The sequence below is a fragment of the Haliotis rufescens genome, unplaced genomic scaffold (genome assembly GCF_023055435.1).
Source record: "Haliotis rufescens isolate VD_foot unplaced genomic scaffold, xgHalRufe1.0.p SCAF_32, whole genome shotgun sequence".
Lineage (NCBI taxonomy): Eukaryota > Metazoa > Mollusca > Gastropoda > Lepetellida > Haliotidae > Haliotis > Haliotis rufescens.
Window position 1 is genome coordinate 1,994,747 of NW_025964024.1, and position 72,089 is coordinate 2,066,835.

A 72,089-nucleotide genomic window follows, 5' to 3' on the forward strand; every position below is an offset into this window, starting at 1 on the left:
GTTGTCTAAAGCTGTCGTCTGCACCGTCGGGAGTTATCGTCTGCTTGCACGTGTATTGCAGACGATATGGCGGGAGAGTTCATTGTCACCGCGGGGTGTTATTGATAAATCTTGGCACATGATGGTTAATCCGATTTGTAAACCGTTCTCCCTTTACTCATCTCCGTAAAACGCGCACTGCACCGAATCACATATTGTAGCGAACGTTCTGTAGCTTTAATTATCACTGTTCGAAAGTAAGTATATAAAGTTTAAATATATTCAGTTGACAGCAAAAACATGTGTGGTGTTTCAGCACTCCTCATCGAGATTCTCCAGTCAATTGGATTGTCTAGTCCAGACTTGATTATTTACAGATCTAGGTGTTTGGCATGCCTACAAGGTCTGTGGTGTGTAGGGGCGGTCGGGTAGCCTAGTGGTTAAAGCGTTCGCTCGTCACGCCGAAGGCCCGGTTCGATTCCCGACATGGGTACAATGTGTGAAGCCCATTTCTGGTGCCCCCCGCCGTGAAATTGCTGGAATATTGCTAAAAGCGGCGTAAAACCATACTCACTCACTCCCTCACTCACTCTGTGGTGTGTCCAGATATGTGACACGGTAACCAGATTGTTTGTGTTGCATCCAGAGATTTGGTATTATGACTTGTTTTTGCTGCCATATATCTGTCATTTTGTTTAAACAAACTGTGACGGTGGCATTGTATCACGTTTTTGACATTGTATCTCGGTATCTAAAACAGAGTCGTAAATTTGAGTTTGAGGCGTTAAACGGTATTTCAGTGTAAGTTTGGCGTATGAGGGAATCCGAAGTGATACAGGTCTTTTTAGACATGCGAAACATGATCAGGACGAAACTGGGATTCGAACCCACGACCATAGGTTGCTGGTTGGCCTAACGGACGCAACTCTGCCCGCTTGAATCATAACAAAACCTGTTTGGTAATGTATGTATTATTTGATATCATATCTCCGGTGTTTGGCATTACACATCGGTGTTTAGAACATTATTCATTCAGATAAACTGTGGCGATGTCGTACTAGCCAGTTTGACAGATAATCACACAGTGAGGAACACTGGAATTGTCTGGCTTATAACAAGTTCATTTTGGCATTATTAACAGGATCTGTATGTTCTTGCTGTAAACAAACATGTTGGCGTTATCAAGAAGATTGGAAGCAATATATCCGGATTTTAAATCCCCACATGACGTGCACACACATAAAGATAGACAAACACACATACACACAAACTGTGAGCCAACACACACACACGCGCGCGCACATGCATGCATACAGACAGACAGACAGACAGACACATATATACACACGTACTCACACAGTGGACCAACACACACATCGTGAACATGCACATGAGCACACACCTTGAACATGCGCACACACACACACACACACACACACACACACACACACACACACACACACACACACACACACACACACACACACACACACACACACACACACACACACACACACACACACACAACACACACAGACAGACACACATACATACATAGATACACCACTGACAAACAAGCATACAATCACACAGTCAAACACACATACACACACACCACAAACACGTATTTATACACACACGACAGACAAACACACATATTCAGACGCCACAGACAAACACACACACACATACACACACACTACAGGCAAAACACATACATACACACACCACAGACAAACAAACATACATACACACACCCCAGACAAACACACATACATACACACACACCACAGACAAACACACATACACACACACACCACAAACACACATACACAAACACCACAGACGAACACACACATACACACACACCACAGACAAGGACACACAAATACACACACACACACACACACACACACACACACACACACACCATAGACAAACACATACACACTACACAGACAATAATTCAAGTGTACATATGAAAGTAAATTAGGTCAACTCATAAATCGTCTGTAATCAACGAAAGCAGATAGCAAAAAATACATACAATGTCCTTCTGTGTAGGTGCTAGTGAACAGTAACGGTTATGGCATGTTTTGATTGATGTGTAGCCTGCAAATATGAACAAACTTTGAGACAACCAACACAAATTGTATCCAAGTGCTAAAATCAACACGACATAAAGTGTTGTGATCTCTTCCAAGCAAACAGTTCAACATTGCAGTGCCATCCCGGTCACAAAAGTTAAGAAAATAGTTTATATGTAGCACTGAAGAAAGTTTATCGCACATCTGATTTCCCTGTTGTATGAGTCCTCCACAGTCAATGATGACATGTTTTGTACAGTCCGGTACTATGGTGTGGCATAATTAAACTATGAACCAACACACATCGTGAACATGCACACACTATGGACATGCACACGAGCACACACCTTGAACATACACACAGACACAAACACCACAGTCAAACACACATAAATACACACACAGACACGCACACACACGCACACACACTTACCACAGACAACCACACATACACACACGCCGCAGACAAGCAAACACACAAACACACACACCACAGAAAAAACATACATCGATCCATCCATCCACACACACACACACACACACACACACACACACACACACACACACACACACACACACACACACACACACACACACACACACAAATATACAGACAGACAGACACACCACAGACAAACACACATACATACACACACCACAGACAAATATACACACACACCACAGGCAAACACACACTACACAAACATAAACACACCACTGACAAATATAAACACACCAAAGGCAAAAGATTTAAACATATTTTATTGCGGAAAACCAAATGGATTAGGCACAAGTGACACACTTACGAGGCCTTCTCCTATATACATTTCATTACATTGTGGTATGTGAATTCTGTGGTGCAGAATAAATGTACAGTGCATAGGAATTACAAGTAATGAGAAAATATATACATATATTCATATATATACAGTATTACACACAAACACATATAGCTACATACACTCACACATACATCTACATATATACATATGATGAATTTACATTTTTGGAAAACAATGGTACATGATATGTTTATAAAATAACACAGTATTTGATAAACTAAACTACATGTAATAGACATTTTAAATTTATGTGAAGGGCGGGAAATCTATAATGTAACTAAGCTTTGATAGTTACAGTGAATGCTATTGTTTTACATCAAAATCAGAGTGTTGAAACAACCATGTAATATATGTGCCAGTCACATCCAGATAATTTGAAAGTAGCTCGTGAAATATAATTCTCGTTATTATTCTTGTTGTATTAGGATCAATACACACTACACAAACATACACACCCACCACAGACAAATATACACACACACCACAGACAAATATACATACAGACAGACACACCACAGACAAACACACATACATACACACACCACAGACAAACACACACACCACAGACAAATATACACACACACCACAGGCAAACACACACTACACAAACATACACACACCACAGGCACATATATACAATACACACACCATTGGCAAAAACACACTACACAAACATACACACACCACAGACAAATATACACACACACCGCAGGCTACACGCATTACACAAACATACACACACCACTGACAAACACACATACATATACACACACCACACACACACACACTACACAAATACACACACACACAAACACCACAAAAATACACACACCACTGATAAACACACACACCACAGACACACGCACACACAGACACACACCACACAAACACCCTCACACCAGACACACGCAGACGCATTGAACATGAACACACACATATCTTGAACATGAACACACACACATGGTGGACATACACACAAGGACAGACTCACACACCATAGTCAAGCCAAATATTTTATCAGCTGCAGTATATTTCAAAAACTGTCACTCATCGTTGTTTACTTGACAGTTACTGGATGCACCAAATCGTAGCATTAAAATATAAGATCTATGTTTATGTTACAAATGTTCATTTTTTTCACAACTTGCATATAGAATATCAAATGTGGATCGAATTTCCTGTCTTGGGCAGGGGGTGTTATTTGTGTCATTTGTGCACAGCTGCTGATATTAGATTAAGGTAACCAAATGTTTCACCAGAAACTTCAACAGTAACGTAAAATAAAAAAATTATAAAAAATTCTGAATATAATATAATAATAATTGTGTAATAATTTCAGACTTGCTGTTGAACTGTGGTGTCACAACAACATCCCATATAATGAACGTGTCTGCACTTTCTGTTTTTCGAAGGGACATAACCATGTTGAAGATGAATTCCATGTTGTTATGATTTGTGACCAGTTTTCTAGAGCAAGGAGAAACTCTTTTCCCAAGCGTCTCGTTACCCCTCCCTCTATTGAGAATTTTATAAGACTTGTGTCAGCTGAAAACAAACAAATTATAAAAAAGGTAAATTTCTCTTCCAAGTCATGAACATTCGAACGGAATTAAAAGTGTTGAACGGTAAATCATTATTAAATCTACTCAACATGCAAATATATATACAGTATATTTTCACTGTATTATGGGCCGGTGGCCTGAAGTACCGAATAAATTTGTCTGTCTGTCTGTCTGTCATTTCATGTACATGAGTGCTCAGACTCATTTTATAACAACGGTAAAATTACAAAGTATCGCTGGTTGCATGATCATCAAAACTATTCTATGTACAAGGTGTTAAACCGACCAAAGTGCTGCCCCAAATGGCTTTCACTTGAAATTATCTGTGGCTCATAGAGCATAACTGGTGATATTAAAGAACTTTACGTCTCTCGGTGGAAGGCCATGTGTCGTGCTGTTTACTTGATGGTTGTTGATATTTTTTTTAAACATCCAAAAATTACACAGCATCTTATTGTCATGACTTAATGGGTGTGTATACACAATGTCCTCCATCAATGGTGAATTCATACGGCCGTAGTAGTGACACGTGTCCATTTGTTGGTCAAGGTAATGAAATGAGACCGTTAATAACTCATGGACGCCAAATAAACCCTACTGCGTGCCCGAACATTGTCCAACCCAACCATTGCCAGAAATCGAGGCAGTGCGCAGCGCAGACGGCAAAAGCTGCACGTCCAGCAAGAAACGTAACCGTTGGTCAGATGTAACCTGTACGCTCATTGGTCAGCAAGCACGCACTGGCTTCCCTCTCGCTGGAACTAGGACTTTGCCTGATTCGTTGGTTTTGATAGCACCTATCGCAAAGCCGCCCTATGTAATAAAGAATTGACTTTCACTTTGTGTGAGATCATTCGAGTATGAACCTTCATTGAGTGAGGGCCAAACTGTATGAAATGTCGGAGCTTGCGAAAATAAATTCTTATAATAATAAATCACTTCCTCGAAGGATGTAGATCAACATCTATGCATAATTTTACTTAGTACGTGTGACTTCATGTTTACACTGACAGCCATACAACAACCAGCTGTATCGCGGAATAAAATAGTTCCTCAAAGTGAGTGAGTGAATAGTTATAGTCACACTTCAGCCGTATCGAGACTAAATCAAGTTAAACAGTAATAATACATACATTTAGATTATAAAACCAGTCGTCAATGGAGAGTAAAACAAGTAGATTATCACAGATTTATAATTTAAAACTAGTATGGAACTATAGAAGGTTATCACTGTAAATAACAATACATTACAAAAACGGGCTAGAGATAGTTCCTCATAAGGAGATGTGACAAGAGGGTATGTATGCTTACATTGTTCTACAGTGACATATTTTGTAGTTTGTTCACAACAAATATATTCCAATAATATCATTAGATGAGAAAGGTATGTTACGAACTACCCGGAGTAAGTAAGTCCCAATGACAGCGCGTCGTAATACATTCACGTCAAGACGTCAAAATGGCCGAAGTTGTTAACGAACCTGTGTCAATTACAAGTGTCCGTCATCATTCATCTACTGGCCGATCATTGAAAGGTGATTACAAAGAGGTGTTAAATAAATGCTATGTTAAATTCATGGATTGCTGTAGACTGTCACAAGACACGGATCGGGTAGTACGACGATAGCTTGAATGTGCATTTCTTCGGGTTTGTTCACTAGGTTGGTCGGTTGGTTGGTTGGTTGGTTGGTTGGTTCTTCACTAGGATAGGCCGTTGCGAGGATATTCGTGATAAATCATGCAGTCAAACTCGCTGACATTTTTACTGTTTGCTAAAACACTGAGTTGAAAATTAAAGGGTTTAAATTATCAGAAACAACGCTTCTGTGTGTATTCGTTAGAGGGGTTTTCCTAGAGTTTTCCCCGGGAATGTAGAAGTAGTCCGTCAGTGTTTACGTCACTTCAAGCAAACAATCTCGTGAAAAACTTTTGAACGTCAAACTGTGTCGTTCATACCTTAATTTGTCTGGCCTCTCGTATATAAAAGCCGTATATCGTGTAAACTTCACATTTAAAAAATGTCCACAGGTGATGGTGGAATCGTATCAATCATCATACCTGTCGCATGCTAGTCGTAAAACTGGTTCTGATAATTAACGAGTGGGGGGGATACTCTATTGGCGGAAAATATGTGAAGCGAGCGGATCCTACACTTGATGCAAAGCGTGCAACCATTGCGATCGCCTGTCCGACAAATGAATAATGTTGACCATTCATGTTGAATTTATTCATATATTTATACAAATAAATATACATATCTGCGTTCGTGTTTACACGACATGTCTCATCCAACTAAAAGTCGCCATTCCGAACAACGAAACTTTGACTCAGTAACTGATAAGCATATGTACAAAGACTTCATGGATATTTATCCATTTCAGCCAGAGACAGAAACCTGTACAAACATTGATATAGATTTAACTAGCACTTTAATATCAGGACAGAAAAAGATAGTTCAGTGCATGGTTCTCTTGAGCTTGGCACGTGCATTCTGGAACCACACTTGGGCCACTCTTCTGGGAAGACCCGCCTCTTCTGCGATCATCCCGAGGTCACTTCCGGTTGGGTTGGTGTCAAGGTCGAAGTACTTCTGGAAAACAGCTACCTGGTCCTCGTTGAAGGCTGTTCGGAATCTCTTGGATTTGGGTCGGCAGGTGACACTCTCGTCGTCGGGGTTGAGGACGTGGACTCGGCAAAGTACGCGGCTGTCGTGGATGGCGAAGTCTTCTCCTGTGGAAAGCTGTCTTTGACACATGCTGCATGAGAAACATGCAAGGTGGTACATGTTCTCTCCAGCCGATCTGACCCAATCTCCGGACTCGATGTTACGTAGACAGGAACTACACTTGGTCTCTTGAACGCGGGCGAAGTCTCTCTGACAGAATATGTTACCGTCCCTAACGAAGCAAGAAGAATGTCCACCAAGCGTCACCTGACACACACAGCAACGCAGACAGTGCTCGTGCCACACGTGATTCCCAGCACGTAGATAGTACTGGTCAGTGATCACGTCACAACACGTGAAACACAAGGGGTCAGCGATGTTGAAACTGAGAGCGATGAAGTCTGCGGTCTCTTCCAAGTCTGAAGACAGGAGGTCATATGACATATCCGACATTGTAAAGGTATACAGGAGGAGCTAGAGGAAGACTTATGACGACGATAACGTGACGTGATGCTGAAATGTATGATGGAAAATGATAAGCAGCCATTATTATATGCTAAGTTGACAGTTCAGAGTGAACGCGTATGCTTTGGTGACGCGTGATGACCGCTTTGACACGCTGTGACGTCAGAGCGCGTGACACAGCAACACTTGCTGAGTGATAAGTAATCACATTGTTTTCCTCTGATGGTTAATTGATCACTTGACGATGAAGTGATTTTAAGCTTAGAACTTTCCAGGCTTGGAAGGTGCAGTCAGCCGTATCATAGCCAGCTAACAGTATGTTTACAGAAAGCCGTTTGTGAAAGAATTATCTCATGATTGAAGTATTGACCTGATCTATCCCCAATGGCATCGATAAAACTCAACTGAATGAAAAGTATAGTATCATACACCCTGTCCTTACTGCAGTGAAGTCCCATACATTATGTATATACTACTCAAAAGAAGTTAAAGAACAACCTATTTTTGTATATTACTGCAGTAAAATTGTCATGGCATCACAGATTAAATATTGTTCATGAAATATAAAAAAATACCTCTTCATCGTTATCTTTATTCAGCATGTATATAGGCCATCGGCAACTGAGGTTACATGCACTTACGGTCTTTGAATAGCACATTAACACTATTGTTTCTTAATTGCATTGCATGCTACAAGCATTGTCAGATGTCTAAATTTCAACATACATCAGCATAATATATTTCTGTAAATAGTATTTAGTGATTAGTATTTCTTGTGGAAATCTGCATAAACTTCACAAAGAAGCAAAATGTGGTACTAATTTTATCCATGGTTACAAACTTTACAAAACTTTGCAAAATCTTTCTTATCTTTTCTTATCTTGGTTTTGTTTTTATATTATATATAGTATTGATTGATTACAATGAGCATAATGATAGGTGGTTAATCTAATAGTTCCACATATAACTCAGATTGCCTGTATGTCTATTTACAATTTAGATATTGAAATTATATAATTTCCCCGACAGTACCACCTTACTGTCTGAAAAGCACTTAAGTGACATGAACAAATGATAAAATAATATACAAAACAACTTTCTGTTAAGTATTTTGTGTATCCAGCCCAAACTACATGTATATTTATGGTAAACATTGACATGTAAGTCTAATCATGTATATGATTACAGTGCAATTAGACCATTTATTCGTTCAATGTCACTATTTGCATAAGAAACATACCGTAAAGCAATACAGTATACCTAGACAAGGAGAAATAAACTACAATAATGGCATCGGCACAGAATCACGATTTTCTCAACAGATCCGTGATATGCCAAGACAAAAGACGCCAACTCAATAAAACAGCTTTATTACAAATAAATAGCGACAAATTGTTTTATTGTTTTCTCACACAGAAATCTTCTTAAAATATTGTAGAAATTCAGTGGTAATAAAATGTTTTAGTTGAACACTTGTTATCACATCAATCAGCGGGTAATCAAGTTGTTATACACATATGACTTCTTGCAACGGGGCCTCTGTCAAGGCCTTGATTGTCAATGATTGTTGATGTTTTCATGTTACAATGAAATGTGATCAGCTTGATTAGCCATCATCGGATTACGACACACGCTTATCACTGTGGTGTCAAAGCAAATGCCATCATGACGCTCTCGTTCACTCTGACGTGCCAACCTCACCATATTAACCGAGCAAGTGGACACGATGTTGTATTTTTCTTCTCTTGACTATTTCCACACAAGGCTTCCTCTAGTTCCTTCTACGCAGCTTTAGAATGTCGGACATGTCATATGACCTCCTCTCCTCGGACTTGGAAGAGTCCGCAGACTTCATCGCTCTTAGTTTCAACATCGCTGACCCCTTGTGTTTCACGTGTTGTGACGTCATCACTGACCAATACTATCTACGTGCTGGGGATCACGTGTGGCACGAGCACTGTCTGCGTTGCTGTGTGTGTCAGGTGACGCTTGGTGGACATTCTTCCTGCTTCGTCAAGGACGGAAACATATTCTGTCAGAGAGACTTCACCAACATTCACGAGACCAAGTGTAGCTCCTGTCTACGTCCCATCGAGTCCGGAGATTGGGTCAGATCGGCCGGAGAGAACATGTACCACCTTGCATGTTTCTCATGCAGCATGTGTCAAAGACAACTCTCCACAGGAGAAGACTTCGCCATCCTAGACGACCGCGTACTTTGCCGAGTCCACGTCCTCAACCCCGACGACGAGAGTGTCACCTGTCGACCAAAGTCCAAGAGATTCCGAACAGCCTTCAACGAGGACCAGGTAGCTGTTTTACAGAAGTACTTCGACATTGACATCAACCCAACCGGAAGTGACCTCGGAATGATCGCAGAAGAGGCGGGTCTTCCCAGAAGAGTAGCCCAAGTGTGGTTCCAGAATGCACGAGCTAAACTCAAGAGAACCATGCACTGAACTTTCAAGTCCCTGTTTCAACTAGTGCTCAATATGTGTCCTGACATGACTCCTGGTTATTTGTAATTATAGTAGAAGTCTGTCATATATATTTATTTTATCCATTGCATTCTACATACAAATAAATGATAATGAAATAGCCATTTTGTTTATTTTATGGTATGTCGGTCATTCTTGGTTGCAGACTGTTTCCTGTTTACAGAGCCTGGGCGGATTAGTCTGATGTATAATCAGCCACAACTATTTATCTATTGTACATACAAAGATATAAATGATACATGAAATGTTCACTTCCTTCATGATCTGTCGATCTGACCTCGGGATGATCGCAGAAGAGGCGGGTCTTCCCAGAGGAATGGCCCAAGTGTGGTTCCAGAATGCGCGTGCTAAAGCTCAAGAGAACCATGCACTGAACTTTCGAGTCACTATGTTAGCTACTGCTTCATGTGTATGTTGTGATGAATCCCGGTTATTTGTATTCAATGTAGAAGTCAGCCACATCTAATTATCTATTGATTTTACATACATACAAATCAATGAAACATGATGTATTCCCTTTTTTGTCCGTCTTACCTTGGTAGTTCCCGTGTGCACGTGATACTCACAAAATAACAAACCAGTTAACCTGTTAACCGCAATATATGATAATCAGGTTTTGTAGTTGCCTGTTGATGCATACAAATATATATGTTCTGCTCCAACATGTAGTCTTTGTAAATATTGAATGAAGCCGACAAACAACTATGTGTTGTCCCATTTAGTATCGACTCTGTGATCTGTCAGTAGATTTTTAATTCTCTTTAAACATTAATGTACTTTGTATTTCACACGTCTGTGTGTCTTGTTTTTATGTCATACATATATTTATTGTTTATAAAAAATGTAATCCTGCTAAATAGTCTTCGTCGTGTGGGAGTGAGACAGGTTTCACGCCGCTTTCAGCAATATTCCCGCAATATTACGACAGGGGTCACCAAAAATGGGCTCCGCGTGTCGTATTCGTGTGGGCAATCGACCCAGAGCCCTCGGTGAGTTTGACAATGTTTTTTGTTATTGTATAGGTCATTACCGTGTATCCTGTTTGTATGCCAATTTATATTGCCTTTTAAATATAATTATTTAAAGTTATGGCAACTTTTCTTCCTCTTCACACAAATGCTCAGCTACGTCACAACCAACAACAGTACAACAGCAACGTCAACGTTGCCACCCTCGTCATTCCAACGTTCTGTGTCATAAGAACGCGTTGTCTCCGTCACATTGGCGCCGAACAATGACATATTAAGATATGTCATATGTTATATTATTCATATTGATATACAATGAAATACAAGTGATTCTATGGCATTTGATTGGAAAAAGAAGCAACATTCTTAGTAAACATCCTTATTTGTTTATGTTTTCATGAACTGAAAAAGCATTAGTGCACGCCAACAAACGGACTATCGTTTCTTGATTGGTTATTAATAGAACAGGGGAGCTTGTGTTGCATTATTGTTTTAGAACGAAGTCGCTGATTTCGCATTGTTGAGTTTGTTTGTGTTAATTATTAAATAAGCACTCTTGAAGTTAATTTCGGTGACATATTTACTTTAATTTCTTTTTGTGTTGTTGATGGAGTTGGAGTGGATTGCAGTCTCCACCCAGCTTTGTACGTTTATACTTCACCACACGCAAAAATTGTGAAGTTCATTCTTGAATTAAGCAAAGATCGTGCCCCAACACTGTCATACACCAACATTGATAGGTGAAGCAAAACACTGTTACTGCACTTCAGAGGATTTAGTTCAAGGATTTATTCCAGTCATGGTGTACATCACACCCATTGTGGTGTGTGTGTGTGTGTGTGTGTGTGTGTGTGTGTGTGTGTGTGTGTGTGTGTGTGTGTGTGTGTGTGTGTGTGTGTGTGTGTGTGTGTGTGTGTGTGTGTGTGTGTGTGTGTGTGTGTGTGTGTGTGTGTGTGTGTGTGTGTGTGTGTGAGGGGAGAGGACGTGCGAGGACGCGGGATTAGTGTTGTGACAAGCTCATCACAATGATTAGCACTTACCTGGTTGCTGACATTGTTTTATCAAACGTTACAGCGCTTTCATCACAGTGAGCAATGACTATGTTTACGTTGAAGTTTTCGAATGGATGAACTTTATTCAGAAAAAGAGCGTCCACTTCACAAATATTATATGACATATTCACAGATGGATTGAATAATTAGCCTCCATTGATTTGATTATTTCTCTTTAAATGGGATTTATTAAATTCAGATTGAAATGGTGATAATTTCGTCGTTTCTCTCCCAATTACATGTAGTTTTTTACAGGATGCATAGTTCTTGTTTTTAAATAAACAATAGGATCTATTTGTCACATTCTGGAACATAAGGTGAATGGCTTTGATATTACAATTACCATAGACAGAAAATGAAATCACTTTGAGAACATGATTGTATTTCGTCTACAGCGTTCCGCGGGTTATCAACATATGTTCATCATTAACCTGTCAGAAAGCATTTAACAGTTATACTTACACAGTAGTCAGCTGAGGTTTAACTCGTGATCGCTGAAGTAACAGAAGATTAAACTCATCTTATCAAAATACCAAATGATCATTATATGTTACTTTCAAATAAGGACATGATATTGTCTGTTAATTGATTGCTCTTCATTGGACTTGTCTGTTCAGTGATCTGTGATCACATTGTCTTAGTGACCAATCAGCACTAACAAAACAACAACATGTTCATCACGTGATTGTTACGGCGACACCTGCTAAATACGTCGCCGTCATCATGAGTACCTAGACACGCGATTGCGCGTCATCATGACACTCTCGTTCACTCAAAGTTGCCAAGCCAACATATAAATCACAAGCTGTTTTGTGCCGTCGACATTCCATCTTTCATCAAGTCACAACATTACAAGTCTTCCGCTAGCTCCTCTTGACTATCTCTGCAATGTCGGACATGTCATATGACCTCCTCTCCTCGGAGTTGGAAGAGTCCGCAGACTTCATCGCTCTCAGTTTCAACATCGCTGACCCCTTGTGTTTCACGTGTTGTGACGTGATCACTGACCAGTACTATCTACGTGCTGGGGATCACGTGTGGCACGAACACTGTCTGCGTTGCTGTGTGTGTCAGGTGACGCTTGGTGGACATTCTTCTTGCTTCGTCAGGGACGGTAACATATTCTGTCAGAGAGACTTCGCCAACATTCACGAGACCAAGTGTTGTTCTTGTCTACGTAACATCGAGTCCGGAGATTGGGTCAGATCGGCCGGAGAGAACATGTACCACCTTGCATGTTTCTCATGCAGCATGTGTCAAAGACAGCTTTCCACAGGAGAAGACTTCGCCACCCTAGACGACCGCGTACTTTGCCGAGTCCACGTCCTCAACCCCGACGACGAGAGTGTCACCTGTCGACCAAAGTCCAAGAGATTCCGAACAGCCTTCAACGAGGACCAGGTAGCTGTTTTACAGAAGTACTTCGACACTGACACCAACCCAACCGGAAGTGACCTCGGAATGATCGCAGAAGAGGCGGGTCTTCCCAGAAGAGTAGCCCAAGTGTGGTTCCAGAATGCACGAGCTAAACTCAAGAGAGCCATGCACTGAACTTTCAAGTCCCTGTTTCAGCTAGTGCTCAATATGTATGCTGTGATGAATCCTGGTTATTTGTAATTATTGTAGAAGTCTGTCATATATATTTATATTATTTATTGCATTCTACATACAAATAAATGATAATGAAATAGCCATTTTGTTTATTTTATGGTATGTCGGTCATTCTTGGTTGCAGACTGTTCCCTGTTTACAGAGCCTGGGCGGATTAGTCTGATGGATAGTCAGCCACAACTATTTATCTATTGTACATACAAAGATATAAATGATACATGAAATGTTCACTTCCTTCATGATCTGTCGATCTGACCTCGGGATGATCGTAGAAGAGGCGGGTCTTCCCAGAGGAGTGGCCCAAGTGTGGTTCCAGAATGCGCGTGCTAAAGCTCAAGAGAACCATGCACTGAACTTTCGAGTCACTATTTTAGCTACTGCTTCATGTGTATGTTGTGATGAATCCCGGTTATTTGTATTCACTGTAGAAGTCAGCCACATCTATTTATCTATTGATTTTACATACATACAAATCAATGAAACATGATGTATTCCCTTTTTTGTCCGTCTTACCTTGGTAGTTCCCGTGTGCACGTGATACTCACAAAATAACAAACCAGTTAACCTGTTAACCGCAATATATGATAATCAGGTTTTGTAGTTGTCTGTTGATGCATACAAATATGTTCTGCTCCAACATGTAGTCTTTGTAAATATTGAATGAAGCCGACGAACAACTATGTGTTGTCCCATTTAGTATCGACTCTGTGATCTGTCAGTAGATTATTAATTCTCTTTAAACATTAATGTACTTTGTATTTCACATGTCTGTGTGTTTTGTTTTTATGTCATACATATATTTATTGTTTATAAAAAATATAATCCTGCTAAATAGTCTTCGTCATGTGTGAGTGAGACAGGTTTCACGCCGCTTTCAGCAACATTCCCGCAATATTACGACAGGGGTCACCAAAAATGGGCTCCGCGTGTCGTATTCGTGTGGGCAATCGACCCAGAGCCCTCGGTGAGTTTGACAATGTTTTTTGTTGTATATGTCATTACCATGTATCATGTTTGTATGCCAATTTATATTGCCTTTTAAATATAATTATATAAAGTTATGGCAACTTTTCTTCCTCTTCACACAAATGCTCAGCCACGTCACAACCAACAACAGTACAACAGCTACGGCAACGTTGCCACCCTCGTCATTCCAACGTTCTGTGTCATAAGAACGCGTTGTCTCCGCCACATTGGCGCCGAACAATGACATATTAAGATATGTCATATGTTATGATATTCATATTGATATACAATGAATTACAAATGATTCTATGGCATTTGATTGGAAAAAGAAGCAACATTCTTTAGTAAAAATTCTTATTTGTTTATGTTTTCATGACCTGAAAAAGCATTAGTGCACGCCAACTAACGGACTATCGTTTCTTGATTGGTTATTGATAGAACAGGGGAGCTTGTGTTGCATTATTGTTGCAGAACGAAGTCGCTGATTTCTTATTGTTGAGTTTGTTTGTGTTAATTATTAAATAAGCACTCTTGAAGTTGCTTTCGGTGACATATTTATTTGTAAGAATTTACTTTAATTTCTTTTTGTGTTGTTGATGGAGTTGGAGTGGATTGCAGTCTCCACCCAGCTTTGTACGTTTATACTTCACCACACGCAAAAATAGTGAAGTTCATTCTTGAATTAAGCAAAGATCGTGCCCCAACACTGTCATACACCAACATTGATAGGTGAAGCAAAACACTGTTACTGCACTTCAGAGGATTTAGTTCAAGGATTTATTCCAGTCATGGTGTACATCACACCCAATGTGGTGTGTGTGTGAGGGGAGAGGAAAGTGGAGGGAACGAGTGTATCACGAGGACGCGTGATTAGTGTTGTGACAAGCTCATCACAATGATAAGCAATTACCTGGTTGCTGACATTGTTTTATCAAACGTTACCGCGCTCTCATCACAGTGAGCAATGACTATGTTTACACGGGTGATTACAGGTCTCGCCCGACGTTTTAATCAAGGAAAAACGTTAGACATGCATAAGGAAAGAACGTTGAAGTTTTCGATTGGATGAACTTTATTCAGAAAAAGAGCGTCCACTTCACAAATATTATATGACATATTCACAGATGGATTGAATAGTTAGCCTCCATTGATTTGATTATTTCTCTTTAAATGGGATTTATTAAAGTCAGATTGAAATGGTGATAATTTCGTCGTTTCTCTCCCAATTACATGTAGTTTTTTTACAGGATGCATAGTTCTTGTTTTTAAATAAACAATAGGATTTATTTGTCTCATTCTGGAACATAAGGTGAATGCCTTTTCTATTACAATTATCATAGACAGAAGATGAAATGACTTTGAGAACATGATTGTATTTCGTCTACAGCGTTCCGCGGGTTATCAACATATGTTCATCATTAATCTGTCAGAAAGCATTTAATAGTTATACTTACACAGTAGTCAGCTGAGGTTTAACTAGTGATCGCTGAAGTAACAGAAGATTAAACTCATCTTATCAAAATACCAAATGATCATTGTATGTTTCTTTCAAATAAGGACATGATATTGTCTGTCAATTGATTGCTCTTCATTGGACTTGTCTGTTCAGTGAGCTGTGATCACATTGTCTTAGTGACCAATCAGCACTAACAAAACAACAACATGTTCATCACGTGATTGTTACGGCGACACCTGCTAAATACGTCGCCGTCATCATGAGTACCTAGACACGCGATTGCGCGTCATCATGACACTCTCGTTCACTCAAAGTTGCCAAGCCAACGTATAAATCACAAGCTGTTTTGTGCCGTCGACATTCCATCTTTCATCATCTTCATCAAGTCACAACATCAAAAGTCTTCCTCTAGCTCCCCCTGTCCACCTTCACAATGTCGGACATGTCATATGACCTCCTCTCCTCGGAGTTGGAAGAGTCCGCAGACTTCATCGCTCTTAGTTTCAACATAGCTGACCCCTTGTGTTTCGCGTGTTGTGAGGTCATCACTGACCAGTACTATCTACGTGCTGGGGATCACGTGTGGCACGAACACTGTCTGCGTTGCTGTGTGTGTCAGGTGACGCTTGGTGGACATTCTTCTTGCTTCGTCAAGGACGGTAACATATTCTGTCAGAGAGACTTCACCAACATTCACGAGACCAAGTGTTGTTCCTGTCTACGTAACATCGAGTCCGGAGATTGGGTCAGATCGGCTGGAGAGAACATGTACCACCTGGCATGTTTCTCATGCAGCATGTGTCAAAGACAGCTTTCCACAGGAGAAGACTTCGCCACCCTAGACGACCGCGTACTTTGCCGAGTCCACGTCCTCAACCCCGACGACGAGAGTGTCACCTGTCGACCAAAGTCCAAGAGATTCCGAACAGCCTTCAACGAGGACCAGGTAGCTGTTTTACAGAAGTACTTCGACACTGACACCAACCCAACCGGAAGTGACCTCGGAATGATCGCAGAAGAGGCGGGTCTTCCCAGAAGAGTAGCCCAAGTGTGGTTCCAGAATGCACGAGCTAAACTCAAGAGAGCCATGCACTGAACTTTCAAGTCCCTGTTTCAGCTAGTGCTCAATATGTATGCTGTGATGAATCCTGGTTATTTGTAATTACTGTCATATATATTTATATTATTTATTGCATTCTACATACAAATAAATGATAATGAAATAGCCATTTTGTTTATTTTATGGTATGTCGGTCATTCTTGGTTGCAGACTGTTCCCTGTTTACAGAGCCTGGGCGGATTAGTCTGATGGATAGTCAGACACATCTATTAATCTCTTTTATCATACAAAACTGGCTCCCACAGGACATATCGCTTAGGTGAAATCAAGCTATATCTACATTGTAGATGTCACTGCAATGAAATTGCATCACAATGCTTTGCAGACCATTGTGATGTCATTGGGTACCAATACTTTCTGGTACTACATGTTATTAAATATAAGCGGCAAACCAATTTTCATAATTCAAAAAAATCCCTGTTAGAATATTTTCTGGTACCACACCTAGTCTTTGTGAATAATGAATAAATATAAACGAGCCTATTGTACGATTGCGACTATGTAATGAGAATGTGTAAATGAATCACTATATGACGATACCAGGTGTTCACGAAAAGGTAAACATTTACTGCCCCATGCATGCAAAGGCAAGTCAACTAATCACCTGAAAAAGCAGGGGAACAAATAATATAAGTCAAAATAGAGAATTGCATCGGACACCATTTTTGTTGCTTATGAGCACAATTTGAAACAACATGTCCATCATAAAACCTTTTGAATGTTTTACTAAGGCCTTGAATGTTCTAACCTTGATCAGCCTTTGAGCAAAAGTCGTATAACGCTCCATGAAATCTTCGTAGAAAGAGTATGCTCGATTGTACGTCAAAGGTTCAAAACGCCAAAGGCTGGAGTAGCTGGAATACTGCTCGCCAAAGGAAAGTTGACTATTGAAAGGTTGAAGTCATGCCTCTTGTTATACTATCTCGTGGGTAGTTTCTTGTCCCTCCGAATCTGTATGCATTTATAATCGAGATATGAAACAGATGAGGCATGTTTACTGGTCCCTTTCATTTCTAGCTAAGGTGAGTAAATCAGTGGAAGGGAAATGGATATTTGACCATTATCGAACGATGTCAAATCATCGATATACCTAAGCTTAAGCTCTTGGCCAAATTCCATTGTTTTGTTTTTTTGGTTTTGCCGATCCAAGTTAATATTTATTCACAACCGCCATCATCAGTTGCCGGATTGGCGAGTTCCGGAATATGTTTGTTGTCGTGTTCTCAATGTTCTGTGTACATCATGATTTGCTGAATTGATCTTTTTAAATCAGCTGCGATATTTTCACTTAAATACATTGCTGTACGGCCCGAAGGTATAAATTATAAATAAAGTTGATATTTCTTGTGGGTGTGGGGGATGGTAGTGTAAGGAATATCCCGGAGAACGTGTTCTCGTGGATAGGCCATTCAATTAAGCCAATTATCACTTGTTCAGCTCTGCTTTATATATTTTGCGCAGTAAATGAAGTACAATATAATGATTTTGATGTTGTGTTTATACAGTTGGCCAAATATTCTTCAAAATAGATTCGCGGGCACAGGACCATAATATTTTATGTCATGATGTTCGTTTTGGAACTCTCTCGAGCATGACGATCAGGAAACAGCGCATGATAACAAATGTGTAAATATAAGTTCAGTGATTTTTCTATGCAACTGTGACTTCAGATGCAGACTTTGAAAGATAATGTGTTTTGGGACCATTGAAATAACATTTTTCAGTTTAGGGATTGCGTGTGTTGTGGAAACAGGATCACCTTCAACGGGAACTGAATCAGTTAGATTAAGAAATTTACACCTTAATGTTCTTTCACTTCTCTCAATTGATTTCAAACTCAAACGTAAATTGATTTATTTCAATGCATCTCCCGTCGACAAAATCTATCACTGGTCTTATTTGATATAGTCTTTCTCTGTTGTTTAACGCCGCATTCAGCAATGTTCCAATCGAAAACAATCGAGTCTGGACCAGCCAATCCAGTGATCAACATCATGAGCATCGATCTACGTAATTGGGATACGAAGACATGCATCAACCAAGTCAGCGTGTGTGACCATCCGATCCCGTGCAAGCAAGTATTATCATTAGTGATTTGATACCCGTGATCACTAATATGCTATTTTTCTACTTTAATTATTCGAGTAAATATCCAATATTTAGATTTCTAAACACACCGTGAGTAAATAACACCGTGAATTGTGATTTGGCTAGATTTACAATGTACCTAATTTTTTAGAAGTCACTTTCACTAATTTTGCTTTGCCTAAAATGACAGCAAATGATAAACAGAAGAGTGAATTCAACTGCGCAGTGTATTTGTTTGCGTGGTGTTTTTTATTTCGACTTCGAAGTGGGGGTTGAAGAGGAGGGACATATGTGTCGCTGTGGCATCCAGGGGGTTTACACTTTAAAAAATCATAACGTTGACATAACAGCAGATTATGTAACTGATAATACTAACAATCAAACTCGCAGACGAGGACGGAGGACTTGTTTGTTTTTTATTATTATCAATTATTACACGGTCCCGTGGTTCAACATAGACGTAGGTGAACATTCGACTGAAGCACGACCAACTTATCAATGACCTACAATCAGAAAAGTAGTCCATCATCATCTGACCTCAGGTCATCACCATGGAGTAGCCAATCACGGGTCTGGAATTCGATCTCACACATGTGTTCGATACCAGTTATCTCAAATGGGTTTCTCACCCACAGGTGTGTAAGAAAACCTATTCTAACCCGGATCTTCACGGGTGGTATTTGATAGTGATTCATAGACACATGAATATTATATAGTCGGAATCATACAATGATTATGGAAATGGTTTGTAAATGCACAATTTATCTTTTGCACATTAATATATGCACAATTGTAGTAATTGATTCCGCTTTGTTGATAAATTCATGTATGAATAATAATCGTTGTACGCAAACGCCACTGTGGGTGAGTAGTGTTACAACATAAAATAGAACTCCAGAATGTCACATGTAACAACTAAAGCCAACTAGATCGTATGTTGAAGAAATAAATTCTATAAAATCTATAAACTCATTTTTTATTATTCACGAAATGTCGTAGAAAGAGACGCCATGCAAGTACTGCATGAAATACATACAAAGGCAATTTGTGTTAACATAGAGCATATCACAGATTCGATACAATGACACATGACACCCGTGAAGATGCGGGTTAGAATAGGTTTTCAGTCATCCATGCTTGTCGTAAGAGGCGACTAACAGGATCGGGTGGTCAGGCTCGCTGGCTTGGTTGATGCACGTTATCGTATCCCAATTGCATGGTCCGATGCTCATGATATCAATCACTAAAATGGCTGGTTCAGACTTGATCTACAGGCCGCCATGATAAAGCTGGAATATTGCTGAGTGCGTTCAACAACAAACAAATAGTGACACATAACAAGTTTTGTTCTATAGATGACATGGGAAATATATAAGAACTGCAAGAGATATTTGGTTATATCATTAACGTACTTTCACACACAAAATAAAATAATTTATAAGTCAACATATTCTTATAAGAATAGCGTATGCACATTGTGTCTAGTATTCAGTCAACACAGTTATAACGAATTGTCGGACATTGCGAGAACACGCAGTACTCCAGGAAGTTGTCCACGTGATCATGCGAAAAAAGGAACTTCGTCGGTTATAGCGGAGTGGTTTTACGCCGCGTTTTAGCAACATTCCAGCAATATCACGGCGGGGGACACCAGAAATGGGCCTCGCACATAGTACCCATGTGGGGAATCGAACCTGGGTCTTAGGTGTGACGAGAGAATGCTTTAAACCACAAGGCTACCCCACCTCCCCTTCAGCTGTTATAGCGAACTGTGTATGTATAAGGTCCTTTGTAGTTCGTTATACACGTAATTGACTCGACAATGTATTAAGCTACATAGCACTTTTGACTGCTGTCCTAGAAGACATGGTTATTACTGCCAGGCGGATACATAGATGCAGATGACTTCTCCAATATATACAAATGACCGGGACTCATACAGCATATATAGAGCACCAGCTGAAACAGAGACTCGAACAGTTTAGGGCATGGCTCTCTTGAGTTTAGCACGTGCATTCTGGAACCACACTTGGGCCACTCTTCTAGGAAGACCCGCCTCTTCTGCGATCATTCCGAGGTCATTTCCGGTTGGGTTGGTGTCAATGTCGAAGTACTTCTGTAAAACAGCTACCTGGTCCTCGTTGAAGGCTGTTCGGAATCTCTTCGACTTCGGTCGACAGGTGACATTCTCGTCGTCGGGGTTGAGGACGTGGACTCGGCAAAGTACGCGGTCGTCTAGGATGGCGAAGTCTTCTCCTGTGGAAAGCTGTCTTTGGCACATGCTGCACGAGAAACATGCCAGGTGGTACATGTTCTCTCCGGCCGATCTGACCCAATCTCCGGACTCGATGTTACGTAGACAGGAACCACACTTGGTCTTATGAACACGGGCGAAGTCTCTCTGACAGAATATGTTACCGTCCCTAACGAAGCAAGAAGAATGGCCATCAAGCGTCACCTGACACACACAGCAACGCAGACAGTGCTCGTGCCACACGTGTTCTCCAGCACGTAGATAGTACTGGTCAGTGATCACGTCACAACATGTGAAACACATGGGGTTAGCTATGTTGAAACTGAGGGCGATGAAGTCCCCAGACTCTTCCAAGTCCGAGGAGAGGAGGTCATATGACATATCCGACATTGTGGATATATTCAGATAATGGAAGATGAAGTGTCTGTCGGCGACTTACTTACTGGGGGCAACCTGGTTCTGTTAGCTTTATACCCTGGATTTGCAAGCTTGTATGTCGTGGTGACGAGTGACAAGTGTTGTGTCATGCTGCGACCGGTGTGTGGTCAGTTCTGGTCAATTCAGTAATTAACCAGTGATGAGCAGTGCCGTGATGGACATTGTCACTCAATTATGTCACACCGGTCAGTCGGTGATGATGTTTTGACAACTAATTAAATGTTACTGGTCAGCCATCAAGCCGTTGGCCCCACGAATATTGCCTCCTCTGACCGGCAATAAGATTGATAACCTGTTGATTCACACTAAAGGCCTTCCCACACTAAACAAGTGCGTCGGCAACAAACAAATTGCTCTAGTTGTTTTAAGATAATAAACCTTAATTAACGCAGCGCAACGACAGCTCAACGGCAGAAACCTTTTATAATCGCTTTGGGAAAATCCCCTTTTTAAAAGAAAAAGAAAACACGTGGTTTGAAAAACACAGTCTATGTTGAAGTAAATCCGATGCCCAAATCACAAATAATTGAAGAATTACAGAAACACCCGTGTAAATCAAAGCATTACAAAGACGCCAAAATGGTAAATAAGTCCTCGAGAAATTGCGTTGAGAAATTGGTACTAATTGAGGGTTTTTTCGAGCTAGCTCTTGGAGTTTTGGGTTCAGTTTGTTTTACCACCTCATTCACAAGCCTTCAAATAAGCCCCGTTTGAGGCGCTCCTTAAAGATCCATGCTATATTCGTCGTGTTCTTGTTTTTTTCACAACAGTTTACTATAATTTTTGAGTTCCTAATAATGTAAAGACAAAGAGTCTTAGTCAGTATTTCTTGGGCTTAAAACCATTTGTTTCACAGTACTTTCATTTCATGTTATTTCTATTATATCTATCATTTCTTTTAATTTTATTATTTTACATGTTTCTGAAAACCAGCCTGATAATTGTTACTTCACAACTATAAATTTTGAGTTCCTAGTAATGTAAAGACAAATAGTCTTAGTCTGTATTTAATGGGCTTAAAACCGTTTGTTTCACAGTACTTTCATTTATTTATTATTTCTATGATGTTTATTTTTTCTTTTATTTTTATTATTTTACACACGATCTATTTTATATTGAACGTAGTTGGAGCATGAAGGAAGTCACATCAAATTTATACATCAGACTGGCATTCCTTGTAAACAGTAATAATTATATAATTATGCATTGGTTTTTGATGAGTATGTCCAATGGTAGGAGGTAGGAGGCGGTAAATATTTAATTTAATATCTGTAATGTGGATAAACCAAAATTGATATCACGCATTCAACCCTTGCACAACAGTATCGAGAGTTTTTATACATAGAACTTATGACATACATGTACATCCAAATGTGCTCTCTATCTTCAGGTCATATACGTGATAAGTGCTAACGATACAGTTGTAAATGTGACAAAAGTGAACAATGCCTACAACACTGATTGAGATTCGTGATAAATGTCGCCATATTTTTTGTCATGAATGGAAATTTTTCTCAAAACTTGGAGTCGGAAACAAAACAGTTTCAATTAATTTTGTCGTTGTTTTTTTTGTTTTTTGTTGTGTTTTTTTGTCTTTTGTGAAAACAGATGGTCGGGAGGTAAACAATCTTTTTATTTTGTAATAATTCTATGTCATCATGGCCAAGATCCAGAACAATTATTTAAACTTGCTGTCAGTCTTCGTCTCGTCAGATGAAATAAAAAGAATGCTATAATTACATTTCATGTGATAAACTGGGATAAACCTTTATATCCTAAATTAATGGGGTTTTCAGACTCGGTGCCAATAACAAAACACTCTTGATTAAGAATTATGTTTTTTCTACTTTCTTTATTCTGATAGTAGGTGAATCAGTAAACTAATTAATAAAAAAACACACCTTAAATCATTCTGTTTGAAAATAATGACAGACGACTACGGGACACTCAGTGTATACAGATAATAAATAATATTAAGTTTAAATAATTAATTAATCATTATAGGATAGGGATTAAATACTACTTGGTAGTGAGAACTGATCACTTTGTCAAAGCTTGTTTGAACATTCAGTGATATCAAGCACACAATGCCATCGACCTGATTGCCAATCAACTGATCGTTTGGTCGCCATGACGTGTCAAAACACTTATCATGCGTCATTATGACACGCTCGTTCACTCTAAGTTGTCAAACCAACATATAAATCTCGTGTTGTTCCCTGCTATCGTCATTCCATCCTTCCTCGTCTGTATCAAGTCATCAGCTCAAAAGTCTTCCTCTAGTTCATCCTGTCCACCTTCACAATGTCGGACATGTCATATGACCTCCTCTCCTCGGACTTGGAAGAGTCCGGGGACTTCATCGCTCTCAGTTTCAACATAGCTGACCCCTTGTGTTTCGCGTGTTGTGAGGTCATCACTGACCAGTACTATCTACGTGCTGGGGATCACGTGTGGCACGAGCACTGTCTGCGTTGCTGTGTGTGTCAGGTGACGCTTGGTGGACATTCTTCTTGCTTCGTCAGGGACGGTAACATATTCTGTCAGAGAGACTTCGCCAACATTCACGAGACCAAGTGTAGTTCCTGTCTACGTAACATCGAGTCCGGAGATTGGGTCAGATCGGCCGGAGAGAACATGTACCACCTGGCATGTTTCTCATGCAGCATGTGTCAAAGACAGCTTTCCACAGGAGAAGACTTCGCCATCCACGACGGCCGCGTACTTTGCCGAGTCCACGTCCTCAACCCCGACGACGAGAGTATCACCTGCCGACCCAAATCCAAGAGATTCCGAACAGCCTTCAACGAGGACCAGGTAGCTGTTTTCCAGAAGTACTTCGACTTTGACACCAACCCAACCGGAAATGACCTCGGGATGATCGCAGAAGAGGCGGGTCTTCCCAGAAGAGTAGCCCAAGTGTGGTTCCAGAATGCACGAGCTAAACTCAAGAGAGCCTTGCACTGAACTTGACATTATGTTGTTTGGTACTGACACATGTCGTAATTTCGGCAGACATTGATATTTGTGTAGCTGGTCTTTATTGCTGATGTAAGACAACCGGTGCAGCCCGAAGTGCTTTATCTCAACAAGGGTATCTGATTGGAAAAATTGTATATTTTGTACAACTTGTTATTATTTATGTCATCAGTGACAAAATTGTACATTGGCAATGTTGGACGTGTAATTTATTTCATGTATATATATTGACCGTTAATAAATGATTCAATGCACAGTTTATCTTCTTGTAGATATATAAAAGTGAGGGGCGGAAGGGAAGATGATATGGTGAGGGACCGTGAGGCAGACAACATGAAATTCAGTGAAAGGATAGTCCCTTACACCTTAACCATATTTAATAGTGATTTAGGCGACATTTTACACTATCTTGCGAAAAGTATGAATTAAAGCACTAAACTGACTTAACGACAATCAGTGAAAGGATAGTCCCTTACACCTTAACCATATTGAAAAGTGATTTAGGCGACATTTAACACTATCTTGCGATAAGTATTAATTAAAGCACTAAACTGACTTAACGACAATCAGTGAAAGGATAGTCCCTTACACCTTAACCATATTCAATAGTGATTTAGGCGACATTTTACACTATCTTGCGAAAAGTATGAATTAAAGCACTAAACTGACTTAACGACAATCAGTGAAAGGATAGTCCCTTACACCTTAACCATATTTAATAGTGATTTAGGCGACATTTTACACTATCTTGCGAAAAGTATGAATTAAAGCACTAAACTGACTTAACGACAATCAGTGAAAGGATAGTCCCTTACACCTTAACCATATTTAATAGTGATTTAGGCGACATTTTACACTATCTTGCGAAAAGTATGAATTAAAGCACTAAACTGACTTAACGACAATCAGTGAGAGGATAGTCCCTGACATCTTAACCATATTTAATAGTGATTTAGGCGACATTTTACACTATCTTGCGAAAAGTATTAATTAAAGCACTAAACTGACTTAACGATAATCAGTGATAGGATAGTCCCTGACATCTTAACCATATTTAATAGTGATTTAGGCGACATTTTACACTATCTTGCGAAAAGTATTAATTAAAGCACTAAACTGACTTAACGACAATCAGTGAAAGGATAGTCCCTGACATCTTAACCATATTTAATAGTGATTTAGGCGACATTTTACACTATCTTGCGAAAAGTATGAATTAATGCACTAAACTGACTTAACGACAATCAGTGAAAGGATAGTCCCTTACACCTTAACCATATTTAATAGTGATTTAGGCGACATTTTACACTATCTTGCGAAAAGTATTAATTAAAGCACTAAACTGACTTAACGACAATCAGTGAAAGGATAGTCCCTGACATCTTAACCAATTTAATATTGATTTAGGCGACATTTTACACTATCTTGCGAAAAGTATTAATTAATGCACTAAACTGACTTAACGACAATCAGTGAAAGGATAGTCCCTTACACCTTAACCATATTTAATAGTGATTTAGGCGACATTTTACACTATCTTGCGAAAAGTATGAATTAAAGCACTAAACTGACTTAACGACAATCAGTGAAAGGATAGTCCCTTACACCTTAACCATATTTAATAGTGATTTAGGCGACATTTTACACTATCTTGCGAAAAGTATTAATTAAAGCACTAAACTGACTTAACGACAATCAGTGAAAGGATAGTCCCTTACACCTTAACCATATTCAATATTGATTTAGGCGACATTTTACACTATCTTGCGAAAAGTATTAATTAATGCACTAAACTGACTTAACGACAATCAGTGAAAGGATAGTCCCTTACACCTTAACCATATTTAATAGTGATTTAGGCGACATTTTACACTATCTTGCGAAAAGTATGAATTAAAGCACTAAACTGACTTAACGACAATCAGTGAAAGGATAGTCCCTTACACCTTAACCATATTTAATAGTGATTTAGGCGACATTTTACACTATCTTGCGAAAAGTATGAATTAAAGCACTAAACTGACTTAACGACAATCAGTGAAAGGATAGTCCCTTACACCTTAACCATATTTAATAGTGATTTAGGCGACATTTTACACATCTTGCGAAAAGTATGAATTAAAGCACTAAACTGACTTAACGACAATCAGTGAGAGGATAGTCCCTGACATCTTAACCATATTTAATAGTGATTTAGGCGACATTTTACACTATCTTGCGAAAAGTATTAATTAAAGCACTAAACTGACTTAACGACAATCAGTGAAAGGATAGTCCCTGACATCTTAACCATATTTAATAGTGGTTTAGGCGACATTTTACACTATCTTGCGAAAAGTATTAATTAAAGCACTAAACTGACTTAACGACAATCAGTGAAAGGATAGTCCCTGACATCTTAACCATATTTAATAGTGATTTAGGCGACATTTTACACTATCTTGCGAAAAGTATGAATTAATGCACTAAACTGACTTAACGACAATCAGTGAAAGGATAGTCCCTTACACCTTAACCAGATTTAATAGTGATTTAGGCGACATTTTACACTATCTTGCGAAAAGTATTAATCAAAGCACTAAACTGACTTAACGACAATCAGTGAAAGGATAGTCCCTGACATCTTAACCAATTTAATATTGATTTAGGCGACATTTTACACTATCTTACGAAAAGTATTAATTAATGCACTAAACTGACTTAACGACAATCAGTGAAAGGATAGTCCCTTACACCTTAACCATATTTAATAGTGATTTAGGCGACATTTTACACTATCTTGCGAAAAGTATGAATTAAAGCACTAAACTGACTTAACGACAATCAGTGAAAGGATAGTCCCTTACACCTTAACCATATTTAATAGTGATTTAGGCGACATTTTACACTATCTTGCGAAAAGTATGAATTAAAGCACTAAACTGACTTAACGACAATCAGTGAAAGGATAGTCCCTTACACCTTAACCATATTAAATAGTGATTTAGGCGACATTTTACACTATCTTGCGAAAAGTATTAATTAATGCACTAAACTGACTTAACGACAATCAGTGAAAGGATAGTCCCTTACACCTTAACCATATTTAATAGTGATTTAGGCGACATTTTACACTATCTTGCGAAAAGTATGAATTAAAGCACTAAACTGACTTAGCGACAATCAGTGAAAGGATAGTCCCTTACACCTTAACCATATTTAATAGTGATTTAGGCGACATTTTACACTATCTTGCGAAAAGTATGAATTAAAGCACTAAACTGACTTAACGACAATCAGTGAAAGGATAGTCCCTTACACCTTAACCATATTTAATAGTGATTTAGGCGACATTTTACACATCTTGCGAAAAGTATGAATTAAAGCACTAAACTGACTTAACGACAATCAGTGAGAGGATAGTCCCTGACATCTTAACCATATTTAATAGTGATTTAGGCGACATTTTACACTATCTTGCGAAAAGTATTAATTAAAGCACTAAACTGACTTAACGACAATCAGTGAAAGGATAGTCCCTGACATCTTAACCATATTTAATAGTGATTTAGGCGACATTTTACACTATCTTGCGAAAAGTATTAATTAAAGCACTAAACTGACTTAACGACAATCAGTGATAGGATAGTCCCTGACATCTTAACCATATTTAATAGTGATTTAGGCGACATTTTACACTATCTTGCGAAAAGTATTAATTAAAGCACTAAACTGACTTAACGACAATCAGTGAAAGGATAGTCCCTGACATCTTAACCATATTTAATAGTGATTTAGGCGACATTTTACACCATCTTGCGATAAGTATTTATTAAAGCACTAAACTGACTTAAGACAAAAGTTCTCGCCCTGTTGGTATGCTTCGTACATTCCTTCTCTATGCAGGGGCGTCCCCGTTAAACTCAGAGAGTGAGCATGCGCAGTCTTTGCGGTGGCACCGGAGACAGCAAGAATATGAAGGTTTCAGTTTCTTGAACTTACAGTTCAAACGTCTGTACATTCTGCACCATCTTCGTGTTGGTATGCCAAGTACGCTCGTTATATGCAGACTAAATACCCAACTCCTCTTGTAACGAAGTCGACATACGGAGCTGTAAATCCCAGAAGTTCTGTTTCGAATTTCGAATTCTGGAATTAAAACGGAATATATAGATCTTAGAATTTTGCTTTATCCCGAATTGACTGATCTACATTTGTCCTATTACAGAGCAACACAAATCTTTTGTTTATGTTAATTTGGGGGATGAAATAAACGCTGAAATAACTGTTCACTGAATATCCGGACAGAATTGTGTTTAGGGCCAAAATATATTGTTTTAACAATTATTTTCTGATATCAGAAATATACAGTTTGACGTTGACACGTTTTCTGGAGATTCTATTCTTGAAATGACGTAAACAACGACGGACTACTTACACATTCCCGAGGAAAGCCCTTGGAATTCCCTATTACGAATAAATATTACGTTGTTCCTGATCATTTAGACTCTTTAAACTTGAATTTGACGTTTTAGCATACATTGTGATACGTCAGAGAGTTTGACTGAATGCCCTTTCACGAATATCCTCGTTTCGGCCCACTTTGTGAAAAGAATTAAGAAATGCACATTCAAACTATCGGCGGGCGGTCGGGTAGCCCAGTGGTTAAAGCGTTCGCTCGTCACGCCGAAGACCGGTTTCGATTCCTGACATGGGTACAATGTGTGAAGCCCATTCCTGGTGTCCCCCGCCGTGATATTGCTGGAACATTGCTAAAAGCGGCGTATAACCATACTCACTCACTCGCTCAAACTATCGGCTCTATCAGTGTCTAGACTGACAAGTGACAGTCTACAGAAATTAAATTTTTTTTTACCTCAGTATCCCTTTAACACATCTTTATAATCATTTTTCAATGATGACTATCACTTGCAATCGCCCACATTTATGACCAACTTCGAAAAATCTCTCCCGTCACGTTTATCGTGTCGGCCATTTTGACTTCCTGTATTTGACATAACTGTATTACGACCTGCTGATTTGTTATTACACTTGTACATACAACAAAATAAACTGTGCATTGAATCTTTTATTAACGTTTAATGTATATATACACATGAAATAAATTACACGTCCAACATTGGCTATGTACAATATAGTCACTGATGAAATAAATAATAACAATTCGTCCAAAATATACAAATTATCCATTCAGATTCCCTCCTTGAGACGAAGCACTTCAGGCTGCACCGGTTGTCTTCAAGAAGGAGTGAGTGAGTATGGTTTTACGCCGCTTTTAACAATCTTCCAGTAATATCACGGCGGGGGACACCAGAAATGGGCCTCACACATTGTGCCCATGTGGGAATCGAACCCGGGTCTTCAGCGTGACGAGCGAATGCTTTAACCGCTGGCTACCACACTGGCCCTCAACAACAAGGACAATTTATACAAATAGTATTATCTGCAATATCATAACTTATACACACGTATCAATACAAAGCACTGTAGAGTCAAGATCACTGCATGGCTCGCTTGAGTTTAGCACGTGCATTCTGGAACCACACTTGGGCCACTCTTCTGGGAAGACCCGCCTCTTCTGCGATCATCCCGAGGTCATTTCCGGTGGGGTTGGTGTCAAAGTCGAAGTACTTCTGTAAAACAGCTACCTGGTCTTCGTTGAAGGCTGTTCGGAATCTCTTGGATTTGGGTCGGCAGGTGACATTCTCGTCGTCGGGGTTGAGGACGTGGACTCGGCAAAGTACGCGGCCGTCGTGGATGGCGAAGTCTTCTCCTGTGGAAAGCTGTCTTTGACACATGCTGCACGAGAAACATGCCAGGTGGTACATGTTCTCTCCGGCCGATCTGACCCAATCTCCGGACTCGATGTTACGTAGACAGGAACTACACTTGGTCTCTTGAACGCGGGCGAAGTCTCTCTGGCAGAATATGTTTCCGCCCCTAACGAAGCAAGAAGAATGTCCACCAAGCGTCACCTGACACACACAGCAACGCAGACAGTGCTCGTGCCACACGTGATCCCCAGCACGTAGATAGAACTGGTCAGTGATGACCTCACAACACGCGAAACACAAGGGGTCAGCTATGTTGAAACTGAGAGCGATGAAGTCCCCAGACTCTTCCAACTCCGAGGAGAGGAGGTCATATGACATGTCCGACATTGTGAAGGTGGACAGGAGAAGCTAGAGGAATTTTTTGTGGAGATCTGATTAAGGAAAGAATGATGATTTCAGCAGACAACGGTCTATTTATACGCTAGGCCTGGCATCTTAGAGTGAACAAGAGTGTCATGATGACGCGAGATCAGTGTTTATACACGCTATGACGTCAGGGTGATCCTCCGGGCCTTCATCACTTAATAATCATTTAATCATTGATACTTAGCGTTGCATTGTTTCCATGTCCTTGATGAGCTCGCTCACCATGGTAGTTAACGATGCTTGAAGTATCACACAGACAACAAATATATGATTTCATCAAAATAATTCTCAAAATACACACTGACAGCGGCCATATTACATACAATAGATAACATGTATTTGCCAGATGTAAACTAAAATATTACTCTGACAAGGTATTATGATGAACATATTTCAAGAGAACTTGTTTCAAATTAATTGACACTGTTCCAAATATGTTTATTAGACAGTCATTGTATTACTGTACATACTGCACGCTACACATTTACGTCATACACCTCTGCCAAACAGTCAAACAAATCAAGTTGTTTGATGAAGGGATAAACCGATATAAACTAACGTGTTGCGTTTATTCCCTACATTATTCGCTACATTAAATGATTGGGCTCAGTTTGGCTCGGTCCATGGTGAATTTTCAGTTCAGTTTTCAGAGTATCTCATATAAATTTTCATTATTTTAGACTCCTTCTATTATCATATTTGAAAAGCCATGTGGTGCTTTGAGGTCAAACAACTTATGAATCGCTCCCAAATCTATTAATAAAATATAAAAGTATTCGGTTCGAAGCAGATTGGCATATTTAACGCTCATTTAATCACGTGCATTTTCAGTGTAAGCTGTTTTGTCTTTTTAAAACAATAACATCATCTCAGATACAGTCTGAATTGAACACGAGTTTTGTTTATTTTCCCACTTTTTTTCCTGAGATAGAACATAGAGAAACAACTAAAAAAATGCACTCAGTTGTCCTTCAGGTGAGATAGTTCAACAGTTATACCTTCCTCATTGGTTCATAAGGGGCCGGTCGTTTGATATTCTGTAGGGGCATGTGTTTGAAAAAGAAAAACAATAGCCTTATGTTTTCCACACATATAAACCATGCTGGATGTCCTTACAAGTGTTTGGCTCCTTGTGTCAGAGATATGTCTTGTATGGCCTGAAGTGCGGATTAATAAATATTCTGTCTCAAACAAGTACACGAAGCCACCTGGACTACTTAAGGTCGGACCGTTAGGCACATATGAGAATGTATTTGCTCATCTCATGTTGTGTTTTAATTGTAAACATGTAAAAGGGGCGGTCGGGGAGCCCAGTGGTTAAAGCGTTCGCTCGTCACGCCGAAGACCGGTTTCGATTCCCGACATGGGTACAATGTGTGAAGCCCATTCCTGGTGTCCCCCGACGTGATATTACTGGAAACTTGCTAAAAGCGGCATAAAATCAAACTCAATCACTCACTAAAGATGTAAAAGATGAAGCACATGCTTTGCTGCCATGCCCATTATATAGATGAATTATGGCCACCCATGTAAATGTATGCTTTAAAGCATGAGCAAGTTTTTATTCGTTAACTGATAGTTAAATGTGTCCTTGATATTATTACCCTGGCTTGACCTCTTATGGTCCCAGAATCTTCTTAAGTATTTTAGAACACGGGCGCGATGTGTCATTTAAATAGACATGTATCATATTGTATCATATATAGTCTTGCATACACCGCCAAGTGACTGGTCTTAAATGTATGTATACTTTTAGTATGTACACTCTAAAAAAACAAATTTGATTTTTTTTTTGGTAACATTTGACACAAGAGCCATCAAATTATGTTGTTCCGTGTATTTATGCATGATATAAACAAACACAGTAATGTCATTTTGTTACACAGTCATCATTCGTTGTCATGGGAGTAAATATTTTTTGTAACAATCGTTTTCTGGCCCTTCACGTTAATGTTGAGTGTGAGTTACATTGTGTGTTAGAATACATGTTTTAAACATATTCATTTTCACAAAAATGTGAACATGGATTGGTAAACAAGCGTAACGCTTATGTTAATACCGCTCCATTACACAGAAGGTTAGATGTAACAAATCAATTGTACATGCCAAGCTAGATGTGTGTATATATAATAAATATATTTGCAGTTTATATTAAACAATTCATTTAATTGAAAATCTGCCAGTTTTTAATATGAAGTTTTGAATAGAATCTAATGTTTGGATTTGCTCTTCCTTAATCAAATGCGAATTTCCGCACAGCACTGTTTGTAAAGAATAACCATGTTGGTAAAAATACATTTCGAGGAACATAGTAATTTGTACGCACAAAAAAGAAGTGTAAAGCATCTTCGGTATGATATCCACAGGAACAAGTTTTTTTTGTATCAAAAATATATCTATCATACTGATCTGTGTTAAGATCGCTGCAGCCAAGCCTGAGGCGACTGTGAATAATTTGACATAATCTTTTTCCATAATTTAAATCCAAGTGTATAGCACTGAATACATGATAAAGTTTTTATTTATTTGTATGTAATATTTAAGAGTGCGGCTATAATAAACCCTTCTGTTTGTCTAAGTGAATGAATAGTAGGCATTAAGAAACAATTGACTCGGAGTACTGCACTAATTGATCAATCTGTTGGACCGTAACTGTAGATATGACTCGTAAATACATCTCAAGCCTTAATCAGTCAATGATTGAACTACTGATAGAGTCAATCAAACCGCCGCGATGTGGTTCGTGACGGCGCGTGTCAACATGGCTGACACTGCCGTCACGCCCGAAGTCGTTCACTCAGTATGATGCACCGTAACTGGGAATATGACGCGTAAATACATCTCAAGCCTCAATCAGTCAGTGATTGAATATTGATGGAATCAGTCAATCCGCGGCGAGATTGTACGTGACGGCGCGTGTCACCATGGCTGACAGTGCCGTCACTCCCGAAGTCATTCACTCAGTCTGATATGCGTAGAAGTATATAACGTCATGGACGCACCGTCAGTCATCCTCATCCTCTCTCGTCACCTGAACAGCATCTACATCTGTAACGTCGTTCGTCCGCCATGTCCCACTCGTCGTATATGTCCTCTTCAGCGTCGGATCTCGAGGATGAGATACATTCCTATCTCACCAGTCTCAGCCCGGACCCTCATATGCCCATCTGTTTCACGTGCTGTGACGTCATCACTGATCAGTACTATCTACGCGCTGGGGAACATGTGTGGCACGAGCACTGTCTGCGTTGCTGTATGTGTCAGGTGACGCTTGGCGGACATTATTCTTGCTTCGTTAGGGACGGTAACATATTCTGCCAGAGAGACTTCGCCCACGTTCACGAGATCAAGTGTAGCTCCTGTCTACGTCCCATCGAGTCCGGAGATTGGGTCAGATCGGCCGGAGAGAACATGTACCACCTTGCATGTTTCTCATGCAGCGCGTGCCAAAGACAACTGTCCACAGGAGAGGACTTCGCCATCCACGACGACCGCATACTATGCCGAGTCCACGTCCTCAACCCCCACGACGACAACGTCACCTGTCAACCAAAGTCTAAGAGATTCCGAACAGCCTTCAACGAGGACCAGCTCGCCACTCTTCAGCGCCACTTCGAGATGGACCCCAACCCAAATAGCCTTCACCTTGACCAGGTCGCCATGGACGCAGGTCTGACGAAGAAGGTGACAAAAGTCTGGTTCCAAAATGCACGTGCAAAACTGAGGAAGTTAAAGCACTAATTTCTGTTGCTCAAGATGTACTTACAACATGACAAAAAATCGGTTATGTTTAACATGCAATGTACAGTAAAGTACGGTTATAACGAACCCAAAGGGACTACTTATTTTAGTTCGTTATAACCGTAGTTCGTTATAAGCCTATATACAGCATAACTACAGCAAATAGTCGGGACCAAAAAAGTAAGTTCGTTATATCCGTCAGTTCGTTATAAGCGTGTTCGTTATAACCGTACTTTACTGTACATACATCTTACAAAGCAGCGGTTCTGCTAGAATCGCTTGTTCATGGTGCTACCTGTGTACATATCTTCCCAGGCTTTGTGTTACATATTGTACTTTGTGTCCGTCTTCTATGTAGATGTATATAAATAAACAGTGAAATGAACTTCATGTCAGTCATATTTTTCCAGTAATTAGCATGTACCCACTTCGATAAATATACCCACTTGTTACCTTTCTAGAGGGGCGGTCGGGTAGTCCAGTGGTTAAAGCGCTCGCTCGTCACGCTTAAGACCCGGGTTCGATTCCCAGCATGGGTACAATGTGTGAAGCCCATTTCTGGGCCACCCGCCGTGATATTGCTGGAATATTGCTAAAAGCGGCGTAAAACCATACTAACTCACTCACCTTTCTTGAGCCCACGTCTGGAAGGCAAGTGTTTCCTGACTGCATGTGTTCGGACTAACGTAATTTCAAAATATAGATTAAGTGAAGTCTTTCACGAATGTATACGTAAGAGGCGACTAATGGGACTTGGTTAATGTATGTCATTGTATCATTGGTAATGATGTCAATCACTAGATTATCCGACCCAGACTCGATTATTTACAGATAACGGTCTTATAGTTGGAATATTGGCGACAAACAAACGAATTTATACACCTTATTATGAGTACTGGTGTGTTTGGTGTAAAACGTTGGCTTCTACTTCAGAGGTTCCCGAATCTTTGACATTCCACAATATACTGGCGCGGGCTTGGATTGCACTGTGATCTTAGGCGCCGCAATTCGCTGTGCAGAGTTGTGTCTCTTGGGCACCCCAGAAACCTATGATCGTGGGTTCGAATTCCGGTTCGCCTGATGTTTCTAGGTTTGTTAGAATCGTGCTTGTGGGTTTCACCAAAGTAAACGTCTGAGACCTGCATCGTCTCAGGCTATCCATCCACATTATTTTTACACGCAGTGAAACAAATGGAACACTGTTAAAGCGGACTTAAACCCAACTCACTCACTCTGCATATGACAATAACAGTTAATTGTCGTCATCTTGAATGATACCGTCCTTCAGAAGCACCACACGCCATTTAACAGTTAAAATGATTGATGTAGAGACCAACTCCCACATACAAAAAACAGCAGGTTTCATACCAGTGTTCATACCAGAGTGCATACCACCGACAGACGACAAACATACACAGATATTCATTTGAACCAGCGACAATTCTTAAATAGTCTTAACTGTATCAAGCTCCTCCGTTTTGATGAAATATCTAACGAGCAACAAAAGAATACTATCCTATACATTAATTATGGTTTACGACTTCGCAACCGTCTTTGTACAAATGATGTTTAATTATTCTTTAGGTTATTTGCCTTCATTAATCAAATGCTTTTATCTCTTCTTGTTGTGTTGTGTTGCGACTTATTTTTCACAAAATTGAACACGTGCACATCTCTGTGCATATAAGTCTGCATGTTTATACTTCTACATGTACAAAATTGTATATATATAATGTTACTGTATGTATATGGGCCTATGGCCAGAATACAATAAATGATGATGATGATGATGAAATAGTCTTAACTGTATCACTGTAACACCGCTGTCAATATACCTGCTTTTTATATATCAATACGTGTGATCCATTTTACAAAACAGAAATTTAACTTCTTTGAAGTTCTAAAATAAACTTTTAAGCCGCATATTGCATAGTTTACATATCCATGATCGGCAAATCCTGGCATCACAACAACAAAACAACAAAATAAAAATTAAAAAATCCTGGCATCACATGTACAGCCGATCACCGGATGATGATGTTTGATATTGTACGTGCGCTTCACGTGGAGCCAATTCCGCTCTCGCTGCATTACCTGTGTTGTTCTTAAATAAACTATTCTTATGTTTCGCAATCTGATGGATAGAGTCTGGCAGGAGGACGGAAGGTCGGTAGTTCGATCCCTGTACGCGTCATACCAAAATTCGTTAAAAGATGGTACTTGTTACCCCGCCTTGCGCTCAGCATAAGTGGATAAAACAAGGACTGGTAGGCTCGGAGTCGGTATAGTGAGTGAGGATGGTTTTAGCAATATCCCAGCAATATCACGGCGGGGGACACCAGAAATGGGCTTCACACATTGTACTCATGTCGGGAATCGAACCCGGGTAGTCGGTGTGACGAGCGAGCGCTTTAACCACTAGGCTACCCCACCGCCCCAACTGTGTTTGAGTGGAGTATTCATGTTAAAACGTACGGTAAGGTATCGTAGGGGGCTAGCACAAGGAAACCGACAACAGTCTGGAATAGTGCAAGCAGTCACACACACATACATACACGTCATTATTTTAAAGAAATAATTGTATTATACATATTGGGAGTCCAGTAACAGGAAATCTTCACTAGACAGCTAGACTAATCCAGCATGGTATAGAACCTCTGATCTCACATTACATCTCACATTACATCAAGACCAGCTGCTGTGTAAAGATCATTCAACCCTGGCTATCCAACCTCGTCCTGTTTTGGCAGCTTGACGACTGTTGTTGCGAGCTGGATATTATGAAGAGGAGTTATTCTCCATTCTTTAAAAATAATGGAGCAGAGGCCCATTATTTTTAAGGGATGGAGAGTTACGAGGATATTCCCCTACTTAAAACTCCTCCCTACTTTAACACTTTGACAAAATATCTGTTGTGGAAAATATTTTAAAAATAAACCCGACCTCTTTGTTCACTGTATTTATACCTTGTGAATCGCCCTTGCGTCATGCACGAGGAACACGTTCTCTGTCGCTGTTTCTCGTGCACCAAGCTTCGTCGCGAGATGACATTTACAATGCATGGTACATGGCTCTTCATAATTTCGTTGGGTCCTAAACACATCCTAGGGAATAATAGGAAATATAGAGCCCCGAACAAGGATATATATTACCTCTAATTGCTATAAATATGAACATTGTTGTAGGTAACCTGCTCTAACACAAAATATAAACATATTATTTGGAGCTTTTAAGCATTATGTAAAATTATGAAAATATGTAATAGTCAATTTTACACCATACCTTCATGGACCGCCGTAGCTGAGGTTGACAATTGCACGTCCTCAAATCAAACGATGCGGGATCGAAACTCGCTGCCGACACATGAAATTAATCACTTGTCAATAAATGAAAAAAAATAGTTCTGTCGATTCCAAGTGGAAATGACTTCATATGTTGGTTCAGGATAATGTATAGTTGAAAAACAACTCTCAATTATTGAAAAATAATGGAGCGTTCAAACAATAGAATGTGTTTTAATATCTCTAGTGCTATTACCAATGGCATTGTACTGCCACTATCTTCTACGGAAGCCTTCTAGGACCTTTTTTTTATTATTTTCTTGAAATTCCAGCTAATCTATCTTGAAATTGAATACTAACTTGATAATTCAAGATGTTATGTAGAAATTTCAAAGTACATACTAAGTTGAAACTTCAAGATAATGATCTTGAAATTTCAACTTATGTATCTTGACATTTCCACATAGCATCTTGAAATTTCTCAACTTAGCATCTTGAAACTCCAACACAGCATCTTGAAATTTCAACTTATTATCGTGTTTCAATGGAATGTTGGTATTATCATGCTAAAAGCTATTTAATGTTTAAGAAGTTGTAAAATACGCAAATTTTAATGTAACTTATTATTTGCATAATTAATTAGGTACAAATTCACGTTGTTTCTATAAAATGTAAAATAAAGAAAGTCTTTCTCTCTGAAACGGGTGACGAACGAAACTGTCTTCAAGTTCACTGTAAATCACGTGTGCATTTGATATGAGGCCATGCTGCCACACAAGCCCAATCCTACAGATCGGCAAATCCTGACATCACGTTTCCAGCCGGTTGCCTGATTCTACCAGGCATCGTTGTGGTTTAATCATTGCTGACAATCACCTTCGCTGATCAGGCAAGTCTCCGCTACCCGTGCCCCGGGCAATGGCAGTCTCCAAGGAGTCGTGTTATCGGTGACAAACCTCGCCGCGCCAGCCGTGGACAGATGTGTGAGGGAAGGGACATAACTCCTGCTGGCTTCGTGCATTGTTTCACCTGACTGTCGACATAGGGAGTCCACTAACACACCTTGTGTGACGAGCTGTGATTGACAGTCAGCTGTGGGGACAGATGTGGGACGGGACGTGATTTGGGGGATCTGCCTCACCTAGGACAACAGGTTAATTGGGCGGAAGGCAAGAGTAGAACTTGTTATTGTTAACGATCTCGTCTAATTCACCATTTTCCTGTGAGGGAAGTCATGTTTAGAATAAGAGATTGTTTATACATGTGTGTTCATTTCAACGAAAATTATTTTACTCTAATAGATGATCAACTATATGTCTGTCTGTGATCCGGTTTGAGTAAACAGGTGAAATCACAAAATATCGACAGCTAGACCATCCCTTGTCCCACCAAACACGTCGTACGTGTACTGTAGTGATGTTCCATAGTTCAACAATATATTATTCAAATGAATTTCTCAAAACGTTGGCAAGTTTTAATTCGATTTTAATCAGCTGAATGTAATATGGCACTGTTTTTTAAGCATAGACGGCCACACGATTTAACCTTCAAACGCAGTATTTCCATGCCAAACAATATGAGTATGATTAAGGTGGAATGTACACGAAAGCATTTTAGGACCATTTTTTTATTGAAATTTCAAGATACTAAGTTGAAATTTGAAGACATATACGAAGTTAAAATTTCAAGATAATGATCTTGAAATTAAAAGATAATAAGTTGAAATTTTAACTGAGTATCTTGAAATTTCAACTCAGTATCTTGAAATTTTAAGAAAAAATGAAACAACAAATGGCCCTTCCGTAAATGTATCCTTTGTAATAAATTCATATCTTGGGTCATAACAAATATTGGCTTACGATCATGGAGACGATATTAGATGAGATGAGATGAGTTTGTATTACAGATTAACTTATGTAGACATAATTACTTTAAATATTGGTGTGCAAAGGATAAGGTCGGAGTGGGCCTTCCCTTTACATACAGTATTGTAATCTAAGTCCAAAAACAAGCACGTGTTGAAATGAACGAAGTCTAGATTTCATTAATTTGAAGACATTTCATAACTTTCATAACTGTTCATTAATGCTCATTAAAATGGTCTTCAATTATGCAGATCCTGTTGGCAATGAGACCCTTATCATGTCCTTCAAAAATTGATTCATACGATCTGCGGAATATCATTATGAGACATTGTGTAATAACTTAAAAAACAGGCTAGGTTCGAATAGCCTGGCTATGTTTTAAAAATATAAATAACGTCATGTTTACTCATTTCATATAAATGTATAAAACTATAATTAATTTGCAATTAAGGGAGAGAAAAAAGTATCCTCCCCGGCCGGGAATTGAACCCGGGTCTCCCGCGTGACAGGCGGGGATACTGACCACTATACTACCGAGGATCTGATTGAGAGGGATGAAATTCTAATATTTAATCAGATTGAGATATTAGAGCGTGAGTAAATATGAAGCAGGTTGTTTCGTTGATTGAATGAAAAACAAATTTATGCATACGAGTTTATAAATGTAACATGTCTACAACTTACGGTACTTCAACGCTACCGTATTGCGAAGGCAATGTCGTAAACTCCATGCAGGGGTAATAGCTTGTCTAAGCGCTGCGTGGTTGCATGTGGTGGCGTGGAGCTTGGATCCTCATTGTCGCATTCGAAGACTGGTTCGCCTGTCCTTAGAGCGCTTGCGCTCATCGACGCACTACTTTGTGCAGTAACAAGGACAGGGTACCAGTCTAACCGAATTCGCTTCTTTCCGTAAACAAGTCGGCTCTTAAATTATAATTTCAATAATTTCGGCCATCCTCGCCCCTTTCCGTAACCGCAAAAAAGAATTCACGATATGTGTAGGCGTATCTTCATGTGTCTTGAAAATAAACAAAGAATATGAACGTATCTTTCAAGCGAGTATTGTATTGTTAAAGTTAAGTGGCCTACTGGCGTCGTACCCAATACTGTTAAAATATTTAGTGAAACATATATTGTCAACGATATGATCATTAGACAGTTTTCCAGGTTAATCCGCTTATTTGTAACAAATCTGCACTCCTAAAATATGAGTGATATGTTCTCTTGTTCTTCTTCGTAGAGTGTACATGTCAACTAACTGCAATTTATCCATCTTTGGATTGTGAACAAGAGTTGAGAGAGCCAGTGTTTTAATAACTGTAATTGTTCCAATGACTGTTAATTTTTTCTTTCTCCAACTATATTTTATTTTTTAAATTCTTATGATTTTATTTGATTAGAATGGTGAAAAAATGTTGTAAGTTTGGTTACAATTATAATTGCTACATCAAATACGTACAATAAAAAGAATTCTTTTCTTTTTTCAACTTGATAATGCTATATTATTATTTTTCTGGTGTTAATCGCCCACGAATCCTTTAGATATGCATTAATCTTTGTCCCTAATGATTCGAATTCTCAACATACCAGTCTTACTTTAAGTCTTCACATTGTTTCCTTTAACACACTGCCTTGGAACCGATCCATGGGTATGGTCTTGTCTACATTCGTCTTAAAACCTGGCATTCTAAAGAATTTATTTAATACATCTGTAGAGGCACAGTGCCGTCTAAAATACCTCTGTATCACAACCGATTTGTCCATATTTGTATGCAACATCATGTAGAATACAGAAAATAATTATTTTCTAGGCGTTGAATATTATATATTTAATGTAAACGCGCTCGAAATAAGGACAGGTATTCCGTCCAAACCTGGTTGGTTAGTTTGGTGATTTGTTTTCCTTAAAAAGTACACGTCATGTGTGCATTATGAACATTTTAGCAAGTACGTCATCTTTATGTTTAGATCTAGTGGTTGCAAACACATGGCGACATTCAAGTATATTGTGAACATTGAGAATACAAATAATACTCATAGAATGTTGAACAGTTAAATTCTTTCATGTTACTATAGTGTTAGTCTGTCATGTCAAACAGATTAACTACAGTAACAGGAAATAATCGGGTGTTCTTTAACTTCTTTGCCTAGTATAAGTCTGAATAAAATTATCAAATGTGACATTTGTGATATATAGCGTATATCGTGAAGAGTAGTATACGTCTGAATAAAATTATCAAATGTGACATTAGTGATATATAGCGTATATCGTGCAGAGAAATATACGTCTGAATAAAATTATCAAATGTGACATTTGTGATATATAGTGTATATCGTGCCGAGAAGGCCATGGCGTGTATATTTCGTATGCCCATACTTATCCACAGAAGAGTAACTGACTGTTTACTCTCAAGGTCAAGGACTGAGGGAGGCAGACGATATTACAATAATAAACCTATGAAATTGATTTTACTGCACTTAAAATACAAGTTGTGTATTTTCATGATTTGAGTGCAGTTCTGAAATGTGTATTTTAAGGGCAAAAGGGCATGAATTTTATAAGTACAAGTTATATGGTATAAGTTCAAGTCATCATTTAATTGCCAAACTTTTATGGCTGCTTTTTATCCCTTTATCCGGTAGATGTCGATACAAACAACTATTAAGAAGTTGTTGTTATCTAGAAAATATTCATGTTGTCATCTTCTTTCAACTTTTAATTGTTAATCAAAGCTGACTTGTCATCGATCCCAATTACGTGGATCGATGGATCGATGATCATGATGTCAATCACTGGATTGTGTGGTCCAGACTCGATTATTTTACAGACCGCCTTCATATAGTTGGATTATTGCTGAGTGCGGCGTTAAACATCAAACAAACAACTTAATAAAATTTTGAATGATTGCCACATTCGTGAGTTATTTTATTAACGGCTCGCATACCACATGTCCACAGTAGAGTAGCCTCCCTTACACTGCCCCAATTTATCTTGCGTACGTGCAGGGCCGCATGTGTCATTTCATATAATGAGGTTCTGAGTGGAGTCGTCTGGCTTTCCCCTTAGCCTCTCTAAGGGGAATAGCAACGAAAGTAGACATCATGCTGTTGATCTAGATAGACTATACATATAGTACATTATGAGTTATCGAACGAGACAGATCATCATTGTTGGTACCGAGCGGGATGTCTTGCTTTCCTTGATGTTTTGCTGTGTAAAAAGGGCTAAGTCCAAATTCCGTTTATGTTTCCTTTCTTACTTACTTTATGTTATATGGTAGTATTTATTTGATTTTGGAAAACAAATCCACATGTTTAGTTTATTAATGTAATAATGTAGCTTCCGCGTCTTAAACATGTTATTCCAAGCGCCCCCCGAATAAACATAAATTCAGAATTTACATAAAGGCGACGCAGCGCAAAGACTATCCAGACCCAGTCACTTGAGTGAGAATGAGTAAAAATATAACGTTGCATCGGGTATATTTCAGCTATATCAAGATTGTGAACACGTCAACGAAGGGCATAACCATAGAGAATAAATTAATATTGTATCTATCTCAAGTCTAGAATTATTTGGCAAGTCTAGATTGCCTCAGAGCTTTCTTGCTCTTAATAACAAGTGAAGACAATAGATACAGCTTGGATATTGTACAATGCTCTTCAGGCTGTCTTTTACAGGTTAGTTCACAGGCAATATCTGACGCACCACATACAGTACTTGACTGCTGTTATCATTAAATAATACTGATTTTCGCCATGAACACTTATAGCGTCTCTTTTTGAGGTCTGGGTTCATACTTGCTTCCCTTCCACGACACTCATATAAACTTGAAGACGTATTTTTCACAATGAAACGCGACGATTCAAAGCATTATCTGTGGTGTCACTTCAGTACTACATTTTATGTATGTGTTGTGCAGTCACGAATTACAGTAAACTACGGTTATAACGAACTCAAAGGGACTACTTTCTAGTTCGTTATAACCGTAATTCGCTATAAGCATATATACAGCATACCTACAGCAAATAGTCGGGACTAAAAAGTTAGTTCGTTATATCCGTCAGTTCGTTATAAGCGTGTTCGTTATAACCGTAGTTTACTGAGACTTTGAGAACTGGAGTCAAATTTTCTTCAAGTCAAGTAGACTCCTCCTGTTTGAAGACAACCCGGAAACATCCCCACGTATGATGCAAATGCACCTTTTAGATTTGAGAGAAATATTCAATGATTTAGATCTTCGTAGGTGTTTAAGTTAGATCATTGTGGACACGCCATAAGCTTCTGAAACATTGATGCGAAATTTGACTTAAACCAAATACACTGGAAACTCGGACACAGTATACTGACTCTTTTAACGTCGAACCACCGATCTTCCTCTCCCCACGGAGACACTCATTAGCCCTAGACCAAGGAGAGTAAGGACGGTGAAACAGAAATATGAACGGCAGGGATTTGTTAGATTGCTACCCCAACTAATCATACACTGATTAAGGGAAACATATGTATATATTTTGGCAACACGTCATTGCAAGGCATCGGTTCAATCCCCGGCCGCGTCATACTAAAAGACGTTGAAAGATGGTACTTGCTGTTGACCTGTCTGGTGCTCGGCATTAAGGGGCTAAAACAAGGACAGGTCGGCTCGGAGTCAGTGTACTTAGCTGGGTATTCATGTTAAACTGCGGCATGGTATCTCAGTGGGCTAGCACTAAAATTGGCATCAGTCCGGACTAGCACACACACACAGACACACACACACACACGTCGCTATATAAGTGAAATAATCTTGGACACGACGTTAAACCCTATTTAATCTCACTTCACCTCCTATCCCACATCTGGCACTTGGGTGTCCAGGTTTGATAGTTCACAGCAACAGTATGCTGGTCGTAAGAGGCAGTCAGGCTCGGTAACCTGGTTGACAACAGCGTGGATTGTTGCTCACAATATCGATCACTGGATTGCCTGGCCCAGACTCGATTATGTCCGGGCCGGATTCATAGAGACTGTAAGTTTGTTATCAGATCCTAAACACAAAAATAAGCGCGTAACTTGTCCCATCAGTTTTTACGCGTTTAGGGCCTGAACATGTGGGAATATTGCTTAGTGGCCTTAAGCAACAAACAAAAAACATCTGGCACCTCTAATGAATGGTTCGTCCTGCTGAAAATGACCCAACAGTCTGTGGTGTCAACGCAATGACCTCAACCAACACTTGTCACAGTTTGAAGAATTTGAGAGCATCATTCTTACACAATTTAGGTCAATAAATGATCAGTTCCATTAAATCAATACTGGTCTAAAAATGTATTCCAAGCATTCTTTAAATGAATAGTTCTTCGAGGAATTCGAACGATACAATGGCTTTCGCGGGTCCTTCCCCTATTAGGCCGTCAGATGTGGCGTTCTGATATTAAGAGGGGCGTCGATAAAACATCATGGCCAGGAATACATATGACAAGCAAGCTTTCATAATTGTAGATTTATTGTTTGAATTAGTGTAGACCTCTGCTGACTTGATTCTCGTCGCGGGATCGATTTGTCACGTGACTATGACTCATGCGAACCGTTTCTGGTGGTAACGTCATTGGTTGCCCAGCAACAGAAACGGAAAACCAACTCGGGCGCCCTGACAGCATGTCAATATTTTCCTCATCCGCAACTAAAACGTAGTCAAATATGAATGCGGAAAATGTATTTGTTTTCTTAGTGAATTCTGAAAACGAATGACCTTAGATGTATATACATATACACGCAGCGCGTCGTTGGCAGCAAACACATTGAGGAGGAAATTGTCGCACAATATTTTTTTTATGCAAGAGACAACACGTTCCACATGTTAACCCAGCATAGTTACGACACAATTAATGGGGAGACGAGAATTATCAAACATCCGGTATTTTTTCATCACTTTTATCATTTCTTTTTGACCTGCCATTTTATAATTACGTTATTTTAACAGAAATATCCATTTTGTCATAACAACTCGCCCTCATGGATAAATTCAATTGTAATCCTTGACTATTGACGCAAGGACCTAGATTATCGGTGTGTTGCTTGATGAAAGAAGACAGCATCGTCTCCCTCATCATCATCATCGTCATCATCATCATCATCATCATCGTCGTCGTCGTTTTTATGCTTTAAGATCGCTCACTACGTTACATGACAAACAATACACAAATCATGGCGGCAGTTTATATTCCCAAGTTTAGATATTGACGTAGAGTTTTAATATTATATATTTTGTTTTCTCTCTAATATCTGTGGTAATTTATCGAAATTGGCCCGAAGATGAAAATTGCCATTAACGTTTCTTTCTGCATCACATGCGTACAAAACCGTAAAGATATGCATCTCCAATACAGGCGTTACACAGCTGCGCGTATAAATATTCTCTCTGATCACAACAATATTATCCACAGCCATGTTTGACTGACATGATGGATGGTATGTTGTATTTCAGTTGTAAAGGGTGAAATACATTTAAACCTGAGTTTACCAAACTTTTCCTGGTTGTATTTATAACAGCTGATAGGTTCTACTAGATAAGGCAGTTATAAAAAGCCTCACTGGGGTTTAGTACAATACAAGTGTTATGACAGGTTTACTGACGAACACCTAGGAACGGCGTGTATCATGATTTACTACAGGTTCGCCATCGTTGTGGCGGGAGGGTAGCCTTGTGGTTCAGACGTTCGCCATTATCGCATAAGGCCTGGGTTCGAGGCCACACATGGCCAGGGTGTGTGAAACTCATTTCTGATGTCACCCGCCTGTAATATTGTTGGAACAACTGTAAATGTGGCGTAAAACAAAAATTATAAACAAGTTTCATCCGAGGACATCATTCTGTATTGCATGTGACAATTTAGAGTTACCTCCCTTCGTCCGTACATCGACGACTTGCCGTAGGACTCCGGTAATGTCACAGCGTCACAGCAACACACAGATGGGCGGTGTTCAGTGAATGGATGCGATTCGCCGAACAAACATACCTTTGTTTGTCCAACCCTCCGAATTATGCCGTGTTGTTGTCACGACAACGGTAATAGTAGCTAACCCCAAACAGGAAGACATTTTCTGAATAATTATGCTGACATCATTTCAACAAAATTTAAATGGTTGAGATTTACATTACAATCGGTCATCATGTTTCTGTTTCTATTTTATGACTATTTCTCTGAATCGCAGGAGTCAATTGATGTTTCATGAGCATAATTCCATGTGTTGCCATGACGATATCTTATTCTTCACATAAATGTATGAGGTTGTCGGCAAAATAATTCGTTCAATACCAGCTTCAAGCGGAACTTTCTGTCGAGATACATAACCCCATTAGCTACATTTATTCCTGATATTGAAGTCGTATTGATTCAGTAGATATCCATCATTAATATAACGCCGTCTTTATGTTGTAAACGTTCCAAGGCCTGCCATCATCGAATACTATTTGTATACTCTCCAAAAAGAGTACAGGATCATGAACTATTAATGTAGTGACAGGTCGTCGGAAGAAAGAGTGGCTTTGAAAAATGGCTGCAACAGAACCAAAACAAAACCTCACGCACCAAAACAACCGAAACTTGACACGTTGGCGATGCACTTCCTACATTGGGAGGGAGTCATTCTTGATTTTGACACTTCAATGAAATGTCGTCAAATAGCTCGGTGCCTTTTTACGAGTAATGATTTTTTTCATTATCCTAAGTAACATGTAAGCTCTCTAGTCTCCCTTTAATGCAGTATTTGTGATCAGATTGTGAATGCATCGTCTACGTGATGAACGCCTAAGAGATATTTGCGTGCTTCATATGTTCACTGTGTCTCAGTCTGTGATTTGCAGACTTTGGAGCGGGTTTCTGCTGACCCAGAATCTGATCGGCTCTGCACAGCGCCCCCTAGGTCAACAACACCAGGATCGATTAATCGGAAATCAGGCTTTATGAAATCCAACCCAAGCAGTCAATCCTGTCGCTGTACACTTGCGCTGGGCCACCAGAGTGCAGGTTACTGACCAGATGATTTGAAATCGTCTGCATGCTCGGCGACCACTTGTTGTACCACCGTTAACAAATCGACACATTCTCGCCGTTTTGCGGAATTGCAAAGCAAATTCGTGAACACCTAAAATTATTTGCTTAAACAACCCTTTGCGGAGCACAGGGAATGGTTAGATTATACACAGTCGTTGATCAGTTGATTTGCATCGTCACTCGATCTGAGGTATGGGTGTCAAGCTCTCCTTCTACTGTTCTTCGTCTACTGGCGACTATGCTTGTCGTGAGAGGAGACTAACAGGATCGGGTTGTCAGGCTCGCTGACTTGGTTAACGCATGTCATCGTATCCCAATTGCGTGGATCGATGCTCATGATGTCAATCACTGGATTGTGTGGTCCACACTTGATTATTTACAGACTGGCGTCATATAGCTGGAATATTGCTGAGTGCGGCGTTAAACAACAAACCAAACCTATTAAGTTGCCTTCGCTGTGCCCGTGGAAAGTCAGTCAAAGTGTGTTTCATACACGGAGTCACGCAGTCATGAATCGGTCTCTCACGTTGAATTTGCAATCTGACGTCGATTTCACATACCAAACACAAAGGTTAAGATGAGTGAATGAGTATGGGTTTACGCCGCTTTGAGCATTATTCATGCATTTTCACGGCGGGGGACACCAGAAATGGACTTCACACATTGTACACATGTGAGGAATCGAACCCGGGTCTTCGGCGTGACCACGCTTTAACCACTAGGCTACCCCGCCGCCTCTGGTTAAGATTAACGCTCTTACAATTCGAAATCTAATTGTTGGAATGGCCAGAGCTGGAACAACATCAGTCGACAGTTCAACGACAGTGTGAGAACAGCCCAAAGATATGAAACAATCCTTTACAAATGACAATATTCGGTCACTCCCAAAAAGCGCCAAGACCGTCCTAAAAAGACCATAGTGCGCGATGCTCGTGCGTTGTACCGTCTTACAAGACGTAACGGACGTTTATCAGTATTTACACTGACGAACAGATGAGGAATTGATATTAACGTCAGATCTTACCGTCAAACAGTGAATCGCAGTTGGATTGCGAGGGAATCTGGGGTAAAACGCCCTGTCCGTCAACCGTTTTTGACCATTTAACATACACGTTTGAGGTCACCGGAATGGGAGACTAAAACAATGGCGTCACGTCATCTTTACAGATGAATCACGTGGCCTGCTCCACAGGGTACGCCGGGTGACTGGATGTTCAATGATGGTTGTGATGGAGGTCACGTCGCAGAGGCTGTGTCGTCGCGGACCTGTGGTTGCTTGGGGCGGAACCCATTATAAAGGCAAAGCAGTACTTTTTGTACTCAAGCACAGCGTCAATTAGCGGTCGTATACAGACGTGTTTGGGGGACACCTGTCTACCATATGCTCACGGGGTGTGTGGTAACCACTTCATTCTACAGGACGACAATGTTCGACCCCAAGAGCCAGGACTAGCCTTGCTCCATATCTGTCCTGAATGATATAAGTCCATGGATGTATGTTAATTCTATCCTTTTAGTAGGTCTAGGTCTATATATCCTGATAACTTATAAGTTTGGATGTTTTATGAGAGGACAACTTGTCCCTGTTATTCATATAATCTACGAATTATTATTAAAGCTAAATAATAATTGTCTTAGTGACTTGTGCAAGTCTAAGTCAGGACCATTAATGACATTTAGTCTTTTTGCTAGTCGCTGAAATGAACATATTTTACAGATAAAAAAATAATTGTTGAATTATAGGTATGAAATATAATAAAAAGGAGCCAAGCGGCTTTCTTCATTCCCGATACTGCAGTTATCTAGACTTGCTAAATATTATAGACTTGCGTGGGTTGTATTGCATATATTTGTTTCAGGGTCTGTATGACAGATTAGCGGGCAGAGGGAGTTGACACACCATGGCCCGCGTAAAACACTCATATGAGGTGAGGTGAAATTGGTTTTAACGTCGCGTCCAAGATTATTGCACTTATATAGCGACGTTCATGCACGTGTGTGTGTGTGTGGCTGCTTGTACTAGTCCGGACTGATGCCGATTTATAGTGCTAGCTCACTGAGATACCATGCCGCAGTTTAACATGAATACCCCACTCAGACACAGTATACTGACTCCGAGCCGACCTGTCCTTGTTTTAGCCCCTTAATGCCGAGCGCCAGACAGGGTAACAACAAGTTCATCTTTTAACGTCTTTTGATATGACGCGGCCGGGGATCAAACCCCGGACCTTCCGCTCTGCGGGCAGACGCTCTACCACTAGACCACGGAGGCGGTCACCCTTATATGAGTCCAATATAGCATGCTTGTAGTTTGTACCGTCTTGAGCGTTCTGTCACGCAATACCAGAAAACAGTGTGGGCGATGATGCGCTGGGTCAGAGCATGAGACCAGATGGGCTTGTGACATGTTAGGCGCCTAATTGACAGTATGCCAAGACGGATCATCTCCCTTGTCGAGGCGCGTGATGGCGCAACACATTATTAAACTCTTTGATGCAGTAACTGATGTGAGTGAGTATGGTTTTACGCCGCTTTTAGCAATATTCCAGAAATATCAAGGCGAGGGACACCAGCAATGGGCTTCACACATTGTACCCATGTCGGGAATCGAACCCGGGTCTTCGGCGTGACGAGCGAACACTAGGCTACCCGACCGCCACTAAATGAGGTAACTTCGCTGACTTCATCTGATTGTGATCAGTGTAGACTGACTCATATTTTAATCATACACACAGCTTTCGACGTCTTCATTTATAAGGACAATAACTGTGGTTCGCGTTACTCAAACAATCTGTTTCGGGATTCATTGATAGTGTACATAGTTATTCTTGTGGAGCAGCTATTACAGCTATTTAGCAAACTCCCGTACAGAATGTATAGCCTTTAGTTGAATAAATGTGTTGACGACAGGGCGTTGACGATTAATATCAAGCGATAATAGGATAGAAAAATATGATTTGTTTTTTATTCATAATGCTATGATTTAGGAACGGAATGTGTTCTAAATATATATCGACTAATATTAATGTTCAATACATTTTCTCTACACAGACGATCAGGATTTTGGTTTGGTTTGTTGTTGTACGCCGCACTATTCTTGTTGTAAGACGCGACTAACGTGATCGGGTGACTCGCTGACTTCGTATGTCATCGTATCCCATTTGCGTATATCGATGCTCATGATATCAATCACTGGATTGTCTGGCCCAGACTCGATTATTTACAGACCGCCGTCATGTAGCTGGAATATTGCTGAGCAAACAGCAAACGCACAAACAAAACCACTGTACTTAAGGATTCGAACCTGGATTCTGTACGACGAGTGAACGCTCCACCATTGAGCTACCCCATTGCACCTTAATGTAAGAACAGTATCGATCTTCACTAAACCATCGGTGTACATTGGAAACTCGTCATCCTAACATGCCATGGCCTCTGATGACGGGAGGAAAGATGCGGCGGACATTGTAACACAGTACAGTTAACTACGGTTATAACGAACTCAAAGGGACTACTATCTTTAGTTCGTTATAACCGTAATTCGCTATAAGCATATATACAGTATAACTACAGCAAATAGTCGTGACTAAAAAGTTAGTTCGTTATATCCGTTAGTTCGTTATAAGCGTGTTCGTTATAACCGTAGTTTACTATATTCAAAAACATTGGTAAGTCAAAAAGGACGTCACATACATGGTATTTCAGTTGGTATCAAGTGTATGTCGGCGGCGGTGATGTCGTAACGCCGTCCATGCGGAGGATGTCATAATTAGTGCTGCCGTTATCCCCTTCTACGAATTTCTCTACGTTGCTGTTTTGTCCCGGGTCGGGTGATGTTGCTACACCGTTAACGGAGACGTCATCTATTTCTGCCTATGTCAGATGAAACTGACCTTCAGGAGACATGATGACTCACGTTGATTGTGTCAGCCGGGGACATCTCCGAGGTCTGTGTGGGAGAGAGTCGCTATATCGATAAAATGCATTACTGGGTATTGACAAGAGGGAAAGTTGTCACGTCATCCTTGAATTGTTTGTCATACTTTCTTTACATGCAATTGGATCCCGTCGAGACTGACATAACTATATTTAGGTATCATAGTTTCCTTATATGATTATTTTTCAATTTTTTTGTTACCTACTCGTGTCCTTTAAAAGAGGGTCGTCAGACGTCGGCACATGTTCGTGTAGTTGTCAGGATCGATATGTGGGAATATATGATATATTCCAGGATGTAATAACAAACGCACCCCGATACTGAGGGTTTTGTGGGTATGGTGACTCCATGTTCACACGAACTGACGCTTCCCACCCTTCCCAGGTCTATACAAACGTCACACAGTGATCGGAGAGAGAAAGAGAGAGAGAGAGAGAGAGAGAGAGAGAGACGGCGTGGGGGCGGGGGCCGGGGCAAGAATGGGTTTTTCTTTCTTCCAAATTGTTGAGAGATGCACGACTTAAGGTCCGGGGGGGACAAAACATTTGGGGCCGACCAATTACCCTACCCGAGTTAAACTACTGTCAAAGCGAATTCGCCATGCAGGACACTTTCCCCTGACCGCATCAAACAACACCAATTACACGACGTAAGACTTCGGTGACTCGCACACAAATTACAAAAACGAGATGTATTGATACGTCGATGTAATTTTCCACGGTGTACGTGCCGAAGTCATCGTCGTCGCTTCAAGATCAGGTCAGTTCACCAACTCATCTCGGCCGCTCCGTCTTCGTGAAGAAACAAAATCGATGTCGCTCACTCGCACCGGCGTCATGGACGTCTACGACGTGTGCCACATGTACATGCGTCAATCCTATTGTACAAGTATGTTGAGGCCCAGCAATTAATCACATATCTGTAAAGAACTGCACACTAATGATAGTCATCTACCGTTATCTGTTGCGAGAGCAAGGCGATATTTGCCACATGCCCCAGTCTACATAACAACCTTCCTTGTCGTGTGTACCCTCCGACCCCTTATCCTACGCCACACAGGCCATTGGGTACAATACATATCTATACTTATATCTTACATACATCACACTCCCGGTGCATCTGTCTGCGGTCGTGTCAAGTCGCCTTCATCCATCATCCCCGGTTCGGAACGCTCTACAATCATCACTGTGGGTCCGTGGTTGAAATTGACATAATGATTAAATAAACAAAACTGTCGCTCCATGTCGTGGAAATTTAGTTTCTCATCGCGTCTGCATACCGCAGAAATTGTTTTTGTGTCACATTGCTACATCACGATTTTGTCATATAACTGACACACACACTAACACAAACACTGAAAACATTTGTATACACAGAAATTACAGTATTTACAAAAAATATAATATACCTTCGTCATATACACGTATGTGTAAAATTAATATATTGTTTGTTTGTTTGGTGTGTTTTTTAACGTCGCACTCAGCAATATTCCAACTATATGACGGCGGTCTGTAAATAATGGAGCCTGGACCAGACAATCCAGTGATTGATATCATGAGTATCGATCTACGCATTTGGGATGCGATGACGTACATCAACCAAGTCAGCCTGTACTCTTACGACAAGTATAGTCGCCAGTAAATATATTAAATACTGTATATATTATTCATAAAATATATTAATATTTCTCTTTTATATATTTCTAATGTATAGTGTGTGTGCGTGAGTGTGAACCATAGGGGATTCTGGGATACGCTCGTCACGCCGAAGACCCGGGTTCGATTCCCGAAATGGGTACAATGTGTGAAACCCATTTCTGGTGTCTCCCGCCGTGATATTGCTGGAATATTGCTAAAAGTGGCGTAAATCCATACTCAATCACAATCAATATGGGATACGCTTTGTCCCCAGCAACCTATGTTATTTGTAGAAGGGGCGACTTAATGGATCGGGTGGTCAGGCTCGGAGACATGGATAATGGCCTGTCAACGTACTACGATAGCGTATCGCTGTTATCATAATATCAATCACTGGTTCGCCTGGTCCAGACTCGATTATTTACAGGGCGATACCATTCAGATGGTGTGTGGCCGAGTGCGACGTTAAACAACAAACAAACAAACACAATGAATAGGCGTGGTTGATAACGTCTGTCAACACCTCTCGAGTACACGTACACGCTGTTGACTACCACGCCGCTGTACACAGACCCGGTTCGTCTGGTGAAACAGCAGTCATAATGTATATACCTATAGAATCCTTACTACGCCTCCCCCTCGAAAACACGGTGTTTTTTCCACTCTTTGACTTTGCCAACTCCAACTTGTACATAAAAGGATTTAATATATAGCGGAAAGCCCTATTTTAGCAAAAGCAAAATATATGTTGTTGTGTAATACTTTGCTTTCGTCGTTCCTTCTTTCGTTCGTTCGTTCGTTCGTTCGCTCGTTACGCTATCCCGTTAGCTACTAGTATACACAGAGAGCTCGTTCCATTCCATTCCATTCTGACAAATACCTCGGACCCATTCACTACTATAGATTCGTTTTGAGCCCGAATACGACACTAAAAATAACAGTCCAAATAAATTTCAGGAGAGAGAGAAATTCTTTGCTATGTTAACAATGTGAGAGATGTTGTTTATTTTGTTTTTTGTTTAACGCCGCACTCAGCAATGTTACTGCTATATGACGGCGGTCTGTAAATAATGGAGCCTGGACATAACAATTCAGTGATTGATATCATGAGCATCGATCACGCAATTGGTATGCAATGGCATGCATCAACAAAGACAGCGAGCCTGACTACCCGATCCGTTAGTCGCCTCTTACGACAAGCATGGGTTGCTGAAGACAAATTCTAACCCGGATCTTCAATGATATATAACATATGTAGATAATGACGTCACATTCGAAGCGGATGTTTGATGGCGAATACCTTTTCAGCTTTATCAAAATAGAATGGATATATAGTACCCTGGATAATCTAGGATGAATCTCTCCTGTGACCAGCTGATTTAATAGTTGTGCAGCTGTATATCACGTCGTCCTAAACTAGGGGTCAATAGTGTGAGCATCGATTTTGCCGTTTGTCTACGAACATACAAAGAGGTCACAGGTCTGTTGTTTCTTGAGGTTTCTTGAGGTCATTCGTCTAAAAACAGGCACTTCCGTTGAATGAGGATCTCACGTCACTATCAGAACAGTTTGATCAAAGTTGCGCCCCTTTGCTGCATGCCAGGATCCGCGGGTTCGTTTCTCAGATTTGTCTCGATAGTTTTTCCTGCTCGAGGTTTCACAAGCGTTGTAAGTGTAAGAACCAGACCATTTGATAATTGGGGGGGTGGGGGAGGTAGTTTGTATGGAAATTGGATTCTTTTATAGCAACAGCTGCAAAGGTAGATACTTTTATTAGTAAAACTATGAGCTTAAATATTTGAATTTTTTTTGGCAACAGTCTGAATTTTTTTTCAAGCATATTCTGGGATGATTTATCCACCCCCACCCCACCCCACCCCACCCAACCCCACCCCAGAATATCAAATGGTTGGTCCCTTACGACCTACGTCAATTGGGCTTTCAAATCACATATATGATGTGACACACCATGATATGAATGATATACTTGTCATAGCCTTCAACAAGTACTCACTGACTAAACCCTATAGCTCAGATAGTGATGCCTACATAATGCCCTCTTCCCATTTTGGACTAGGTCGTAGCCCCCGTACTTTAACACAGACATATGACAATCATTGCGCTAAGATCACTTTGTGAGACTGGGCCCTGGATTGTAAAAATCATACTCAGCGACAATAGTGTAACTGCTCCCCCCCCCCCCACCTGTGACAAGTGCGAGGTGACTGACTCCTTGGACGCTGTCCCGTTACACCACCTCGCGTCTGTGTACTCTGTTGCCTGTGGTACACAGGTGTTAGCCGTCACAGACCATAATGGGGGCGTGTCGTGGACAATGACGGGCATGGCCCGCGATCAGGGTATATTACCTATCGTGTTTATTCTATATGTTGATTGTCTTTGTACCATTAAGAGTTTGCATTAATTTAAGTCATAATCTGGTAGTAATCTACCAACACACCAATCTGGACTCCTGTGTGCGTGCGTTTGTTTGTGTCTTGTTTAAAGCCGCACTAAGCAATATTCTATCTATAAGACGGCGTCATGTAAATAATCACGTCTGGACCAGACAATCCAGTGATTGGTGCCAACGCCGTCGGAGTAAGATGAAATGCAATCAGCCAAGTCATGAGCCTGGCCATCCGATTCACTGAGTCGCCTCTTACGACCAGCACAGGTTACTGGGGACCTACTTTAACCGGGGATCTCGACATGGACGTGTGTTAGTATAAGCGTCCTGTGTCCGGTTACTGTAATGCCGTCACTCCGCGAGTTATGCTGGGATATGGAGGATATTTATGTACAGTGCAACCTCTTTAATCCGGAATACACCTTCTGGGCGATTACTGTTGGGGGCGTCTTAATGTGATTAAACAGGACTTGCTGCATACCCACAATTCGTTAATCCGGCGAATCACTGGCGAACCGTCCGGGTAGACAAGGTTCCATAATATACAGATATGGGGATACCGCGGACGAGTGGTAATTATAGTTGTTATATTGATTTATGTTTTTCGAACTGACATATTTAATTACACATTGTAATTTGTCACAATTTCTCACTTTTCGGGATCTATTATAATATATAGAATATTCGTCTTGAGTGAAAGGGGGTGGTCGGGTAACCTAGTGGTTAAAGCGTTCGCTCGTCACGCCGAAGACCCGGGTTCGATTCCAGACATGGGTACAATGTGTGAAGCCCATTTCTGGTGTCCCGCCGTGATATTGCTGGAATATTGCTAAAGGCGGCATAAAACCAAACTCACTCATCACTTGAGTGAAAGAGTTGCACAACTCGAACTGACCACTGACCAATGGTCAAAGTCGCTGTACAGGTGTTTCAAGAGGCGTTAAACCCATTCTCCTTTCCTCCATTCCTGCTCATAAGCAGAATGCAACACTGGTGTCCATGTGGTCTGTCTCACAGTCCCTAAACCATATCATTTATCTCTCGCCTAGCCCTTCCTGTAATCTTGTAGTCCTGAATGAAGCAGGTCTAGATTTTCGACAGGTTCTGAATCTCACATCTCACCGGGTATCCTAGACTAACATTTAGTCTCTGCAATCTTATATTACACTATATCCTTCTTGACTCTAAAAATAAAAAAAAATTCCCTATGCTGATTTCAGAATGTGGAAAAGAGCTAGCTAGAGCTGGCTAGACTTGCTTTTGTATGCGTTTCTAACTTTATTTTTTTCCATAAAAAAATATGCAACTGCCATGGTGCAATACTACGGGTATCCTTTTCAGTGTAAATTTCGTAGTTCGTTTCTATCAAACTTATATATCTTCAGTGATTAAGCATTAGCTAGTGTGGAAACTTATGACCACTAACAGTATAAGATATCAAAAAGGCCTTTCTAAATTGGTAAATTGTAATAGTATTCACGTATCTTATTTGTATTATTATTGTTAAATTACAATTGTATATATTGGTATCTCATGAACCACCGTGTGTGGTTTTCCTGAGAAAAAAGGAGCGGTGGGGTAGCCCAGTGGTTAAAGCGTTCGCTCGTCACGCCGAAGCCCCGGGTTCGATTCCCCACATGGGTACTGTGTGAAGCCCATATTGCTGGAATGTTGCTAAAAGCGGCGTAAAACCATATTCATTCACTCACTCTGAGAACAAATGAGTTTGAGGCAGCAGTTAATCCACATTCAGGGCAATTCCTGTTTTGAACGTCTACATCTAGTCAAGTGTTCATAAATCCGCACACCAATAATCCGTTAATCAGAATAATGTTCAAGGCAATGACACTTTCACGAAACTTTGCCCTGTTCTCATGATGTCTGGTATGTCCCCCAATCGTGCTCAGGAAATATCGGTACAAGAAGTTCCGCCCTGAACCGTTCATTCACGAAGTCAGTCAAGGACCCACTTGAATAGGTCCCCCTTCAGCTGAGAATCTGTGTAATGGTTTGTATGTCCGTCCATCAATGAACAATGCGGTGATGTGACAACGAATACGTCACAAAATACAGTCAATCATATTCTGCTCAGCCAATATTTATTTTAACAAAACAACGGATATTCTGATTCATATCATAATTTTTTTTATAAACTCATGTTGTGTCGTTATCAATGCAAATAAAGTTTTTTTAAATACTTTAATTAATACCTGTTGAAGGTTTGAGAAAGTATTTTTTCATTAAAATTTATATATTTTTTCGACCTACCGACCAGAATTTTGGGTCCAAATTCCGTAAACCAAAAAGTATAAGAAAAAGAAAATTATTTTATTTTGGTGTCACATATTGTACATGTCACATATATATAGTTCATTAAAATATACATTGTTAAAAAAATGTAGAATATCCGGATAGAGGACCTATGATACACCGGCTCAATAATAATGATGATGATGATGATGATGATTAAAAAGTAATGTATCACAATCTTGTCACATTGTGGCCAAAGGCCACCACACACGTACGTATTTTAATATAGATGCACAAAATCAGTCACACACCAAACATATAAACTCGTACCTCTCCTCCATCCATTCACATCATCGGCGAAACTTGTAATCCGTCCACTTAAAGGGAGGGAAATCTGCCCTAAATTGTCAGTACAGCACTTCCAGCCGTTCGAATGTAAGCGGCGAGTAATGCTACGTTCATTACCGCCCAACCCCCTTTAAAGAAACTGTCAACTTTGGGCTGAATTTTTCAACTTATAAACCAATTTACCAGTTGTATACATGGACGTTTATACTTGTTTACCTGAACGAACTCGACATGCACTGACTGAAGGCTGCGGAAAAAAGCAAATTAATGTTTTTTGTTGACCTGATTTATTACACTTTTAAAAAGCACAGGTCCAACAATTATCATACATTAACAATGTTTTGTTGGGAATTTGCTGGCAAAATGAAGTTTATTCATCCGAACGTATCGATATTTATATTAATAATGGACCCAATATGCATATTTGACACAGAATTCCCTTTATTTTCAAGAATACGACATGAAAGCCAATTCACTCACTCAGGCAGTAAGCAAGGAGATAAAATATGATGACGTTATGGTTATTCAGGGGTGTTTCACGCATCGGTTTGCGAATGAAACGCCTGCAAATAAAAACAGCTGGGAAATTATTTGATGAATTTCCTATGTCAACTTTGTACAACCTTACGGCGACATTGGGCTGGCGCCACGCCCTCTGGCGAACCGTTTGCAATCAGCTGGCAGGCCATCAGCTGCTCGGGGGATGTGCCGGTTTCCGAACTTAGAGATCGCCTACCATAGAGATCACGCCATCGCATACGTACCGTAGTTACCCCCAAGTAATAAGCTGTTATAATGAAAGAACAAAATGATGTTTACGTCGCTTTTACCACACTGTGCAGCTATTTCGCGAAAAATAGCAACACTTTACGAAGCAGGGGATCGAACACGGACCCTCTGAGGAACGGACGAGCGCACGTGATTAACGCGATACCTCAACGTATCATATCGAGTATCCATTGTATTGCATCTCTATTCTCACCCCAGCCGTGATATTGCTCGACTATTGCTAAAAGCGGCGTAAAAACTTACTCATTCAATGTTGGATAAATACCCTCGATCCATTCGCTACACCTGCATCGTGTTTAGTCCGATTCGAAAGACAAGCCAACATGCTTGTCTTATTAATGCCATCAAGCTGACTTGTGTTGTTCAAGCCATCAAGCTTATTTGTGTTAATCAAGCCATCAAGCTTATGTAATCAAGCCAACATGCTTGTGTTAATTAAGCTAGTGGAAATCAAGCCATCAAGCTTGCAGTAATCAAGCCATCAATTATGTGATAATCAAGCCACAAGCTTGTGATAATCAAGCCGTCAAGCTTGTGGTAATCAATCCACAATGCTTGTGTTAATTAACCGACCACGCTTGTGATAATCGAGCACTACGCTCCTGATAATCAATCCATCAAGCTTGTGATAATCAATCCAGCAAGCTTGTGATAATCAATCCATCAAGCTTGTCATAATCAGTGCTCGGGCCAAAATATGCATGATTTGCACAAAAGAGAGAGTTAATTGGTTTGAGTGAGTGAGTGGATGAATTGTGTTTAATGCCGCTTTGATGAGTATTTCATTTATTTCACAACGTGTCAGCTTGATGGGGGAGGATAGCCCAAAGTGAGGCATAACCTATCAGTGAGTGAATATGGTTTTACGCCGCTTTAAGAAATATTCAAGCAATATCACGGCGGGGGACGCCAAAAATGGGCTTCACACATTTTTACCCAGGTTGAGACTCGAACCCGGGTCTCCGGCGCGTCGAGCGAATACTTTGACCATTGGGCTACCCCGCCTCCCCGATCCTCACGTGACAGATTAGGTTCGAAATAGTACAGATATAATTCAGGCCATTTATCGTGTCTGGACCTGGCAAACCAATCGTTGATATCGTGAAGAACGATCAGTGATCCTCTTTAAAGAAGGGTGGTCGGGTAGCCTAGTGGTTAAAGCGTTCGCTCGTCACGCCGAAGACCCGGGTTCGATTCCCCACATGGTTACAATGTGTGAAGCCCATTTCTGGTGTCCCCCGCCGCGATATTGCTAAAATATTTCTAAAAGCGGCGTAAAATCATACTCGCTCACTCACTCTCTCACTCTTTGGCGAAAATACAACTAGAGTTACCTTCTAAGTTAACTGTCTTCCCAGCGCTCTGTGGAGAGATTGTTTTCAGTAAACTGCTTTATCCACAGATAAAATACATAATTTTCAAGGCATATTTGAATTTAATAAACAGTTGAATTTAATATAATTTACCTTGGACCTTTACACTATATACGGTATATGTTGCTGGGCCGTGGACCCTTCACGCCAGATTGACGCCGCGAACGCTCGTTGCTGTCAGGTGTGCTCAGGTGTAAGGCTGGCCCTTATAGTCAGTTTCCCTGTGTTTTGTCCCCTTGTCCGATCAGCCAATGACTCGACACTGAACCATTACCCGATACGCCACTGGTTCATGACGAAAGAATGTTTGCACAACACTTTCGCCAGCTTCAGTGCATCAGGTATATGAATTCTGAAACGCACACCTGTATCTCTCTGTCGCTAATTAAGGCGGTCTTTGTGCGTATAGCTTTCAAAAGTACGAATTATCAGTCAAATTTAAGTGTATGTGACGATGACTGATGTTGTGTTTTCGTGTTCTTTACTTGCATTTATGCTCCGTTTAAAGAAAATATATTAATAATTAACTGAGGTATTCAGTTCATCCAGGTGAAATTTATCCAGGTGAAATGGCCTATAGATCGGAATCTCGCTGAAGCAAACTCAGCAGTCTTTGTCCAGGTAGGAAATATGAAACTGTGGCTAGTTCGCTCTGCAGTGACATGACCTACTTTGTGGGGTGACCGGGTTGAGACAAAGGAGAGACGACGGGGGACCAACTCTACCCACCCCCCACCGTACCCTACCCCCGCACCCTACCCCAACACACATGTACAACGCATACCTCGATCTGGCAGTTCAGATATTTCTGAAACGGACCAAATAATGATTAGAAACTTGAAATTATATTATAACATATGCATATTGACCCAGGACAACGACTCATTTGTGTATTTACTTATGTATTTGTTTGTTTGTTTGTTTGTTTATTCCTTTAATAGTTCGTTCGTATATTAATTTATTTATATCTTAATTTGTTATTCATTCATTCGTTCGTTTATTTCTTCACACACTCATTATGTATCATATTTATTTAAACTATTTATCGCTATTTCATCGTTTTATTCCAGTTTGGGTCCATTTTGATTTCGTTCTCAAACGTCCTGGTAAAATATGCACATTCGAAAAACCTATCCTTCCTTTGTTTACCCATATAATTACGTCTAATGCAGCGCAAGTGAGGTCTGTTTGCTCGTCTTCACGCCCGGAGAGCCGCAGAGACGCTGTCATATAGCATGTATTGGGTGAGTGTGCGGAAGGATTTGTGGCATTCAGGATGACAGAGGAGACGCTAATTGTTGGCTCATTTGAACAACTGCCTCCAACATCCATTATGTATGTACATGTAGAATTGCTTTACTCGACAACCGAGAGCAGCGCCGCCGAGGTGTGACGCCATTTACGTGTCGAACACTTTCACCATCAGCCTGTGGCTACATTCGCCCGGGATACTGAAATTCACATATCTACATATTATGTTAACTGACCAATAACGAGTTCCTGTGCTCTGGAATCCTTGATATACGGACTGATGTCGACAGCTGGACATCTAGGCTAAGGGACTGGATGGACATATATTTTGTGCGTGCGTGCGTGCGTGAGTGTGTGTGTGTGTGTGTGTACATGCGTGCGTGCGGGCCTGCCTGCCTGCGTGCGCGTGTGTGTGTTAGGGAGGGTGCTTGTCTAGACGAACGCTTAGTCTCTGAAAATATAATATAACTTAAATGGAGCCAGTGAGATGATATCTGAACTTTGGGGTAAATCTAGACTTGCTTCTTTCAGGGCTATAGCACCACAGCAAGGGCTGGGTGAAAGGGGAAATAATAATAGCTCAGGGACTGTAAGACTACTGGACATCTTGTAATTGGCGGTGTCGTCTAACGATCTTACGTATGCCAGCCTGATGTGTGAAGGACTGGCACCATTCGTGACCAACTCGTGTTATTCCGACCGGGTTCCGTCTTAGCGCAAACGTGCACATCTAAAACAATTGTCAACTCGTTGCGTAATTGCGTAATTGTTCACATATATTTCCCCATATATTATATATATTTCAGTTGCATTTTAAGGCACATCTGGACATGCGGAATTATACAGTATGATTGAACACATTTAACTGTGTCTTGGGTATATTTTTAGATGCAAGACATATGTAAAATCAAAACTTATTTCTGAGGGATTCTTTGACGAGGAACTTGAAATCATACGCGCATTCTGATTGGTTTGTCGTATTTTCGTACATAACGTTCATCGATAGGGGGACGAGTCTTCTGGTTCAGAGAAGTTAAAATGCGATCTCAAGTTAGCTCGATGCTTGCTTACAATGGCGATTATCTATGTATACTGTTAACGTATTTTAACACAACTACAGCTTGGATTCGAACCACAGCCGTCTGACGTAATCCCGCCATCTAAGATGTTGTAGATTTAACGTGAGCTTGACCCTCCCCTGACACAAAAAACGAAACCACAAGTGAAAGACTAGGCCCGCACCATGACTGTGGAACATATTTATTTTATGGAAAAAAACACAGTCTAGAAACGTGTACAAAAGCAAGTCTAGCCAGCTCTAGCTAGCTCTATTCCACATGAAATCAGCATAGGGATTGTTTTTAGAATCAAGAAGGATATTGTGTAATATAAGATTTCATAAACTAAATGTTAGTCTAGTGAAAGACCAGCCGTTAATGATATCACGCATTACATGTAGGGCTGAGCGAGTTGGGTTTTAGCTGGATTGGTTAGCACTTAAGTGAGAAGAGGTATCAGCAACCTGGGATGGTCGTGAGAGGCGACCCGTGGGGGTGCCGGGTGAGAAGAGGTCCCTAGCAACCTAGGATGGTCGTGAGAGCAAGGAGTCCCGTGGGGTGCCGGGTTAGAAGAGGTCCCTAGCAACCTGGGATGGCCGTGAGAGCAAGGAGACCCGTGGGGAGCCGGGTTAGAAGAGGTCCCTAGCAACCTGGGATGGCCGTGAGAGCAAGGAGTCCCGTGGGGTGCCGGGTTAGAAGAGGTCCCTAGCAACCTGGGATTGCCGTGAGAGCAAGGAGACCCGTGGGGTGCCGGGTGAGAAGAGGTCCCTAGCAACCTGGGATGGCCGTGAGAGCAAGGAGTCCCGTGGGGTGCCGGGTTAGAAGAGGTCCCTAGCAACCTGGGATGGCCGTGAGAGCAAGGAGACCCGTGGGGTGCCGGGTTAGAAGAGGTCCCTAGCAACCTGGGATGGCCGTGAGAGCAAGGAGACCCGTGGGGTGCCGGGTGAGAAGAGGTCCCTAGCAACCTGGGATGGTCGTGAGAGCAAGGAGACCCGTGGGGTGCCGGGTTAGAAGAGGTCCCCAGCAACCTGGGATGGCCGTGAGAGCAAGGAGACCCTCGGGGTGCCGGGTAGAAGAGGTCCCCAGCAACCTAGGATGGTCGTGAGAGCAAGGAGACCCGTGGGGTGCCGGGATAGAATAGATCTCCAGCAACCTGGGATGGTCGTAAGAGCAAGGAGACCGGTGGGGTGCCGGGTTAGAAGAGGTCCCCAGCAACCTGGGATGGTCGTGAGAGCAAGGAGTCCCGTCGGGGTGCCGGGTTAGAATAGATCTCCAACAACCCAGGATGGTCGTGAGAGCAAGGAGACCCGTGGGGGTGCCGGGTTAGAAGAGCTCCCCAGCAACCTAGGATGGTCGTGAGAGCAAGGAGTCCCGTCGGGGTGCCGGGTTAGAAGAGGTCCCCAGCAACCTAGGATGGTCGTGAGAGCAATGAGACCCGTGGGGTGCCGGGTTAGAAAAAGTCCCCAGCAACCTAGGATGGTTGTAAGAGGAGGCCCGTGGGGTGCCGGGTTAGAAGTGATCCCCAGCAACCTGGGATGCTCGTGAGAGGCGACCCGTGGGGGTGCCGAGCTAGAAGAGGCCCCCAGCAACCTAGGATGGTCGTGAGAGCAACCCGACCCGTGGGGTGCCGGGTCAGAAGAGATCCCCAGCAACCTGGGATGGTCGTGAGAGGCGACCCGTGGGGGTGCCGGGTTAGAAGTGATCCCCAGCAACCCAGGATGGTCGTAAGAAGTGACCCGTGGGGTGCCGGGTTGGAAGAGATCCCCAGCAACCCAGGATGGTCGTGAGAGGAGACCCGTGGGGTGTCGGGTTAGAAGAGATCCCCAGCAACCTAGGATGGTCGTGAGAGCAACCCGACCCGTGGGGTGCCGGGTTAGAAGAGATCCCCAGCAACCCAAGATGGTCGTAAGATACGACCAAATGGACCGGGTCTTCAGGTTCGGTGACTTGGTTGATTGCGTGCCATCGTCCCTGGACGATGTGGATCGCTGCTGACTCTATTCATCACTAGATTGTCTGGTCCAGACTTGATTATTTACACGCAGCCGTCATATGTGGTAGTGCTGTAGTGTATTTTGTATGATGTGTTTTCACTCTTGCTTGAATAATCCCAGCTCTCTACTCTCTTGTTTCAACAAGAGCTCCCAATAACTGATCCCCCATATCCCCCCGTTTTTTGAGTAACTTCAAAGCTATCTAACCGAGTATGACGTCATACAACCAACAAGCATAGGAATAGAACACATTCTATATGATTTTACCGTTAACGGTAAATCAGTATTAAATCTACTCAGCATGCAAATATATATACAGTATATTTCCATTGTGGCCCGAAGTACCGAATAAATTTGTCTGTCTGTCACATTCTATATCTAGGGATCTAGAGTTTTCCCAGAATTGTTGTGAAAATAATTTTAAAAATAGTAGAAAATCAATTCTTTACTGGACATGTTGAATGTTTTGAAAATAATGTGTCCAAAACAATTGAGAGAGATAAACTCAGTCTTGAAGCCTTGAAAAGCATCATGTCTTGAAGCGGAAACAACAATAAAAAATATATAGCAAAATATGTTAATCCTAACAGCGCCTTGTTCTGTATAACAAGAAACATTACAGGGTCATCGGCTAGACAGAAAACTCCTTAAAACTTCGAGTTCAGTGAGCAGGTTAGACGTGATCCCAGCCACATCATGTACCTCTGGCGGAGTGGCCGCTGTCTTCACCTTATCACCCTGTTGAGAGTTGTCAGCGCCCCTGGCGGTAGATGCGGGTTGTTTATGTGTTTTTCATGACCTCACAAATCTTGTAAATCAGTGAATAAAGACGGCAGTGTCAACACACCTGAGACAGCCTCCGTGGTCTAGTGGTAGAGCGTCTGCTCGGAGGGCGGAAGGTCCGGTGTTCGATCCCCGGCCGCGTCATACCAAAAGACGTTAAAGGATGGTACTTGTTGTTACCCTGCCTGGTGCTCGGCATTAAGGGGTTAAAACAAGGACTGGTCCGCTCGGAGTCAGTATACTGTGTCTGAGTGGGGTATCCATGTTAAACTGCGGCATGGTATCTCAGTGAGCCATCACTATAAATCGGCATCAGTCCGGACTAGTACAAGCAGCCACACACACACACGTGCATGCACGTCGCTATATAATCGCGTGCAATAATCTTGGACGCGAAGTTAAACCCCATTTCACCTCACCTTACTGTACAGATGGAAATTCTGTCACCCAAACGCAACAAGTAGGGGTATGCTTTTCGCGAATGAAGTCTCCAAATAAAGATTGATTTGCCCATATAAATTTGACATTTATCTGTTCAGGTCACTATTTAGTCATCTAACTGATCACCTTCCGCACCGAGCCGTTACAAGTAACGACAGCCAAGCTAATTGATCGCTTTGAACATGGTCACGTGTCAAGGACGCGCCGCATCCAATCTGAAATCCAATCCCGATTAAGTGACATCTGGCATAAGTTTCATCTCTACAGTAACCGGCTGAGGTAAATAGAAACTTGGCACTCAACAGTACACATCGTTTCGCCTACCTGCTCTTCGAGTGACCTCGATGTTTAATATTTGATAACGTGCGTTTAATTGCGCCAAGGTCGCCGACGTTCGACAGGCCAAGTGGCCGCCATGTTGGTCAGTGCAGGTCAGTGTGGCCTTGCACGTGCAGGAATTTTCCCCGGACGTAGGGCGAGTGGTTTTCATCACTCCATCAAATTACTGACAGATGCGCGGATGTAAGAGCTCGTGACATGTGTTCCGTACACTGTGCAGCGATGCCGTTCCAACGTATTATGTTCCTGAAGCTGTAGGTGCACGTGTGATGTGGAGCCAACCGTAGGCCGCTACCTGTTAACATGGTAATAAAGTGCTCGACTAACACTCATGCACCTGCAGTGTACATAACATATCTCTCTCTCTCTCTCTCTCTCTCTCTCTCTCTCTCTCTCTCTCTCTCTCTCTCTCTCTCTCTCTCTCTCTCTCAGACTACACGGGTTATACCGTAGTTCCTCGAAAAGACGCCCCCTGCGAGTATTTCCCGGACATTAAAATGATGGTCGTTTATCGAAGACCCGGTGTCCATTAGAAACATGTCTCTTTTTCTACACGGGAAATTACGGACAATTCCTTCTGTGGTTTGTTAACGGGAATCATTCATAAATTTTGTACTGAACTCGGCGCCAATTAGAGAGCCAGCCTCTGTATTCTTCCGATTATTGGAGGCATGTATTTGATTTAAATAAATAATATGTTCCCGAAAACGCTGGAAGAAAAAAACATTCTGTCTCCAATAAGACCTTGCACAACCGCCCCTTGCCCCGGCCCCACCCCCACGCCGTCTCTCTCTCTCTCTCTCTCTCTCTCTCTCTCTCTCTCTCTCTCTCTCTCTCTCTCTCTCTCTCTCTCTCTCTCTCTCTCTTATACCAAACCATATTTTGGTATTTTGACATAATAAATTCCATATATAAATACATAATAATTAATAATTCCCAATGTAAATTCCATCAGTTCATAAACGTCATTTTGTCCTTGGGCGAAAAGTGATATCGCTGTAGTGAGCTTCGCGAAAATCTGAAAATTCACAAAGTGTTGGTTGGCAGTAACACTATCATTGGTTTAAACATAATAACTATAATCATTGTTTTTTCGATCATGTATTTTCTGTCTCAAACACGTCTCGGACAGATTTCCAGAATGATCTCCACCAATCAGGCGAAATAGGTGAGTCTCCTGTCGACCATTGCCCTCTCGATGCAAGCTGTAACGGCCGAACCTCTGTTATGTATTAACAGTTATGTGTCGTTTCCCATGTAACCATGGTAACGTTAGTCGCACATGGTAGAATAGGACGCATACGTGAACAGAAAACAAAGAACCCCTTTATTAAAAACTATTAAAATACATACAATGTATTCAACGCAAGTTTTGTTCACTGGCATTTATTTATTATATCAGGGTGCCGAAAGACGGACCAACGCACGTGCAAAACGTGAGAATAAGTTTCACATCGAAATTTCCCATAACCATTATAGATGCTGATCTTCTATGGGCTAGACGCTACCGTGGTTAATATAAAGAACGCCCCACGCCATCCCATGACATGCTATCAAACAAGTCAGGTAGCCTGACCACCCCATGCATTTAGTCACCTCTTACGACAAGCATTTGTTTGTTTGTTTGTTGTTTAACGCCGCAATATTCCGGCTATATGACGGCGGTCTGTAAATAATTGAGTCTGGACCACACAATCCAGTGATTGACAACATGAGCATCGATCCACGCAATTAGGAGCGATGACATGCTTCAACCAAGTCAGTGAGCCTGACCACCCGATCCCATTAGTCGCCTCTTACAACAAGCACAGTCGCCTTATGGGGCAAACATTGGTTGCTGAAGTCCTATTCTACTCCGGATCTTCACGGGTCGATGATGATGATTGTGATGATGATGATGATGATGATGATGACGACGATGATGACGACGACGACGACGATGATGATGATGATGATGATGATGATGATGATGATGATGGTGTGGAGACATTCTGAGCGCTTCCGATGGAACCGATTTCGGACTCGGACTGTATACGAACAAACACATTGCATGTGCAACTTTGCATACTTCTATCAAGCATCTTTTAATTTCTTTCGTACCCTACCCCGTCTTTGGTCTGAGAGGATGGGTCGGGTCCAAGGGTCGCATATGACCTCATCAGGAGAACTTACTTGTATTTGGTCCTAATCCTTGCCACTGAGTCACTAAGTGCTTGCGCGTGGGAGTTGCTGACGTCACAACAACTTCAGAAGGATAACAGTCCTCGTGAACCTTCTCGGCGGGATTAGTATTCGTGGTATTGCTCTGTTAATCTCTCTTGACAGGGGAAACACAATGCGCATCAGCTGACCTCATAAGGGAATAATACATACTGATATAAGTAGGTTAAACATTCATAAGCTGTGACAAGCATAGGGGAGATTAGACCGTTCATCTCCACAGTAAATGACCTGTTCGACTTGTGCAGGGTTCCGTCCCACAAAGCGATCGTACCGCTACGACTGTCGTAAGTGTATGTTAAAGTATGGGAGTTACAATCGTCTTTGCGCTCCGATCGCTTTGTAGAACGTTAGAGCCCCGATCGAAGAGTTACTGTTTGGTAGAACGAGGCCATACCGACTCCAGTAAGTCAGTGTTAAAGTATGAAAGTTACGTAAGTCGCAGCAACGTGTTACAGCGTTTGTGTTGGTCGTAGCGCGTGTAATATTGCGACAGTCGTAACGTCATGGGTACTTTGCGGCAATGGTTTCTCTTAGCGTTAAACGTTGCCTACATGTATGTCGTAAACATAACAACATTTACGTTTGTCGTGACGCTGTGATCACTTTCTGGCACAAGTTCCTTTATTAACCTTATGTCATTGTCGTAACACCGATATCGTTTTGTGAAACGGGGACCAATTGCAATTTAGGCGATTCGATTGCCGTTACCGCCTATGCGTATACATAACCCTTAGCTTATATATACTACATGAGTTGATGTCGCATTTGGGAGCAGTGTCATAACAGAGCTTGATCTGGTTGTAGGACTCGACAAAGGTCATAGAGCTCAGTTTATCCGGAAGTGCTGTGTCAGTTGGCAAGTCCTGTGTTTCGTACTAGGGAATTGTCAGCATTAATATGTCGCAATGAACCATCAGATGGCAGAATGGTTATTGGTTGAAATACATTGAAATACTGAAACATATAAGCTGGTTTATTTCTTTCCCATAGAGTTGTCCTGATTAGGGACTGGTCATTTATTATAGGGGGGTTACGCTCCCAGCTACTGACATATTGCAGACCAGGCTCCCAGCTACTGACATGACAGTACAGGCTTCCAGCTACTGAGATATTGCAGGCCAGGCTCCCAGCTACTGACATATTTCAGTCCAGGTTCCAGCTACTGACATATTGCAGACAAGCATCCCCGCTACTGACATATTACAGACCAGGCCCCTAACTACTGACATATTACAGACCAGGCCCCCAACTACTGACATATTGCAGGTCAGGCTTCCGGCTACTGACATATTGCAGGCCAGGCTCCCAGCTACTGACATATTTCAGGCCAGGCTCCCAGCTACTGATATATTGCAGACCAGACTCCCAGCTACTGACATATTTCAGTCCAGGTTCCAGCTAGTGACATATTGCAGACAAGCATCCCCGCTACTGACATATTGCAGACCAGGCCCCCAACTACTGACATATTGCAGTCCAGGTTCCAGCTACTGACATATTGCACACAAGCACCCCCGCTACTGACATATTGCAGACCAGGCTCCAAACTACTGACATATTGCAGACCAGACCCCAGCTACTGACATATTGCAGACCAGGCCCCCAGCTACTGACATATTGCAGACAAGCATCCCCGCTACTGACATATTGCAGACCAGGTTCCAGCTACTGACATATTGCAGACCAGCATCACAGCTACTGACATATTGCAGGCCAGGCTCCCAGCTACTGACATACTGCAGACCAGACTCCCAGCTACTGACATATTGCAGACCAGGTTCCAGCTACTGACATATTGCAGACAAGCATCCCCGCATATTGCAGTCCAGGTTCCAGATCGTTGACCAAAGATGTACACGTATTTCACGAGCGCCTCTTCAAGCTTTACTGTCACATTAAGAACACGCTGTTCATATTTTCTACATATGCATAGCAAAGGCTGTAGGCGCGCCCATGGGCAAGGTCGGCGTGTCATGAATAATGTATAACTTGTCAGCACGGAACGCCTGTAGATAAACTCAAATCAGATCGAATCAGCCTTCGGGCAGTTGTCTAAAAGTGAAGTCATCCATTGTGTGAATGCGTGTGTGTACGTGTGCGTGTGCGTTCGTGCGTGTCTGTGTGTGGGAGAGGGGGTATGTAGAGAGCAGGTGGCTGTGGCTGTGTCTACTACGGAAAAAACAGACTGTAATGTCGGTTTTATGATGCCAGCCCATGGAGATACCCCGCAGTACACTGACTCCGAGCCGACCAGTCCTTGTTTTATCCCCTTAATGCCGAGCGCGAGTCAGGGAAACAACACGAACCATCTTTAAACCTCTCCTGGTATGGCGCGGCCCTGATCGAAACCCCGACATTCCGCTTTCCGGGCAGACGCTCTATCCACTCGACCAGGGAGGCGGTCGATGTAGAGAGCTAGGTGAAGGATGTGGGATAAGGCTGGGGGAAGGTATTGGGGATACAGAGAGTGATTTTAGTGTAGGTGAGGGGTGGGTTAAACGACTCCCCCACCAGGCTCCACGACTCCCCAACGGACTCCACGGCTCCCCCACCAGGCTCAACGACTCCCCACCAGGCCCCACGACTCCTTACCAGGCTCCACGACTCCCCCACAGGCTCCACGACTCCCCACCAGGCTCTACGGCTCCCTACCAGGCCCCACGACTCCTTACCAGGCCCCACGACTCCCCAACAGGCTCCACGACTCTCCACCAGGCTCCACGACTCCCCCACCAGGCTCTACGGCTCCTTACCAGGCTCCACGACTCCCCCACCAGGCTCCACGACTCCCCAACGAGCTCCACGACTCCCCCACCAGGCTCTACGGCTCCTTACCAGGCTCCACGACTCCCCCACCAGGCTCCACGACTCCCCCACAAGGCTCCACGGCTCCCCCACCAGGCTCCACGACTCCCCAACGAGCTCCACGACTCCCCAACGAGCTCCACGACTCCCCCACCAGGCTCCACGACTCCCCAACGAGCTCCACGGCTCCCCCACCAGGCCCCACGACTCCCCCACCAGGCTCAACGACTCCCCCACCAGGCTCCAGGACTTTCCACCAGGTTCAACGGCTCCCCACCAGGCTCCACAACTATC

At 41.3% G+C, this 72,089-nt stretch overlaps 9 protein-coding genes across 9 annotated transcripts in view; 6 read left to right on the forward strand and 3 right to left on the reverse strand.

The window, feature by feature from the left end:
* Positions 1 to 6,925: 6,925 nt before the first annotated feature.
* LOC124152057 (LIM/homeobox protein Awh-like) lies at positions 6,926 to 7,588 on the reverse strand. The gene has a single exon (XM_046524800.2). The coding sequence runs from the start codon at positions 7,586 to 7,588 to the stop codon at positions 6,926 to 6,928; it is 663 nt and encodes a 220-aa protein (XP_046380756.2).
* Positions 7,589 to 9,396: 1,808 nt separating this feature from the next.
* Positions 9,397 to 10,059, forward strand: LOC124152058 (LIM/homeobox protein Awh-like). Its single transcript, XM_046524801.2, has one exon. It carries the CDS (start codon positions 9,397 to 9,399, stop codon positions 10,057 to 10,059), a length of 663 nt encoding a protein of 220 aa, XP_046380757.2.
* A 2,947-nt stretch (positions 10,060 to 13,006) lies between these two features.
* On the forward strand, positions 13,007 to 13,669 carry LOC124152059 (LIM/homeobox protein Awh-like). Its single transcript, XM_046524802.2, has one exon. It carries the CDS (start codon positions 13,007 to 13,009, stop codon positions 13,667 to 13,669), a length of 663 nt encoding a protein of 220 aa, XP_046380758.2.
* Positions 13,670 to 16,584: 2,915 nt separating this feature from the next.
* On the forward strand, positions 16,585 to 17,247 carry LOC125371941 (LIM/homeobox protein Awh-like). Its single transcript, XM_048380641.1, has one exon. The coding sequence runs from the start codon at positions 16,585 to 16,587 to the stop codon at positions 17,245 to 17,247; it is 663 nt and encodes a 220-aa protein (XP_048236598.1).
* A 4,093-nt stretch (positions 17,248 to 21,340) lies between these two features.
* LOC124152062 (LIM/homeobox protein Awh-like) lies at positions 21,341 to 22,003 on the reverse strand. The gene has a single exon (XM_046524806.2). The coding sequence runs from the start codon at positions 22,001 to 22,003 to the stop codon at positions 21,341 to 21,343; it is 663 nt and encodes a 220-aa protein (XP_046380762.2).
* A 2,352-nt stretch (positions 22,004 to 24,355) lies between these two features.
* Positions 24,356 to 25,018, forward strand: LOC124152063 (LIM/homeobox protein Awh-like). The gene has a single exon (XM_046524807.2). The coding sequence runs from the start codon at positions 24,356 to 24,358 to the stop codon at positions 25,016 to 25,018; it is 663 nt and encodes a 220-aa protein (XP_046380763.2).
* A 5,510-nt stretch (positions 25,019 to 30,528) lies between these two features.
* Positions 30,529 to 31,191, reverse strand: LOC124152065 (LIM/homeobox protein Awh-like). Its single transcript, XM_046524808.2, has one exon. It carries the CDS (start codon positions 31,189 to 31,191, stop codon positions 30,529 to 30,531), a length of 663 nt encoding a protein of 220 aa, XP_046380764.2.
* A 3,108-nt stretch (positions 31,192 to 34,299) lies between these two features.
* On the forward strand, positions 34,300 to 34,971 carry LOC124152066 (LIM/homeobox protein Awh-like). Its single transcript, XM_046524809.2, has one exon. It carries the CDS (start codon positions 34,300 to 34,302, stop codon positions 34,969 to 34,971), a length of 672 nt encoding a protein of 223 aa, XP_046380765.2.
* A 35,972-nt stretch (positions 34,972 to 70,943) lies between these two features.
* LOC125371942 (extensin-like) overlaps positions 70,944 to 72,089 on the forward strand; it is a 2,037-nt gene continuing 891 nt past the window's right edge. The window contains exons 1-2 of the mRNA XM_048380642.1: positions 70,944 to 70,952; positions 71,505 to 72,089. The exon at positions 71,505 to 72,089 is cut by the window's right edge and continues 891 nt beyond it. Of these exons, the coding sequence (XP_048236599.1) occupies positions 70,944 to 70,952; positions 71,505 to 72,089 (594 nt within the window). The remainder of the gene's footprint in view (positions 70,953 to 71,504) is intronic.

Excerpts from the sequence above, each read along its gene's own strand:
- LOC124152057 (XM_046524800.2), bottom strand. The coding sequence starts at position 7,588 with ATGTCGGATATGTCATATGACCTCCTGTCTTCAGACTTGGAAGAGACC.
- LOC124152062 (XM_046524806.2), bottom strand. The coding sequence starts at position 22,003 with ATGTCGGATATGTCATATGACCTCCTCTCCTCGGACTTGGAAGAGTCT.
- LOC124152059 (XM_046524802.2), top strand. The coding sequence starts at position 13,007 with ATGTCGGACATGTCATATGACCTCCTCTCCTCGGAGTTGGAAGAGTCC.
- LOC125371941 (XM_048380641.1), top strand. The coding sequence starts at position 16,585 with ATGTCGGACATGTCATATGACCTCCTCTCCTCGGAGTTGGAAGAGTCC.
- LOC124152065 (XM_046524808.2), bottom strand. The coding sequence starts at position 31,191 with ATGTCGGACATGTCATATGACCTCCTCTCCTCGGAGTTGGAAGAGTCT.
- LOC124152058 (XM_046524801.2), top strand. The coding sequence starts at position 9,397 with ATGTCGGACATGTCATATGACCTCCTCTCCTCGGACTTGGAAGAGTCC.
- LOC124152063 (XM_046524807.2), top strand. The coding sequence starts at position 24,356 with ATGTCGGACATGTCATATGACCTCCTCTCCTCGGACTTGGAAGAGTCC.
- LOC124152066 (XM_046524809.2), top strand. The coding sequence starts at position 34,300 with ATGTCCCACTCGTCGTATATGTCCTCTTCAGCGTCGGATCTCGAGGAT.